The sequence below is a fragment of the Artemia sp. Qi Xiang Cuo genome, chromosome 14 (assembly GCF_049724085.1).
Source record: "Artemia sp. Qi Xiang Cuo chromosome 14, ASM4972408v1, whole genome shotgun sequence".
Lineage (NCBI taxonomy): Eukaryota > Metazoa > Arthropoda > Branchiopoda > Anostraca > Artemiidae > Artemia > Artemia sp. Qi Xiang Cuo.
Window position 1 is genome coordinate 68,127,918 of NC_142807.1, and position 72,089 is coordinate 68,200,006.

The following is a 72,089-nucleotide window of genomic DNA, read 5'->3' on the forward strand; positions in this document are numbered from 1 at the left end:
CCATTAAAAAAATTGTATATTTTCTACATTCAATTCAAAGCATTAAATTGCTACTTAGACACCATAAATATTTGTGCAGTTTACATAATAACTTTAGAGATTCTGAAATAAAAACTAAATGATCTTGGAGTTTTTGATTTTTGTATAGCATTATAAAAAGTTCTCCTATTATCTTGAGTTACGGGCTATTGTTTTGTTACTATGGGATGTGTTCGTCTCTTACTAAGTCCTGGAAACAAACTATATTTTGGCTCAACTTCTAAAGTGCGTATCTCTTCTGCTATATTTCCGTACAAAATATATTCCTTTTCTTATTTTAGTTTTCAAAAGTTAGTGTATAGTTCCTACTTTTATAATTTGGAAAAAGTAAGCGAGCACTGTTGTAAGACTTGTTAGCCAAAACAGAAGTAAAATTGACCACAAAGACGAAAGATTGAAAGCACTATTACTTTTGGATCCTGAAATTGTCCTTGGTGAAGAGCACGATGAAATTATGTCTGCCCAGGCGGTTTCCCCACTTGCTCGGGAAACCGAATTTCAACAAGAGAAGGCCAGAAGCGATTTTGACGAACTTGGGAACTGCATTTTTGACGAAAAAGAACATGTTAGTCACGTGACCACTGCAGAAGTGAATCTGTCAGTTTTCTGGTCTTCCTTAAGAAAAAAGTAAAGATGCCAAGGGGGAAGAAAATTACAAGGATTTTTGTGATTTTATGGTGATGTTAAGTGGCTTGCCCACTCTTCGGCAGCAGCTGAAAGATAATTTACGCTACTTGGTATTATCAAGACCAAGTTATGAAATGGTCTTGTAATGCAAACGACTAGTTGGTTAATGCATGTGAAGCAACTAACTTGGCGTTCTGGAACGTCGCTAGATTACATAACCCTGGATTACACATTTTGAAATGCGCAAGAAGTACTTTGATTGGTAAAAAATTAGCAAAGGATGAGAGAATGTTGACTCCCATGCAGACTATACCTTTCATAAGGAATTCTCGTAAGAAAAATGGCCTTAAAGCCCCACAAGTTACTTTTTAGTGTTTACACCGTTTTATGAGGCTTATAGTCGTTTTAAATGATTCTGTTTTGTTTTCATTAGATTTTATGTTAATTGGCCACTTTGAAAAATGTTTAAAAAGCGTCTTTTGGTCAATACCCCAGGTGATAAGAAAAATAACCTCTAGTTTCTGAGATTTCAAGGTGGACATACTATGGACATTTTTAGACGAAATATTGACATATTTTTGCTACAAATGACATATTTTTGGATGCTCAGGGGACTTCTACGTGAACCAAAAAGTTAGTAACCTTGTCCCTAGCATTAAGAATTAAATTTGAAATTGAAAATGAAATCTATTTAACGAAAAATGATTGTCATGGCCTATTCCGAATTAGCTAAAATGGAGACCGAAAACATAGAATATATAACAAATTTCTGAAAAAGTATTACCATTAACTGTATCATTTACACAAGTAAAGATATAAAGTAAAATTATATATAATATAATTAACTAACCATCAAATTATATTCTACAGAAAGTCTTCCGATAAATCTTCCATCAAATTAAAAAACGAAGAAAAAAAGACAAAAAATAACGTATAAAATTCGTAAAGTAAAACGTTACGTTTTGAAGCGTTATCTTACACACTTTGTCTATTTTGTTATTACGTGATAAAGTTTGCTTTTTTCGGTATTAATTAGAAAACTTTTTCCACCATGTAAGTTTTTCAAAAAAAAGTAAAGAACTCCATTAAACCAAAGATGAGCAAAAAATAAAATCAAATAATCTATCAACGTGAAATTACCACAAATCAGCATCAATAAATAAATGAAAGCCAAAACGAACAGAAATTACAATAAATAACCAAGTCAAACTCAAAATGAGCAGAAATTAACATGAGAAGGGCTCAAAACCCCTATGCCTTCCCAAGACCAGAACATAATTTGCTCTTTACTGAAAAAAATATAAATGTTTTTACTTTCATAACTTTAATAAATCAAATAATATCAACATTTTGATTACTAAATATCAGTATATGTATATTAAAATGACAATGCACATTCATTTGTATTTTATTCAGTAAAGTGCAAATTATGTTCTGGCCTTGGGAAGGCATAGGAGTTTTGAGCCCGACTTATGTTAATTTATGCTCGTTTTCAGTTATTTAAGAGCTCGTTTATTTAAGAATCTTAAATAAGAATTTTTTAGTAATAGGTACTCTCTTTCTACCCTCTCATTCAATTCTGATGATAATGTTTTCTCCTAAAATATTAAAGTTCAAGACTAATAAAAGTATATTTTCCGATGAGAACTTCAAAATTTTGTGCAGCCTTGCAGTGGGAAAATAGCATTAATAATAGCATGAATTTCCGTGAAGTATATTAACTACCCATTTTAAGTTTTTTTTTATATACTCCACGTTTCTAAAATCTGTATAAATTTTCTTTACGATAGTAGTTACTAAATAATCGGATTTCTTATCTACAACTCCTCAAAAATGCCAAGGGTAATATACCCCTGGACTCTTTATGTGACAAACTTTATATTTTTTTATGGAAAGTTTAAGAAAGATGTTAAGTTAACCTTACAGTTAACGCCCTATCTTAGCAAAAATTCCTGTTAACTTTGCCTATAGTTTCTTTGCCTAAGTTGGAATAAGATTTTTTATAAGGCTTATTGTCTGTCGATATTTTTAAAACCTAAAAATACAAAAAAAAAATAAAAGAAGTGAGTTTTCCCGACGAAAGTGAAGAGCAAAGTTGAAGCTTAAAAAAGACTAAACTTGCTTGAGTTTTTCAGATAATTGAAATTGTGTAGTAAAGTTGACTGATTTCATTGCCGGTAAAAGTTCACTGATAACTTTGTAAATTAGACTTTTTTTTTTTACAGGCTACTTAAGGATTTTTACGATTTTAACCCGTATTTGATAAACCAGTTTTCTGTTTTCAGTAGAACACTAGTTTTAAGTACTATATTTATGTATTAACCTACATAAATGTAGGGAAATATTATGATCCAGTTAGTTCAAAACATTTTTTTTTCAAAAAATGTTGCTTAAACTGCGAGACAGTAATTTTAGTTTTAAGTTTCATCTTCGCTTTTACTTTCATCAGAAAAATAATGTTTTTATTTGTTTTCTTATTGATTCCCAAACAGAGGTCAATCCCACTACGCCACTGCAGGACAAAAAAAATTATTGTAAAAAACTCTGAAAATTAGCAAAAACCTGACCAATTTCGAAAGTTGGCCTAAGACAAATCTTTCGAAAATAATCAATAGTTAGCATAAAATAAATCCAACTGAACGTCCAGAAAAAGATGGATGACATCAAGCTAAAAAACAATGCCCCAGTGCTCCAAGGCATTATCAAAATTTCCAAACTTTACTACCTGCAAAAAAAGCACACACGTTGGAGATGCTTATAGCAGGTTGTCATAGTAAAAAAAAAGAAACAAATTAAACTAATTTTTTGAAGAAAGGGCCAATTTAGCATGAATCATGTTCACACTTATAAAAAGGCCTTTTCTCTCCCTCCAATTGTTAATTAATAATATTAAATAACAGTTTTTTTTTAACGACGGAATAAGAATTGTCAATTAACTCAAATAATTTGCTAAAAGTTTGCGGGAACGTAATAATTTGGCCGGGAGTTAAAAAAAAAAAAAAAGAGAAAAATATAAAAAAAAACAAAACAAACGAGACTGTGGCCAGTGGAGAGAAAAGAGAACAACAAATGCAAAACAACGTGGTTATTTCGCCTGTATCCAAAGAGGGCGTCTTCAGCACGAAAGAAGCAAAAGAGGAACAGGATAAAAAAAAACAAGATAAAACTAAAAAAAACAATAAAACCACTACCAAAAAAAAAAAAATATATATATATACATAATATATAAAATATATATATATATATATATATATATATATATATATATATATATATATATATATATATATATATATATATATATATATATATATATATATATATATATATATATATATATTTATATATATATATATATATATATATATATATATATATATATATATATATATATATATATATATATATATATATATATATATATATATATATATATATATATATATATATATATATATATATATATATATATATATATATATATATATATATATATATATATATATATATATATATATATATATATATATATATATATATATATATATATATATATATATATATATATATCGGTGTTTAATTAAAAATGTTCTAATCTAGTCGTATATATAAGTGAAATCTGAAATAAACCGTCCTGATCTCTTGGGTCTCAATCATAGGCAGCGCACTAGAGCTGCCTAAGTAAAGAACGATGTGGGCACAATGTGTTGTTTTTTGGTTCTCCATACCCGGGCACTTCGTATCGAAGGAATTGTCGTAGAAACTCCTAAATAGGCTCATTCGATTGGAGGGTCTAGTGCCCTTTTTAATAGTCGAAAGTCATTGGAGGGCAACTAGCCCCTTCCCCCACGCCAATCATTCCCCCAAACACATCTAATCAAAATTTTAAGATTGCCATTTTATTCAGCGTAATTGATTTCCAGATAGAAAATATGTTTTTGAGGAGGACACTCCCCACAACCCTCAGGGCCAGGGTTTTACGTTATGCCCTGGGGGATATAAGGTTTTTATAGAAGGTATTGTCATAGAGACTTCAAAACAGGCTCATTCGATTTGAAATTCAAAGGGCTAATGCTCTTTTTAATAGTCGAAAGTGATTGGAGGGGAACTAGCCCCCCCCCCCCCACGCCAACATTCCCCCAAATACATCCAATTAAATTTTGAGATAGCCATTTTTTTCAGCGTAGTTGATTTCCCGATAGAAAATATATTTTTGAGGAGGACACTCCCCCAAAACCCTCAGGGCATGGGTTTTAAGTTATGCCCTGGGGCCATATAAGGTTTTTATTGAAGGCGTTGTCGTAGAAACTTCAAAACAGGCTTATTCGATTGGAAATTCAAAGGGCTAGAGCCCTTTTTATAGTCGAAAGTGTTTGGAGGGCAACTAAACCCCCCCTCCCACGCCCATCATTCCCCAAAACACATCCAATCAAAATTTTGAGATAGCCATGTTGTTCAGCGTAGTTGATTTCAAGATAGAAATTTTGATTTTGAGGAGGACACTCCCCCACAACCCTCAGGGCAAGGGTTTTAAGTTATGCTCTGGGAGCATATAAGGTTTTTATAGAAGGCGTTGTCGTATAAACTTCAAAAAAGGCTAATTCGATTGGACATTCAAAGGGTTTGTGCCCTTTTTAATAGTCAAAAGGGATTGGAGGGCAACTAGCCCCCCCCACCCCCACGCCCATCAGTCCCCAAAACACATCCAATCAAAATTTTTAGATAGCCATTTTGTTCAGCGTAGTTGATTTCGAGATAGAAAATGTGTTTTTGAGGAGGGCACTCCCCCACAACCCTGAGGGCAAGGGTTTTAAGTTAAGGGCATATAAGTTTTTTATACAAGGCGTGGTCGTAGAAACTTCAAAAAAGGCTCATTCGATTGAAATTCAAAGGGCTGGTTCTCTTTTTAATAGTCCAAAGGGATTGGAGGGCAACTAGCTCCCCCTCCTCCACGCCCATCTTTCCCCGAAATACATCCATTCAAAATTGTGAGATGGCCATTTTGTTCAACGTAGTTGATTTCCAGATAGAAAATAGGTATTATAGGAGGACACTCCCCCACAACCCTCGGAGCAAGGGTTTTAAGTTATGCCCTGGGGGCATATAAGGTTTTTATAGAAGACGTTGTCGTAGAAACTTCAAAACAGGCTCATTCTATTGGAAATTCAAAGGGCTAGTTCCCTTCTTAATAGTAGAAAGTGATTGGAGGGGAGCTAGCCCCTCCCCCAAGCCCATCAGTCCCCCCAAACACATCCAATCAAAATTCTAAAATAGCCATTTTGTTCAGAATAGTTGATTTCCAGATAGAAAATATGTTTTTTAGGAGGATACTCCCCAACAACCCTCAGGGCAAGGGTTTTAAGTTATGTCCTGAGGTATATAAGATTTTTATAGAAGGCGTTGTCATAAAAACTTCAAAAGGGGCTCATTTGATTGGAAATTCAAAGGGCTAGTGCCCTTTTTGATAGTAGAAACTGATTGGGGGGTGACTAGCCCCCCCCCCACGTCCATCTTTCACCCAAACACATCCAATCAAAATTTTGAAATAACTATTTTGTTTAGCGTAGGCTAGTTGATTTCCAGATAGAAAATATGTTTTTGAGAAAGACACTCCCCCTCAACTTTCAGGGCAAGGGTTTTAAGTTATGCCCTGGGCGTATATAAGGTTTTTATAGAACTCGATCTCGTAGAAACTTCAAAAAAGGCTAATTCTATTGGAAATTCAAAGGCTAGTGCCCTTTTTAATAGTCGAAAGCGATTAGTAATATTTTTTGTTGTTGTTGTTTTTTAGACCAGGGCACTTCGTATCGAAGGAGTTGTCATGGGAGCTTCAAAAGGGACTCATTCGATTGAAAATAGAAAGGGTTGATGCCCTTTTTAATAGTCGAAATTGATTGGAGGGCAACTAATCCCCTTTCCATTTTGCACTCTCCCATTGGCCCATTATGTTTAAAAACAAATGTTGCCTTAAGATTAAATCAAAATGCACTGTGATAATGCTAATTCCCAATAAGGCATCTCAGCAGTATCCCAAGAACGACTGAGGGTATTATGTTCATACTTTCGATGCTACTTCTGCTCTTAAAATTTAACAAAATCAAGATACTGTAAGTGTATCCAAGCTATCAAAGAAAGTAAAAAGATTTTTTTGCGATTGGTACCAATTTTTCCATTTCAGGTCAACTAGAGGAGGTATGAAACTAAGCTAAACAGTACTATTTGTGTCCGTATTTTTATAATGGCGTATGTTGTTAAAAATTGCTGAAAATTTTCCTCCAGCATACAAATAGCAGGCCAAACTATAAAGTCTTGAAAAAACAAAAAGATTTTAACTATTATTTTCTTTTTCTCTTAAAAGACTATATCAATATAAAAGGAACAGAAATTAACAAAAAAAAACTTTTTCCTGAAAATAAGCTTTTCAAAGAAAAGTAAAGAACTCCATTAAACAAAATATGAGCAAAAAATAAAATAAAATAATCTACCAAGCTCGAAACTACTACAAAGCAGCATAGATAAATAAATTAAACCCAAAACGAACGGAAATTACAATAAATAACCGAGTCAAACTCAAAATGAGCAGAAATTAACATGAGTTGGGCGCAAAACCCCTATGCCTTCCCAAGGCCAGAAAAAAATTTGCACTTTACTGAAAAAATACAAATGAATATGCATTGTCAGTTTACTATACACATACTGATATTTAGTAATCAAAATGTTAAAATTATTTGATTTATTAAAGTTATAAAAGTAAAAACATTTATATTTTGTTCAGTAAAGTTTTTTCCACCATACTAATGCAGACAAATTTTGCTTGTTTGAAAAGCTGAAGGATTTGGGCATTTGCACTTTCCGCAGATCCTTTAGCCATCTGTAGTGTTCTTAAACATCAAACTTGACCTTTGGATCCAATACCTCCCTCTCGACCAAATAGACTTTAGGCATTTGTTCGTTTCTCAACTCAGGCAAGAATATCTTCCAATCGAGGCGAAGGAGGAAATAAAGTTTCGCTGTCACGGATCTCTCAATATTGCTGTGAGGTCAGTCTTGAAACGTTTGCCTCTTGCAATTGAGTCTCTTCTGAAGCTAAAAATTGTCTCTAAATATTATGTTAATCTCACACCAGATCCATATTTGCTGAGCTCTTAGTGTTATTCTAATGTCGGAATTTGGCGAAATTGAGATCCAATAGACACACCCACTTGAGGTGGACTGGAATGAGCATTGTAGTGGATTGAACATTGCAGTGAAAAACTTCTGAGTTCCAGCCCCAAGTACTTCATTTTAGTGACCCTATTTGCAAGCTAGGTTTTGAAGATTTGGCAAAGTGCATGAAGTCAATGCTTTGGAGTAGTATGCTTTTACTAATCCTATATGCAATTTTGGTCTTTTGATTGCAGATGGTAGTCAGTGGCCAATGCTATTGGTCGTTTGTACCTTCGGAAAAATGATTTTATTCAGCAATAACATATATTTGAAAAATGTAACTGAAAAATGTGTCTGAAAGTGGACGACATAATGTCAGAACTGATTTGCCTGACCCCGAAAGGGAAAGAAGGCAAAATAGGTGAAATGTTGGAGGCATTCAGTTTATTCTAATAACAACCATAAGCCAAAGACAAATCGTATCTTCGGTTTATTACCATATAAATTTATACTTGCTCAGTGGGTAAAGTGTTGTTTGGATCTGCAACAGTTACTCATTTAAAACTAAATCATTTCACCAATACAAATCACCATACTAGAACACAATTTGGACAGGCACTGTTCCATCCAACCAAAGCATAAAAGTAATCCGCAGTTCCCACTGATAAGATTTTTAAACAAAAAATGGCTAACTGATACAGGAAAATCACGAAAATATTTATATGGGAACCGTTCATTCCAGCCGTTTAAGCGTAAAAACTAATCTGAGAACTAAATAATAAAAAAAAACTTTTTTCAGTTGAAAAAAAACGAGCAACATTAAAGCTCCTTCTACATTTAAGACAAACAGAAATTATTCTTTGTATGAGGGGGACTGTCCTATACTTAACCCTCGCTAATTAGGCTAAAGTTCTAAAGTTCTTTAAAAATACACCTTATTCAAATTCAACGACCCTTATCTTTGAGGAGTCTTTCTTAAGGCATTGTAGCCAAAATTCAAACTTTAGCGTCAAGAGAGGGGTTAAGGATGGGGCAGTACTCTTCATATACGAAATAATTTCTATTCGTTTTAAGTTTTAATCTTACTCCTTACTTTTAGTTGAAAAAACTTATTTTATTTAAATTCTGACAATTTTTTTAATCATGCCAGGACAGCATTTTTCCCCCGTCCCTGTTTAAATATTCCCCGAAAATTCCCCGAATGTCTGTTGAGAGGAACAAAAAACTAAAATTTGCAGTTGCAGTTACTATCAATTGCGAAAACACCAATACGGACAGCTGAAGCAAAGGCCAATGCTAAATTGTCAAAAATGAAAATTAAAAGGAGCAATTCAATGAAAATCAACCTGGACAGGGAGAATCAAACGTGTCAAAATTGAAAATGATAGCGATGATGATTGGGTTTGGGATTTTTACATGTGTGAGGTCATCAATGCCTACCATACCTTTGTTAAAAGAAACAAAGATTTAGCGATATGAATTTTATAATGACGACATATAAGCCAAGGTACAACGAAGCAAACAAATTGAAAATGATAGCGATGATGATTGGGTTTTGAAATTTGACATGGATAAGGTCATCAATACCGACCATAACTTTGAAATCAAAAATATGGACTGCATACATCGTTGGAATAAGATAAAGTTTTTGTCCCACCACCTGAAAAATTGAAAGAAACAAAGGTTCAGCGCTATGTTTTTCATAATGACAAAAGACAAGCCAATGCAAAAGAAGAAGTTTTTTCCCACCACATGAAAAATTAAAAGAAACAAAGCTGGTCATCAATGCCATACCCTGATCAAAAACCAGGATTAGATAAATCGTTTTTTTTATGAGATAATATCCCAAGAAACCAATTTTTCCGAAAAAATATGGAGCCATTTTTGAGAAAAAATACAGCATTGGCCTTTGCTTTAGCTGTCCGTATTGGTCTTGTCGCAATTGATAGTAACTGCAACTGCAAATTTTAGTTTTTTGTTCTAAACATTTTCTAACAAATCAAACGAATGTTGAAAGAATTTTTAGCGCAATATTCAAAATAAAGGTAATGCAGTAAAAAAAAGATGACTAGTTTCTATGCTTAAAACTTTGATAGAGAGTCCAGGACTCCTAAAATTTCTCACATTTAGCATATTCTTAGCAAATATCCTTTTTTCCCTGGCTTAAGGTCCTCCTCTCGCTGCCACAAATAATCTCGGAAATTTTCAAGTTTAATTCCGAGCTTGTGCTTTTTTAACTCCCAGCCCAATTTTTACATTCCCGCGAACTCTTAGGAAATTATTTGTGTTAATTAACAATTCTTATTCCGTCGTTTAAAAAAAAACTGTAATTTAACATTATTAATTAACAATTGGAGGGAGAGAAAAGGCCTTTTTATAAGTGTGAACATGATTCATGCTAAATTGGCACTTTCTTCAAAAAATGACTTTAATTTATTTCTTCTTTTTTTTCTTAGACAACCTGCTATAAATATCTCTAACGTGTGTGCTTTTTTGCAGGTAGTAAAGTTTGGAAATTTTTGATAATTCCTTGGAGCACTGGGTCATGGTTTCTTGGCTTGATGTCATCCAACTTTTTCCGGCCGTTCAGTAACCGTAATTATAGAGCAAATCCAATTGTAGATTAAAACCCTACATACAAAATGTGGCAAGATTTTGTCAGAAAGGACAGCATCCTGTGAATATGATTAGTGTCACATTACCCATAATGTAAAAGGCCCGACATAGTCTGTTCTTTTCCGGCTGAAACCACCATATTGTGTTCCGATGAGCGTATTTTATAACTTATTTTGGATTTATTTTATGCCAACTATTGATTATTTTCGAAAGATTTGTCTTAGGCCAACTTTCGAAATTGGTCAGGTTTTTGCTAATTTTCAGAGTTTCTTACAATAACTTTTTTTTGTCCTGCAGTGGCGTAGTTGGGTTGACCTCTGCTTGGGAATCAATAACAAAAAAAAATAAAAACATTATTTTTCTGATGAAAGTAAAAGCGAAGATGAAACTTAAAATAAATAAAAAATTACTGTCTCGCAGTTTAAGCAACATATTTTTGAAAAAAAATGTATTGAACTAACTGGAAAATGTGCGAAACTGGCTTTCTAACATAGCGTTGAAAACAAGGTTTTCGCTGAGTCTATCACTTACTATAAAGAACATCATGTTAAATTCTTCCATTTAAACTTCCCTATCTCTTATTCTTCATTTTCAAATTGCCCATGATCAAACCTGAGCTTTTCAGCACGGAGTTTATTCTATTTAGTCGTCCTCAGTCACTATTTGGCCTTCAATTGTCTTTAAGAGACCAACTTCTCACTAGAATACAAATATTAGTTGACACAGCTTTAGTTCCCTTTTGTTTGTTTTGTTCCTTTGAAGCTTGGCACGCCTCTTGCCCAATGGACACATTCCCTTCTTTCAATACATACCACAGGTGTTTTCTTGATTGATTAGATAATTTGGGGGGAAAGAATTTTATCAAGAGTTTCCTCGCTTGTTAAACACAATTGGCACCTGGGTTTTCTAAAGAGAGTACCATTGCTTGATATTTGATATGTATGAGAGCGCTTGTTGACCCTTATGCTATCACACTCAAATTAAGATTTCTTGTTCTTCCTTTTTTTTCGACGTAACACCTTAAGTTCGGTAATGTTTTTTAACCACACTCTCGTTCTATGACGAACAAATAAACTTACAAATGGGGATAAATCCATTTATTTAGACAGTGAAAAAACTGGTACAAAAGTACAGATATTTCGATTATATATACAGCGACTGTCTTCAGTAGAAATACTAAAATAAAACGGACGCTGTATATGTGTTCGAAATATCTGGACTTGTGTACCTGTTTTTTCACTGTCTAAAAAAAATGGATTTATCCCCATTTGAAAGTTTATTTGTCTAATCTTCCTTTTAAGTTGTAGGTCAATTTTGTCGCGTGAAACCAATTTTTAATTTAGCTCGTTGGTGATTCACTCTGCAGTTTTTCCGTAGATCATCGAAACGTTTGTCCAAAAACTAGGCTTTATAATGGAACCATATTGCTTTAATAAAGTTAATGAATGTCCCTCCAAGTTAAAAAAAAAAACTAGTTCTGTATGACTTTGTTGACTCAATCAAAGACTAATTCAGTTAAGTAAGGTTAATTTAAAGTAATAAGGTCAGCTAAGTCACTGTAAAAATTGCAGTAATCTCAAAAAACTTACCATAATGTTGAAAGATGAAACTCTTGTGTCAGTAAAAAATACTTTATCATATGAACTCTGCGGAAAACTTAATTTAAAGAAAATGCCGCAACGTCAAAAAGATGAAAATTCTTTTTTGAGTGAGTCAAATTTTATGATTTGAACTTTGTGGAAAACCTCATTAATTTCATTGACATTGTGGGCAGTGGCCTATCTAGGGGGCAGGGACACATGTCCTACCCAGGGGGTCAAAAGTTGCAATAATTTGCAGGGGCGTAGGTTGAAAATACTAATGTGAGAGCTCCAGTTTAATTGATGTCCCCCGTCCGGCCAAAAAAAAATCCTTTCAATTCTGTATCCGCTGATGATTTCGGTAGAAACGCATTTGTGCACCTTTTGTCTGTGGATTAGAGAAGCCTTTAAATTTTTACAAAAATAGATGACACTATGAATACTATTCCGACCAATCACATTTCGCCCAGTCTGCTTGGGCAATCATTTCAAAATAGAAATCCTTCGAATTTCAGAGAATTTTCGACTGAATTCAATTTCAGTAGAAATTTGAAGGACCTACTTTTTGCTAAAATTTGTTCAAAAATGAGATATAGTTTTCTCATACTGTATTTTTTCACGATCTATCTCGGAGTCATAGCAAAAGATTACTACAAAACCCTGGGCATACAGAAAAGTGCTTCAGACAGAGATATAAAGAAGGCTTTTAGAAAGCTGGCAATGAAGTATCACCCAGATAAAAACAAAGAAGAAGGTGCAGAAGATAAGTTTAAGGATATTGCTGAAGGTAAACATTCTTTGCAAAATTCATCACTTCTAAACCATTTTTTTTTTTTAAATAGGCTTGACCAAAAGTGTTCAGTTACTGTTGTTACAGTTGTACCTTTGTTCCCCTTCAATGATGAGGCCCAAAATACCCCTTGGCCATAGTCTAAAGGTTTCTGGTTGCATTTTTTGTCTTATTTTAGCTAGCTTTAACCTAGGCCTATTTATCATAGCTTTAGCCTATTTAGGCCATATATTCCAAGATAGCCAAAAATAGCTAAAGTAGAATTTTATGGTAAAATTCTACTTTAGCTACTTTTGATTATCTTGGAAAGGGGTTAGGTTAGGAAATTGAAACTTTCAGGAGGGGTCTACAGGCTAAAGTAGCCTATGACCCTTGAGAGACGAAGAAATAATTTGTGCCTCCGTTTTGGTAAGTTGGCACTTTTGAACCCCTGTACTGCGAACCTTTTCCCTGAATACCATGTACCTGATAGAAATCGTCCTCCACGAACTGTGTCCCAGCCTATCCCCACCTTATCTCCCATTCTTTGTACTACCTTGTGGTATAAGAAATCTTTTATCCCTTTTTTTACTGATTTAATAAATAGTGGTTAATTTGTGCATAAATTTTGTCGTTTCTCTTATATAATAAAAGAAACAGCTTGGTTTTCTCTATACTCTTTTTTTTGTTCCCTATCCCCTTTTTATGTTGTTTTTGAAACATTTGTTAATGTGTATATTATTTTTTTTTTTCAGTTTTATTAGTTTTTATCTTATTAACTAGTTGCCATTTTGAAGTTTTTTAATATAAGTGACAAAGGAATCATACAGCATTCCGATATTTTATTTTTGTTTATTAGATTTATTTTTTATTTTTTTTTTTTTTTTTTTATTATTGGTTGCCAATCTGTAAATTGTTGTGCTTTTGTTATGATTTTCTTGCTTGTTTGTTTTATGGACTTTGAAATTCGAATTTGGCCCTTCAGGGCTTGTGATAGTAATTTCTCGAAATAAATATCTTATCTTATCTTATGTCCTGGGAAGGTATTTTAAAATACCTATCTCCACTTCTTCTCCCTCTAGAGGGTCCTGGCCTTTGATGACCTTTAAAAAAATGTGAGTTATAGAAGTGAACGTTGCAAAATAGATCTTCTGCTAAAATGAAGTACAACAAAATTGTTTTCAGGTTCACAACTTTGCATAATCCCAATTTATAAGGTTGTAAAGATATGCAAATACATTTCCTAAATTGTTGAAGTAAAATATTGATATGGCTTAATATTCTGCTCAAATAACTGAAATTGCATTTTCAGAGCTAAAGCCAGAGAAAAAGAAACTGATAACTGAAAATTAGGATAAAATATTGTTTTGTCAAAATTTCAATGGGTATAGACTTGTCATGTAGGTAAATTTCAGGACCCTCTAGAGGGAGATGGAGTGGAGGTAGGTACTTCAAAATACCTTCCTGGGACATACCTTGGTCTGTAGACCCATCGCTGAAAGTTTCATTTTCCTAACCTAACCCCATTCCAAGATAGCCAAAAGTAGTTAAAGCAGGATTTTACCATTAGTGGAAAGGTAGGGTTGCTACTCTTATAGAGCATTGCTAGGTGGATCATCATTGCAGCTTGGTGTTAACTCAGGCTCATTCCACCTAAACTTGCACTCCATAGTGAATCATCACTTAAAAAAATTATTGATGGAATGGCTTCCTTGGTATCACAAATGGCTGCATCTGATTTGATAATAATTGGCAATTTTAATTTCCCCTCGGTTGAGTGGGTGGATGGACTTGGTCATCCAGCATCTGGTGGTGGGGATTCACCATTTGTGTCTTGTTTATCTGACAATTTCCTTCACCAAACGGTTGAAAAACCCACAAGGCACCATGGTGACCAGAACCCTTCCTTGTTGGATCTTGTAATTCTGAGTGACCCAGACTCTCTCATCAGAAATGAATTTCTTCCTCCAGTTGGTAACAGCGACCACTCAGTTATCCTCTGTGCTGTCTATGAATAGTCGTCTTCAAACTAACTTGCACCCTCAAACTTTTATTGACTATCATGAAATAGAGCAGGAATTTGTATCAATAAATTGGTCAGAGCTCATTACTTCTGATATCAACACGTCATGGTTGAATGTCAAGGAAACTCTCCTGTCAACAGAAAAGAAGCACTCCTGTGTTATTTATCAAAGACAACCAAAAACACTTCTGTTTCTCACAAAGGATACAAAGAGGACTATCAATAGGAAACCCAGAGCTTGGAAAAGGCACAAAAAGAAAAAAACACAGGAAAATTGGCTAAGGTATGCGAAGGCTCAGAATCTCGTCTTGGACTCAGTAAGGAAACTGAAGTCTGAATATGAGGAGAAGCTTGCCACTGATATCAAGGCAAACCCCAAATCCTTCTGGAGGCATGTTTCTGCTAAAAGTCCTAACCATCACACCATTCCTGACCTCAAACATAGCAGGGTAATGCACTTGTCGCTGATAGATAAAGCTAATTTACTAAATGTCCAGTTTGCCTCTGCTTTCACCACTCAGTCTTGTCCAATCATCCCTGCAGCACCATCACATTCTGTATCTACCCCAATGCCTAGCCTGTTAGTTACTGAAGAAATGGTCTTATCCAGCCTCGATAAACTTGATGTTAACAAGACCAAAGGACCTGACGGGTTACACCCAAGGCTTCTTCAAGAGTGTAGAAATGTCCTTGCTTCTCCTCTGTGTAGACTCTTTCAGCTGTCCCTAAAAAATGGAGAGCTACCTACAGATTGGAAAACGTCATATGTCATGCCAATCCACAAAAAAGGCCCCAAGGATTGTGCTGAAAATTACCATCCCATCAGCATCACTTCTGCAGTTGTAAAGGTGCTCGAGAGATTTGTAAATAGAGCTCTCATTCAGCACTTTGAAACTAACAACATACTAACTCCTTCTCAACATGGCTTCAGATCTGGTTGATCCGTGGACAGTAACCTAATACAGACATACGAGTATGTAACATCACTGCTGGATTGAGGATTTCCTGTTGATATGGTGCTCCTGGACCTCTCAAAAGCTTTTGACAGGGTATGTCATGAATTCCTGATCACCAAACTGAAGGCAGCAGCTGTTGATGGTGTTACTGTGCAGTGGATACAGAGTTTCCTATCAGAAAGAACACAAGCCGTCAGGGTCTATGATTCTCAAGGTGTTCCTCATTTATCATCATCCATAACTGTGTTAAGTGGCATCCCCCAGGGGACCATATTCTGGGAAGCTGGGCTGATAAATGGCTCCTCTCCTTTAAAGCTGAAAAATGTCATGTCATTCATTTTGGCAAACATAATCCACATCAGCAGTACCATCTCCAAGGTAACCCCCTCTCTGCAGTTACTGAAGAAAGAGATCTTGGAGTCATTGTTGATCATTGGCTGAGTTTCAGTACCCATTCAAAATATGTATCTTCTTCTGCCTTCCAATCCCTTGGACTTATTAAAAGAACTATCTCTAGCTGGCGTCCTAAAGTATTTATGAAGCTCTACAAGGCACTGGTTTGTCAACTCCTTGAGATTGGAATGTCCCTGGCGTCCCCCTATTTTAAGAAGGACAGGGAAATACTAGAAAAAGTACAGAGAAGAGCAACTAAGATGGTTGATGGCCTCAAACAAGTGCCATATGAAGAGCTTTTGCATCATCTGAAGCTCCCTATTCTCACATACCAGAGGAAGCAAGGCAACATGATTCTAACCCACAAAGTCATTTCAAAAAATACTCTTCCTGGTCTCCTTGCTCCCCCAGAACGCCTTGTGACAAGAGGACATTCAATGAACATTTTCAAGAAGCACTCTTCTATCCGAGAGAGAAGCCATTTCTTCAGCCAACAAATAACCAACTTGTGGAATCAGCTCTCTGAAGATACAGTGTCTGCAGACTCAACAATTGCCTTCAAGCAAAGACTTGACAAAGATTGGCAACAGCAGGAGTTCCTCTACAACTGGGAAGCTGCTGAGTTAACAACCCAAATGTATCAAGCAAATCACGACAAAAAAAAAAAAAAAAAAAACATTAGATGTCATCACAGAGCATTGCAAGGATAGAAAATCCTTAAATTCGCTTCAAGCTGTGATTTAAGGTAATTTAAGGTAATATCTCTAGTTAGGCTACTGTCTGCTGGCTTCTTAAATGAGGCAATGGATTTTTTTCCAGACTGTTGTATCACTTGAAGACTTCCACAAGGGGACAGTAAAGAAATTATGTCATTCATGGTATATATGGGTAAACTGTTGTAGCTTAGGTTCTTTGAGTGTCCCCTGGTGGTCCTTGGTTTTGCTAAGATAAAAGGGCTTTTCCTATATTTAGATCAAAAAATTTTTTCATCATCATTATGTCTCCATGCTGTCTGTTGTAGATTAAAGTTAGCAGATTCAGATTCTTTAGGGATTCCTTATGCTGGAGGCAAAGCATAACAAAAATGGCTATAAATTTTTTTTTTTTTTTTTTTTGCATATCCCCCCCCCCCCCCCCAAAAAAAAAATCTTTGAGTAAACCCCTCCCATCCCCTGAAAAAAAAATCATATATACAGCCTTGGCTGCATGTGAGCTAAGTTGTTTGGGAACCTAGTAGCTCTCTTTTGGACTCTCTAGTGCATGCCAAACCATTTCTAGGGTTGGTGGTACCTAGGGCAAAATTAATTACAGAACCATCTCCGAACTTAAATATAAACAAAAAAAGCCAAAGCAGAGTGAAAACTTTTATTAAAGTAGGCAACCCTTCCAGCCATGGTGCCCAGGGCAGTTGCCCTGATTGTTCTTCCTTTGAACAGCTCTGCATCCATGTTTGTCTATTTTATTCTGGGGGTGGGAGTTTAGTAAACTCACAATATCAGCAAACATTTGCATGGAGCCTAGGGTTATGTCTGGCCCAGATAATGAGGCTAGAGTGCTAATTTGGAAGAATAGTGAATGCTGTATTGCACTTTTTTTCTAAGCTCTGCAGCCAAAAAACCATAAATTTGCTATGGTCAACCACATCTGAAGAACATATGCTAATGAAATAAAAGTAGTGCCATTGGATTCCTTAGTCTATGCTCTTTCCAAATATTGTGGTTTCTTTTTTGACAATGCACCTCTCTCTTGCCCCCCCCCCCCATCCATGATGATCCCATATATATCCCTAGTAATATATCTCTCCTTTGTTTTACATCATGTCTTTTGTAAATCAGTTTTCTTGCGTTCTTAATAAAGTGAAGTCCAATTTTGCCCAAGTGATTACAATAGAATTCTTGTATGACATATTATCTGAAATGATTTAAAATATAGGCCTAGATAATCATGGTAATAAACAAGATAAATCTGATTAATAGAAACATGCTGCAAATTATAAAGTACTGATTTAATAGTTTTTGTGTTAATAATTTCATAAATTTCCTAGTGCTTAACCTAGGAACATGGGAGGGGGGAGAGTGCTGTACCACTAGGACCAATAGTCTGAAAAGTGAATATGTTCTTTAGAAAGAGTATAAAATAATGAACATAATGCTGCCAATTTTATTAGCTTATTTCCTTTGGATATGGTCAACCACACCAAATCTAACCAAGAAGCATAAAGAACCATGTGTCACTAAACACTTAACAAGTCGTTTTAATTGATTGATATAGAATTTGCAACAGTAACAATTACTATGTGTGGGAATAGTGTTAAAAGATCAGTAACTTGTATGTTTTCCTTTATATCTTATGACTAGCAAATTAATCAAAGTATCAAAAAATTATCAAAGGGCAAGTAGCTATGCAATAACAATCAGTCAACACATTCCTACCCAATATCTCAAACACTTAAGAATTCAATCAATAAAGAAAATAAGCTAAGAAACTTATATAATATATATATATATATATGTATATAATATATATATATATATATATATATATATATATATATATATATATATATATATATATATATATATATATATATATATATATATATATATATATATATATATATATATATATATACTAAAGGGTAAATGCACCAATGATTCGACAGTGCAATTTTGGAACCACTGTCGATATTTTTCTTCAAAACAGGATAGCGCTGCTTAGTCATGACTTGGAACACCATCTCTTGAAGCCGTCATTATATTTTGACAATGCAAAACGTGGACACTATATCTGATACACCCAGATAAGAAAAGAATATCTAATTCAATCAGTTTCCTGTTTTTGACACAAAATAAGCTCCCAACAATTTTTTAGCTATGTAATATTCAAACTGTCATTACTTGGTTATTTATGGCAAAAAAAAGAGTTAGGACAAAATTAGAACAGACAGCATCAGCCCTGTTGAAATATAGGTGACTTTCTTGAAACTTCACTGAACATGTAAAACAGATGAGAAACAATTGGTGTCAAAACCAAAGGGTCCTCTGACAAAAACATAGTTGTCAAATTAGGGTTACTTCCTCAACAACAAGAGATTTTGATGATCATTGTTTGTAATAATATTTCACATGAAAAAACATGAATTTTTTTGAATTGTAGTTTTGCTGATATGATGCTAGATTTTTCCATTATCTGAGGAACTGCTGCTTTGCCTCATGCTATGTTCATATTTTTAAGCATTTGACTTGGTTGATCACAACACCCTAATTCATTTATTGCTGAATAAATATGAAGTACAACCTCTCTTAGTAAATTTTATACTTGTTTTCTTTCAAATAGATCCCAAGCTGTAAAATACAAAACATCCTCTCTGAACCCCTCCCTAATTAGCGTGGAATTTCTATCCCACCTAAAATGCTAATGAAACATGTTCAACTCCTCAGTGTCACAAACTTCTAATAATCTTAAGTAGGACAACCATATTTCAAGAATTCTAGACCTTCCAGACAAAGGATAGTCAAAACTAATTTTTTTTTTAAGTGGATTGAACTGGTAGATTACGTTTGATATGGCCAAATGTTGACAACACTAATTGTGAATAACAGAGAAATCTTTGCAAAGATTTACAGACTGAGAGATACTCAGTCTGGAATACCATACAAGTATAAGACCTTTGCAAAAGCTTTTCTTTCAACAGAATCGAATGCTTGCTCATAATCTATAAAACTGAGTACTAAAGGTGTTTGATGACTCAGGCATTTCTCAATTAGTGACCTAAGAGTGAAAATTTTGTCGAGACATCCTCTACCCTTCCTAAAACCACACTGTTCTTCTCTTAAAACGTTATCTACAATATCTTCTTGCAGTTAAAGTGGAAGCAGCTCCAAACCTAATAAATGGAGCTATATATAATAAATGTTGTTATTTTAGCTTATGAAGTCCTATCTGATCCTGACAAAAGAAAACAATACAACATGCAAGGATTTGATGGATTTTCTAATACCCAAGGAGGTCATTATCAGTTTGATTTGAACCAATTCATGAAGCAGTTTCAAACTGGTTTCAACTTTGATTTTGGGGACAGCAATGCTAGAAAGCCAAGGCCAAGTGCAAAGATGGGAAAGCATGGATTTTTCAATTTTGATGATTTTTTTGTAAGTTATGCTTGTTGATCTAGTGATGGGAATTTATTTTACATTAATTTCATAATTTTTCCATTATTGTCAAAAGCAATTTACTTTAAATTTTGAACAAAATTTTTGTTCATTTTGATGGTAACGCGGGGCCTTTCAAATGCAGGCCCCAATTGGGCACAATCGCCATTTATCCGGCCCTGTTCTCTTGGTATTGAATCACAAAACATTCCAACCAGCAGATTTTACTAGGTTCTTGTCCTTATGTATTATATAAATAAATAAATATACAGTATATAATAAATATACAGTATATAATAAATTTACATTAAATTTAAAGTATATAAATAAATTTACAAACATAGGCCTATGTCATGGGCTTTCTTCACAAATTGATAAATAAATTTCATCCAACAATCTGTTGCTGAATTCAATGGCCTGCCAGCAGAGGTAATTTCTCTTGAGGTGTTTAACTGAAGGTATAATAAATATTTCAAAAATTAAAAGTGATGTAACTACCAGGACTAGCGTTATATTGTCACTTGTGATGGAACCATTAAGACTAGTAAACAAAAGGTATAGCCTACTCTAAGAAATATAAAATACAAATTTGTTTGAACAACATAAATCTTAAAGATCTAGGCTTGCAGAAGAGCCAAATAGCAATTTTTGAAAAAGAAAAAAGTAGTTAAATAAAAACCAAAATAGAACACAAATTAATGGTGGATGTAGCAGAAAATTTCTAAACATGGTTAAAATTGTCATTTCATAATTGTGCTAAGACTTTGATATAATAGATAGTTATTCAATTAATTCTATAATTTGTTTGTAACAAATATTTTAGAGGGAATACCAGGGAATTGCTCCAGAGAAAGAATTCTAACTTGGTTCTTACTACTGCATTTTGATGTGAGAAGCAAAAAATTCTGATAGACATTATCCTTGTTTTTGCTACAAGTTCATACATCATGATGGTGTAAAAGTTCTGCTGAAATATTTCAATTTAATCATTGAGAAGTGATGTCCAAAATTGGTGAATGTCGACATTCACCAGTGAATGTCCAAAATATCTTCTTTGTCCTTGGATCAGTGTTGCCAGTGAACTTGTTCAGTTTTATGCAAGGTTTGATGTGACAGGTTAGGTTAGAGTTTTAACCCACTTCTGAGATTTATAAGCTAATTTAACCTACCTTAACTTTTGCCATCAAAGCTTGCATAAGACTGAAAAAGCTGATTTGCAAAGAATTGAATCCAAGAAGAGAAAAAGGAATTCTAGACAATATATTTCATATAGAAATATGGAATATTTCTATAGGAGCAATGTCTCTAGCTTTATTGTCTGTATTAAAACAGATGAAGTGAACTGATTTGATGTGAACGGTTCTGCATTTTTGCATGATCTTCTTTCCTTGAGCTGCTTCACATTTGAAAAAAAAAAATAGTTTTGTGAACAAAAAGAAAGGTTTTTAAATATCTTATTTTAAGGTCAGCATTTGCTTTCCTCATTTACAGGATTGGGAGAAAATTTTCTAATCAACTCTAAGAAAGAGACATACCTTTAAAATCAAAGTTTGATCCTGAATCCAAATATAACATTCATTTGCGTCGGAAATGAACTTTACCCCCCCCCCCCCTCCTCTACTGTGTAAGTATATACCCTGAAATGTATGTGTTAGGACCGTTGGTCCTGGTTTGTTTCAGATAAATGCCTTTCCCAGATTCTTCTCTTTTGGGCCCCTTAATTATTCTCTTTTTCCCTGGTAATAATTATTAATTTTCCCTTAATTTTGGCTGTGCCATTTTTTCCTTCATTAACTTCGTAGTTTGTTAAAAAAAAAACCACGAGGCTTTAATTGCGCAGTTAGGGATGATTCACCATAGTTAAAAATTACTTTCAGATAACAAGTTTGGTCCGAATTCTTGGGGGGGTGAAAGAAGGGGCATAAATCCGATTCATTTGAGGTAAGGCAGTAATTGGTAAGCATTTGGATTGGCTGGAAAAAATCCACCTACCTCCCACTGCAGGCACGCGGTGCCAGAAACTGATTCTCTGCTCCTCTCAAATGTAAATTCATGAGAGCGAGAAAATTTGTATTTTTGATTGTGCTGCGCACGATCATTTTCTACGAATCTTGGGGACTTCAACTTTCAAAACCTAATGCAGATGCCATACGATAGAGACCACGATGGTTCTACGGTAGACACGTGTGGATGACGATGAATCCTGAGCCAAGCAGTGGAAGTACAGGCACTGGCGGAAGAAAAAAGAGAAAATAAAGTTTGGTGATTTTGCAGTTGGTGTTATTTATTTTATGTCTGAGTTTCCAGCCAATCCACCCGAGTAGCGGCCATTTATCTTGGGAGGGAGGTGTTGGGACCATTGGTCCTGGTTTGTTTCACATAAATGCCCTTCCCAGATTCTTCTCTTTTGGGTCCCTTAATTATTCTCCTTTTCCCTGGTAATAATTATCAAATTTCCCTTAATTTTGGCTGTGCCATATTTTCCTTCTTTAACTGCGTAGTTTGTTAAACAAACCACGAGGCTTTTACTGCGCAGTGAGGGATGATTCACCATAGTTAAACATTACTTTCAGACAACAAGTTTGGTCCGAATTCTCGGGGGGTTAAAGAAGGGGCATAAAGCCGATTCATTTGAAGTAAGGAAGTAGTTGGTAAGCATTTGGATTGGCTGGAAAAATCCACCTACCTCCCACCGCAGGCACGCGGTTGAGCGATCTGGGGGAAAATTATGATGGTGTGAGTTCAGTTCTGTTATATGCGTGATTGAATAAAGTAAGATTTTTTATACTATATAATCTTTGACTTTTTATCCTAGGTAGAGTCCAAGGAGATAGTTAGAAATATTAGCGGTAACCCAGGATGGGTACCCTTGGCCTTAAAGTGGCCCCTTTGATTGTTCGATCACGTTATCGTATCCTAAGGCAGGGTATATTGTAAATTGGGTACTGACGTACCCGATATTTACAGAACCGTTGGGGTAAGCGCGGGCTTCCCCCTCTAGTAAGTGGTGTAGCACCAGTTTTTGCACCAATAAGTGGTGACACCCGTACCTTACAACACCAATATTATTTACGCACTGAATTCTCAATAAATCATTCTTTTCTTCAAATTGACTTAATAGTTTGTCAAAATAATGAAAAATGCATTGTGTACATAAAATTCAGGGAATATATTTGTATAATAGGGGGGGGGGGGTGTTGGTATAGTTCATTCCTGACACAAGAATTTTGTATTTGGATTCAGGATTAAATTTTGATTCTAAAGATATGTCTATTTCCTAGCTATCTCATTGGTGAATTAATTGGAAAATTATCGACGTAGGGACTTAATCCTATCTTTTCTGACGCTTTGCACGTATATATAACTGTAAAGAAATCTGTTTTGCTTGATATTTTTAAGCACATTTAAGACTAATTTACTTTCCTCATTAGTGTCTTAGTGCGTCTGAAAACAAGGGAGATAAAAATATCAGTTAGTCAACTCATTTAGAATATTTGCTGTAAGGCAATAGGCTAGAATATATCAAGAACAGCTTTTCATCATATTGGGTTGAAATAACCATTCTTTAATCTTAACAGAAGAATATAATGTGGTCTTTGATTGGTCACCTAAAAATAATCCTCTAATCAGAGACAAAGTTACATTCTTACATGACTTACTTGACTTATGTCCCGGGCGTCCTTAAGGGTCATTTTGGGGCCATGTCCTTCACACGTTCCTGGATCAGTTTCCTGTACAAAGCCAGGTCGTCAGCTTGTCTCAGAAGGCATAAGAGGTCACTTCCGAAGTTTCACGCCATCTCTTCCTAGGTCTTCCAGGTGGGCGGCTACCGTGGACCCTTCCTTCGAAGGCAACTTTTGGCAGGCGCGAGTTCTCCATTCGATGTATGTGGCCCAGCCACCTAAGCTGCTGCAGGCGCACTTTTTGGAGAATAGTAGTTTCTCGCTTCAGCTGCTTCCGAAGGTCTTCGTTCGAGACTCTGTCTTGGTATGTAATTCCGGCAATGCGTCGGAGGTATTTTGTCTCGAAAGCCGAAATTCTGCGTTCATCTCCGACCTTCAGTGTCCACATGGCAACAGATATGATTAGAGAGTCGAAAAGTCGAAGTTTCAGTTGCATAGATAGGTGTTTATTTTTAAAGAGGGGGAGTAGTCTCTTGAGGCTTGCACTTCCTAGGGTGAGTCTTCGTTTTATGTCGTTGGAGCAGTTGTTGTCTGATGATACTGGCTCCCTAGGTACACGAACTTGGTCACCGATTCGACTTCATCGCCATTTACTAAGACATGAACAGGGGATGGTTTGGTAGTAACCCATACAACATGATCAGGGGATCGTAAATTGGTGGGATAGGCCTAGTACGTCAATTTGAAACCACTTTCACTCTTTTAGAGTGATTTGAATCCTTTTTTTCATCATCTTTTTTTATTATGGACGTCTGCTTTAAAACTATCTATAGTGATTTGGTATAAATAATTTCTGAGATCACACTGGCTAATCCTGACAAAATAAAAAATTTCGAAGAACAGAAAACGAGGGCAATAACAGCCAGTGAAGAAATTGAAAATTAGACAAATATTTCGGTCAATGCCTCCGTTTGACCGTCCTCAGTGCAAAATAATACCGATAAAAATACATAAATATATATCTACATCTTCATCCTCGGATCCTAAGCCCTACTAATTGTCACTAACTATAATGTGTTCCACTTAAGTTGCTATCACTAGTTGCTCTAAGATCTACCTCATTGGCTCCAAATTCGGTTAATGTGTGTTCTATCTTGTTCTGGAGTTGCATCCTGGTCAGTGGCGATCTAGATAGATAGATGTTTAATCATATAGATAAACAAAAAAAAAGAAATAGCAAAAGTACTTACATAATCATTTACCCCCCGCAAGGCTCTACGGCCGGGAATGCAGGGAGAAAAGGAAGAAAACAAACAAACAATCATACTAAAAAGGAAAATGACAAAGAGTCCCGCTTAATTGACTACCTGACCTTAAATACCTCTTTCCCTTACTGGTTCTGTAGAGAATGGTAAACCGTTGACGGCCAGCTCTTTGCCTCTGTAGTTCCTTCAAAAGATGAGAGAAACTATTGACTAACTCTTTGCTTTCGTTGGTTCTATGAAGGAGAGCGAGAAGGCGTTGACCACCATCTGTTTACCTCTCTTGGTTTTGCAAAAGGGGAGGAGAAATCAAGATTGAGAAGGCATTGACTACCAGCTCTGTATCTCTCTTAGTTCTGCAAAGGGGGGGGGGGAGAAATCAAGAGTGACAGGGCGTTGACTACTAGCTCTGTATCTCTCTTGGTTCTGAAAAAGGGGAAAAGAAATCAAGAGTGAGAAGGCATTGATTACCAGCTCTGTATCTCTCTTGGTTCTGCAAAGGGGGGGGAGAAAACAAGAGTGAAAAGGCGTTGACTACTAGCTCTGTATCTTTCTTGGTTCTGAAAAAAGGGAAAACAAATCAAGAGTGAGAAGGCGTTGACTACCAACTTTGTATTTCGCTGGGTTCTGCAAAGGGGGAGGAGAAATCAAGAGTGAGAAGGCATGGACTACCAGCTCTGTACCTCTCTTGGCTCTGCAAAAGGGGAGGAGAAATCAAGAATAAGAAGGCTTTGACTACCAACTCTGTATCTCGCTTGGTTCTGCACAGGGGGAGGAGAAATCAAGAGTGAGAAGACGATGACTACCAGCTCTGTACCTCTCTTGGCTCTGCAAAAGGGGAGGAGAAATCAAGAATGAGAAGGCGTTGACAACCAGCTCTGTATCTCTCTTGGTTCTGCAAAGGGGGAGGAAAAATCAAGAGTGAGAAGACGATGACTACCAGCTCTGTGCGTCTCATGGCTCTGCAAAACGGGAGGAGAGATAGTTGACTACCAGCTCTTTGCCTGTGTGGGTTCTGTGAAAGGGAAGGAAAAACTGTTGACTAGCAGCTCACTCCCTCTATTGGCTCTGCAAGAAAGAGGGGGGGAACCATTTGACTACTGACTCTTTGCCTGAAGTGCTCCAAAGATATAATCTAACGTCAGTCATGAAAAAAATGGTATAACTGGTTATCAAGATTCTTAGATATGTGTGTGTGTGTGTATGTGTATTGTTGCTATTTTTTTTTTTTTTTTTCAAAATGCAGTATTTTCTCTTCTCTAACTTGCCGAAATATTTGAAAGAAGAGAGGTTTTGGTATTAGTTTTTTATCTTATCATGGATATTTCAAAAATTTGCTTGAACAACTCGATAACAAGCCCGAAAATTATTTTTGAACTTGTTTTACTTTCCTGAAAAGGTACATCATTTAGCTTAACATTATTTCGAACCACTGATGCAAAGGTATTCCCAGCTGTCGTGTAAAAATTTCTATCTAACTGACTTTTGCGTAACATTGAGCTTACGATTGCTACCATAAATATGAAGATTTTATTACTAAATTGCAATAAATTATTAAGTTATTATTAAATAACTTATGCACCAGTAACATCCTGTGGAAGACAGATACAGCTCCCGAAAACCTCATCTGCTAAGGCTGGGGAGATGACAGTGCTGAAGAAGATTGTTCCCAACGGGTTTCAGCAAAATAAAAATGACGAGATAGGCCTAGTAAAAAATGGATAGAAAAAGTATTATAGTGTATATAACTATAACGCCATCTTTGGATTTAAATTATTACTTGGAACTAGATGGCATTTTAGTTCTGTTTAACTCTGCAATAATAGAGGCGTAATTCAGCAACTATCCGTGCTGTTGGAAAGGATTTGAAGATTAGTGTTAGAGCAAAAAAATTATAAATATTCCGATTTGTTGATTAAGAATTAATTTTGGGCGAATTTGGTGTTTTGTAGTCTTGTATCGTGTTTTATACTTACATTGAACCGTCTGTTATTTCTGCAGGTCCTTCTAAATTTCCTGCAGAAATAACGTGTTTCTCCAAATTGTTAGCTAAACATTTTTTTTAATTAACTAATGCAAAATTACCAATAACGATTGAGATGGCGAGAAGAGGCTTATACACGCTGCATTTAAATCATGTTGTTGTTTTTCTCGAAATATCAGGATTTTACAACTAAATAGTATAATAACGCCATATATTTTCCATATAAATTAACCTGCTTTTCAAACTTGTAAAGTGACTGTAAAGTCACTTACAGTCTTAAGACTATAAAGTCTTAAAATTGACTAGTTCTAGTTACTTATTTAAACTCAAAGGCTGCATGTTTTTTTGTTTTTATTTAATTTTTTTGTACCCTGTTTATTAGAGTTAATTGTCATTTTAGCAAATTTGAATTTTTGCGTGTGTTTTAACACTAAGTTGAATAATTTTCCTTAGCTGGTTATTTTTTTCAACATTTGGTTTTTGGATTTTTCTTGTCAAATACAACCCTATAACCCATGGGATCATAACCTCCAGGCTGAGAAATGATGTTTTAAAGTAATGCTACAAACCTATTTAATTAGTGTATTTGCTCGTTTTGCTAAACCAAATAAGGCCTTAAAGCACTCTGGAACTCCCTTGTTGGGCTATTTCTAATCAAATTCTTGTTTTTCAGAATGATGATTTGTTTGGCGATGATTTTGGAGCATCTTTCTTTACAGCCAAAAGCCATTCTAGCTCTTGTAAAACAGTGACGAAAAAAGTGGGAAATGTTGTGCAAACGTATACAACGTGCTCATAATCTGCAAAGAATGATGCATTGACAGTTTATATGGTTATTAACAGTTTCGCTGTGGCGACTGAAACGGCTATATTATACGCGTTTAAAGCAGGAAGTTCGTAATAGAGCGGGATAACTCAAAAATCCATTTCTGTTTTTTATTTGTTTGTTTTTTTTTTTGTTTTTTTTTTATTGTTGACGAGTACGTTTTTTTTTTTTTTTTTTTTTTTTTAAATGAAGCCTAGCTTTGGACTGCAGAAACACCGTTTAAAATAAATCTGATGGCAAAAAATCATATTTTGTACTTTGCAAAGAAAGTTGAAATAATTGAGACAATAAGACTAATCAGCAGGGGAAAACTGTTATAAATACTTGCCTCTTAGTTTTTTTTTTCTGGAGGATCCTCCTCCCTTCCCATATCTGAAAAATTTATAACCTATGTACTGTGCAGTGTTTGGTGAAAGTGGTGTTTTGGGGAAAACAGATTACACAAATCGGTAGAGCTGACCGAGCTTAACGCCTTTGTAATTGCTGCAGCCGAACTGGAGGATTTGGTGTTTTTCGGGTTGTGTAAAGCGAAGTTTATAACTTTAATTTAGTCTGTGATATTTTTGCAAGCTCAAGTGCTGGTTTTTTGTTTTTGTTTTTTTTAATAAGGTTTGTAAAACTTATCTTAATAGACATTTTAACTGTTAAAGCGAATTGCCAAGACACCACAAAGAGGAACAAGAAATCTTCCAGCCAAAATTTGACTTCAGAATAATTCATTACTTTTTTTTATGTGACTAAATTTTTTATGATAAAAAAAAAATTTTTATCATAAATTTTTTATGTGACTCCTTTAATCCTAATTAGCAGTCAATAGAAAGGAAATTCATGGTTTTAGTGAATTGTTCTCAAGACAAATCTCGACTGTGATACTTTTTTTTTCTTCCTTGCAATATTTCGGCGATTTTAAAGTAGTTTGCTTTAATATTTAAATGTTCTTTGCCTCTGTAACAACTTTTCATTTGACTGGAAACAAACCTGTCTGATAAATTTTGGCAAAAATACAATCTGAAGATGTGGTTATCTCTCTAAATTTCAAGTGCAATTGAATAAAATAAATATGTAAACGAGGAAGCTTCAGTTATGCAGTCATTTTTCGCGAGGACGTTTTGTCGCATGCATTGGGAAATTTTAAAATTTGCAATTTTCCGCGATTATTCCGTAAACATTGTCCGTAACCCCAAAAATCGCAGCGGTTTTCTGCGAAATGCAGTGTGCGACAACTATGGGACATGATAGCTCCTTTGGTTTTCAGTTGAGAATTTAATCTGCTAAAATCTGTCATTTGTTGTGAAAATTTTTAGCAAAAACAAGTATCAAAACTATGCACATGCTCCAGTAATTGTAAGGTTTTTTGTAAGATTTAAAAGTTTACTAGGAAGTGTGTAATGTCAAATGATGCAAATATGGCATAAGTATTGAGAGAAGTCAATGGTTTCAGTTACGATAGTCCGATTCCCTGTTATACCCTCCTGTTCATATCTAGTAATGATTTATTTTTTTACTCAATTAGTACAAAAACAAGCGGAATACAATGAAAAAAAGGAAATAAACGCAAAGGCAACATTAACTGCTGAAGAACAAAACTTAGTGCTAAGCAAAGGGGCCAGCGGATGAAAAGAGGAAAAGCTAAGGACCGCATTTTGGACAAGCCTTTCACTGTGGGGCTAAACAAATACCCTTCTTGCCCCCCCCCCCCCCAATTTTATTTGCTTGGAGCCATATTTGTCTCATTAAGATATTGAGTAATACAGAGCATTTATTCTACTTGTTATCTTATCTGTAAAAATGATACTAATACTTATGTTTTACGTCCGACAACATGAATAATTTGATGGTAAATCGGGTAGTTTTGTTTTGCATTGATGGTAATCAGTATTATATAGTCTAGCTTTGCAATTCAGTATTGAAATTTGTAATGCGTTTTTGAGTTTGCCAGGTTTCTGAAGGTTTACGATTGTGCTGTTCTTGGTTTTGTTTAATATTATCCTTTTCGAAATATATTTTTGTATGCTTCCGGTATATCTATGTGTATTTAGGGATTTTAGATAAAAAATTATTTGTGAAATTAGAGCCCTTGACCCCTCCGATAATGAACCAGAGTATCCGTAGACTATGACAGTCAAGGGCGTATCCAGGATCTTTGTTCGGAGGGGTAAAAAAAAAATGCGCGTATAAATATTTTTGGTACGTTTTTAAGTAAGATTTTTTTGGGGGGGGGGAGCCTGCCCCGCTTTCCTTCCTGGATGTGGCCCTGATGACAGTCAACAGAATTTGTTTATAGCGTTTGAAGGTAGACCACCGTTCAAGACATATAACGCAAAAATTATAGAGTAAACTTATAAGAACAACTTACGGTTATTCCTTATTCTGCTGTAATTTGTGCATAGATATTGCAGTTCCTTGGATTTTTTCTTTTGCTTAAGCCTGCCAAAATCAAAAGCTTGTGGAAGTAAATCGGGTGGTTTTTCTGTCATATTTTGGAAACCAGTGTTTAATAGTTTAGCTATGTAATTTATTTTTTTCTTTGCCATGTTTCTAAAGGCTGACAGTTTTACTGTTTTTGCTTTTTTCTAAAGAAAAAAATTGGAATATTTTTGTATAGGCTACTTACGGCGTATTTGTTTATAACGATTACGCCAATTATTCAAACTTGTCAAGAAAAAGATTACAATCAAATACCTTTTCGGATTCACTTTTTCCTTGAGACTCCTGAATTATGACAACCAATATATCTTTATTTTGTTTGTCAGTTCTATTTCACTTTTTTTTTTCATTTCATCATGAATTATGCCGAACTGTCGGAATAATGTATCTAGGCGACACAATGTGAGTCTTAAAGGAAATATTTAGTTTTATGTTTTTTTTGAGAAAAAATTACTTTTCTAAGGAAATAAAGAAAAATGCCATGTAGTCTGATTTGTGATACTTCGTATTAAATTACCCCTAATCTTCCATTTCTGGCAGGGATCCTCGCAATCTGTCTACAAAGCATAACTTAAGAATGGTGGACTATGTTACAGTGCTTTCACACTACATTCTAAAACCTTTCACACCATCATAACTTAAGATTTTACGTTACGTTATGTAATCTTACAAAGCAATTTTTATCCTTAACGTAAATTACTCGAAGTAGAATCGATCTCCGCGTAGAATTTTACGGTACGTAAGTTTATGGTGCGCTAGGGAAAAGTCAACATAGTAGTAGCAAAATGGAACCCCTGGATGAAAAATCGAAAACTTTTGAAAATAAATTCATGGAATATTCCTAGAATACTTTCCATGCTTGATCAGAGCTTGAATCTCCATTCCACATTTCTAATATTTGAGCAGCTTGCGTGTGATAATTTAGACGAGGATTATGGTTTTGTTTTTGGATTTTCACCTTAGCCTAGTGTGAAGGGGCTTGCTGGCGTGAAAGGTAGCATAGAAAACTACGTACGTAGCGTCGAAGTCGCTTCACTAAAAATAAACAAAAAAGAACACGTCTATATAAGTAATGTCAGGTGTCTGTGTATTTTTGTTAGCTAAAGCATTCAAGCTAGAAATGTGACATCTTTGTCAAATAATCTTGAAAACCTGGGATTTGTTATGCGCTATGCACTTTTTCTATTCAATTCACTTTTTGTATGAGCACCGCATGAACGACGTTAGAAACGATCCGGCCGAAAGCTAAAGCCCCCCTTGAGTGAGATAACTTTAATTTTCTCCAAAGAACGTCTCAACCATGGCTACTGTTTCATATTGTTGAAGTCTCGATCATTATCACCGAACAAAGAGAAAACGGATAAAAATTGTATATGAGGACGGGAGGCCCGAGTTGCCGACTGAAAGGAAGGCAACATGAAGAGCCAGTAACTGCTTTCTTTATTCTTTACGCTCTTGAATGCATCGACTGAAAAGTGAAACTTACTTAGTTTTTTCTAAGCTAAAAGCTAACCGTTCTTCATTTAAAGCTTTGCTTGATTTGAGATCTCCTTGATTTCTGTCGTGTGCTTCTTTCGCTTTTCTAAAGTTGAATCGCAATCTTCTAGCTGGCTTGTGTGATAATATACCTTTTATTTTTGGTCGATTGACTTATCATCTCCGCACTTTCAACAAACACAACTTAAATACAATAGGGAATTTTTTTTTTTCCAAGACAGTGTAATTTAAATCGGTGAATATTTCGGCCCTATGTCCATGGACCGTCTTCAGTACAACATCAAAGAAAAAATATATATATAAACAATTTACATTAAAATACGAAGTTTAAAACTAAAAATGCTCTTAAAAACTTTTAAAACAGCCCCAGCATCCTTACTTCAACGAAGTTCAACCAGGACTGATAAATAAAATGATGATAGAGGATGAATTCATTCAAACGAAATAAAATGAAATTATTAACTGCAAGTTTTCAAGGCTAATCTTGCTTTTTTAGCAGCTAGTCTTAAAGGCCTTTTTGTAACGGGTTCAGTACTATTGTCAATTGGTTTAATAAAATATTTTGTTAGATCATTTTTAATGAAATTTGAGTATAAAGAATTCAGTGAATATTCTCCTAAGTCCCTCTTTAAGGAAATATTTTTTTTTATTTTGAGCCTAATTTCGATTGATTCCCGGACTACCTGTTTCATCCCCAAATCACTACTAATCACTTTTTCAAAAAGTATTGTGTGGCTGGGATTATCAAATATATGGCTAGCTAAAGCAGAATCAAAGGAGTTATTAGCACTATTAGCAATTAACGCTTTGTCTATGTCTTCTTTATGCTGGTGTATCCGTTTTTCTAGATTCTGATGAGTTCTGCCAACGCAGTAATTGCCACAATCGCATGGTATTTGATAAACCCCTCTTTGGCGAGTAACTGGGGTTTTATCTTTCCCGGAGTTTAAGAAATTTGTAATTTTAAAATTATTAGTGGAAACTAAATACAGATTGTTTTTTGTGCAAATATTTTTTATTTTTGTTGTGATTCTTGGGATGTACAGAAGATAGATTATATTAGAGAGTTTTTCTGGAGCTTCACGATGTTAAATATTGTTGGTTTTACGAAAATATCTTTTAGTCAACGGTTAATCATATTATTAACAAAAGTAATGTAGTATCCGTTGCCAGAAAGAATACCTCTGATTAAATTTATTTCTGCTTTTATGTATGAATCGGAGCAAATGTTCAGGACACGGTCAATGAGAGAAGTTACAACTGCTCTTTTAACTTGTGGGGGGTGATTTGAATTAAAATGAAGATATCTATTGTTTTCTGTTGGTTTTCTATAGATAGTGAAGTCCAAATTATTAGCATTACTGATAATTAGCACATCTAAAAATGGTAGTTTATTTTCAAATTCAATTTCTAGGGTAAACTGTAAATTTCTATCATAAGTATTAAGATGATCTAGGAAACCCCGAAGTTCAATTTCCCCATAATTCCAAAGTGAAATTACGTCATCCATGTAACGACCCCAATATACATGTTTTAAAAAATAAAAATTTAATGCCCAATTTTCAAGGTTCTCGACATAAATATTAGCCAGTAGGCCGGATAGAGCTGTTCCCATTGGTAACCCATTTATTTGTTGATAAAAAGAATCACGAAACTGAAAATACGTTGAAAATTTATTACAGATTTTCCTAAGATTAAATAAAACCACCATCAATCCCTGTCGCTGAGTCTTCGATTAAGTGATAATTTTCTTCTATTTTGTTTTTTAATAATTGCTCAGAAGTAGCCACATCTATATTCGAGTACATGGAAACAATATCAAAACTACTAACTATTGTGTTTTCTGAAATACTTGTGTTATTAAGTTTTTTAACCAAATCTGCCGAATTACTAATGTAGGAATTACTAATGTAATTAAGACTGTTGTAATTAAGTAATGTAATTAATTACTGTAATGTAAACTTGTAATACAGTTTACTGTAATACACTGTAATACAGTAATTTTGTACTGTAATATTGTACTGTAATATTAATATTTACTGTAATATTTACTGTAATATTTTACTGTAATGTAAACTTGTAATACAGTTTACTGTAATACACTGTAATACAGTAATTTTGTACTGTAATTTTGTACTGTAATAGTGTACTGTAATACAGTAATTAATTACTGTAAAGTAATGTAATTAACTGCTGTAATGTAATTAAGACTGTTGTAATTAAGTAATGTAATTAATTACTAATGTAAAATTACTAATGTAGGAATTTTGTGAATACAGTAGAGGTTTGAAAGCTTATCACTTAATCGAAGACTCAGCGACAGGGATTGATGGTGAAGTTTTATTTAATCTTGTTAAAATCTGTAATAAATTTTCAATGTATTTACAGTTTCGTGATTCTTTTTATCAACAAATAAATGGGTTACCAATGGGAGCAGCTCTATCCAGCCTACTGGCTAATATTTATGTCGAGAACCTTGAAAATTGGGAATTAAATTCGTATTTATCAAAACATGAATATTGGGGTCGTTACATGGATGACTTAATTTCACTTTTGAATTATGGGGAAATTGAACTTTCGGGGTTTCCTAGATCATTTTAATACTTATGATAGAAATTTACAGTTTACCATAGAAATTGAATTTGAATATAAACTAACATTTTAAGATATGCTAATTATCATTAATGCTAATAATCTGGACTTCACTCTCTATAGAAAACCAACAGAAAACAGTAAATATCTGCATTTTAATTCAAATCACTCCCCACAAGTTAAAAGAGCAGTTGTAACTTCTCTCATTGACCGTGTCCTGAACATTTGCTCCGATTCATACATAAAAGCAGAAATAAATTTTATCAGAGGTATTCTTTTTGGCAACGGATACCCCATTCCTTTTGTCAATAATACGATAAGCCGTAGACCAAAAAGACATTTTCGTAAAATCAACGATATTTCACAATGTGAGGCTCCAGAAAAACCCTCTAATATAATCAATCTTCCGTACATCCCAAGAATCACAACAAAAATAAAAAATATTTGCACAAAAAATAATCTGTATTTAGTTTCCAGTAACATTTTTAAAATTATAAATTTCTTAAAATCCGGTAAAGATAAAACCCCAGTTACTCGCCAAAGAGGGGTTTATCAAATACCATGCGATTGTGGCAATTACTACGTTGGCAGAACTCCTCAGAATCTAGAAAAACGGATACACCAGCATAAAGAAGACATAGACAAAGCGTTAATTGCTAATAGTTCTAATAACTCCTTTGATTCTGCTTTAGCTAGCCATATATTTGATAATCCCAGCCACACAATACTTTTTGAAAAAGTAATTAGTAGTGATTTGGGGATAAAACATGTGGTCCGCGAATCAATCGAAATTAGGCTCAAAATAAATAAAAATATTTCCTTAAATAGGGACTTAGGAGAATATTCACTGAATTCTTTATACTAAAATTTAATTAAAAATGATATAACAAAATATTTTATTAGACCAATTGACAATAGTATTGAACCCGTTACAAAAAGGCATTTAAGACTAGCTGCTAAAAAAGCAAGATTAGCTTTGAAAACTTCCATTTAATAATTTCATTTTATTTTGTTTGAATGAATTCATCCTCTCTCATCATTTTATTTATCAGTCCTGCTTGAACTTCGTTGAAGTAAGGATGCTGGGGCTGTTTTAAAAGTTTTTAAGACCATTTTTACGTAGTTTTAAACTTCGTATTTTAATGTAAGTTGTTTATATATATTTTTTTTCTTTAATGTTGTGCTGAAGACGGCCCTTGGACATAGGGCCAAAATATTCACCAATTTAAATTGCACTGTCTTTGAAAAAAATTTCCTTATTGTTTTTAAGTTGTGTTTGTTTGATATGGAAAGGCAGTGTGGTCTTCGTCAATATTTGCACTTTCAACAACTTGCAAATTCCTCATACTTCATCATTGTTGTCTCACTTCAACCCCCTGCTAGCTTGTAACATGATTTGGAACACGCTCCCAGAATCTAAGAAGCAACCACTCGTACCGTATCTTCAAAATCCGCGTTTTCAGGCTCAGTGAGTTCGGACACGGGTTGTTATCGTCTGGTTTCAAGTTTCTAGTTTTTCGTCTAGTTTCAGCGGGTTCGAAGTTTCAACCCCGTGTTTTCCTCGAGAACCCGCTTTGTGAAAACGCTTGATGCACTAGACGAGAACAGCCCATGTTTGAACCCGCTGATTCGTGAACAACCCGTCTTCGAACACGGGTTGTTCTCGTCTAGTGCATCAAGCGTTGTGCATCACGGCATCTAGTGCATCAAACACGAGGTTGAAACTTCGAACCCGCTGAAACTAGACGAAAAACTTGAAACCAGACGATAACAATCCGTGTTCGAACTCGCTGAGCCTGAAAACGTGGATTTTGCAGATACGGTACGAGTGGTTGCTTCTTAGACTCTGGGAGCGTGTTCCAAATCATGTTACAAGCTAACAACCCGTGTTCGAACCCGCTGAGCCTGAAAACGCGGCTAAAAACGTGTTAGATATTTTCTAGCTAATAATTCAGTTTTTTCCGATTATCTTGGCGTTGATGTCTCTGGATCGGGTTTGGATGTTTATTTGAGCTGGTCAAATCATGCGCCACCCCCATGCCTAGCTTGGGGTTTATTGGGAGAGAAAAATATAATAAGAATTTAGAATATAAATCTAAGCTTGTTCCTTAAGTTTTTGACATTACATTTTATCATCTTGAAATTGTTTTGAATCATTCAAATTTTGTTTTACTTTGAAATTACCCTATTGTAGAGCAGTTTCTTTCATGTAAATTAAATAAAAAAAACAAATTTTTTTTAACTGAAAGTAAGGAGCGACATTAAAACTTAAAACGAACAGAAATTATTCCATATATCAAAGGGACTGTCCCCTCCTTAACGCCTCGCTCTTTACGCTAAAGTTTTTATTGTTTTAAAAGCAGAGTTGTGAGAAAGAGTCAAACTTTAGCGTAAAGAGCGAGGTGCTGAGGAGGAGATAGCCCCTTTCATATACGGAATAATTTCTGTTCATTTTAAGTTTTAATGTCGCTCCTTACTTTCAGTTAAAAAAACTTGTTTTTTTTTATTTAATTTACATAAAAAAGAGAAATAAATCTGGATTTAAGAGTTTATTACGTCCGATTTTCTTTGTTTTTGTGACAACAAAAAAGAGCATTTTTATAAATCATGTTGACAGTAATTTATATATAGACTTAAAAAAGCAAACAATTCCAACAAGGCTGAACATGTAAAGATTCTAACTTATGTTTTACCCAATGTAGGTACGGTGGTTGAGTTGCACGAGTGTTCAGTTGCACGGTGGTTCAGTTGCACGGTGGTTCAGTTTCACGGTGGTTCAGTTGCACGGTGGTTCAGTTTTATGGTGGTTCAGTTGCACGGTTGTTCAGTTGCAGGGTGGTTCAGTTACACGGGGTTTAGCTAAATGGGGTTGAGTTGCACGGGGGTTGAGTTGTACGAAGGTTCAGTTAAAGGGCATTCAGTTGCACGGTGGTTCAGTTAAAGTGGTTCAGTTGTTTGGGGATCAGTTACATGGTGGTTCAGTTACAATGGTACCGCCCTAATCACAAACCGGATACACACAGTATTTTTTTTTTATTTTATTCGGCATGCCCTTCAATAACCCCGGAAAGTTTCAACTTGACACCCTTAGTCTTTCCTGAGGTATTTCAGATGCGTCCTTTTGACAAACTCGATATATATAGTATCTTTTAACGAACTGTAAGTAAGGAGCGACCCGGCTTAATAGTAACCTAAAAAACGCAATTTTGATGTCAATAGGTGTATCAAATGAATCAGTTTATTATGCTGATTCCAAATATAAAAGATTCATCAAGTTTAGTGTTACCTATCAAAAGTTACGAGCCTGAAAAAATTACCTGATTTTTTTTAAAAGGAGAGGGGAGGGGGGACACCCCCTAAAAATCAAGGAGTCTTAATGAAAATCAAGCAATCAGATTCAGCGTATCAGAAAACCCTACTGTAGATGTTTCAAGCTCCTATATACAAAAATGTGGAATTTTTATTTTTTGCCAGAAGAAAGAACACGCTGGCTTGTTTATTTGTTGTTTTTTGTTTGTTTTTCCCTGGGGTGATCGTATCGAAATAATGGTCCTAGAAGATCGAGAGAGTGTGCATTCAAGCAGAAATTAATAGTTCTAGCGCCCTATTTAAATAACCGAAAAGATTGGATGGCAACTAGCTCCCCTCCCACACCTCTTTTATCCCCAAAGTTGTGCGATCAAAATTTTGAGAGATTCCTTGTGTTTAGCATATTTGAAAGATCAATAACTATGCCTTTAAAACAACTCGACCCCCACACCCCGTGGGGAAAGGCTTGTAAGTTATGAAATTTGCCCATTACTTAGTATTTGTTATTGGCAAGTATACAGACATTTTTCTTTCTGGGGCTGGGGGAGATTTGCGCTTGGGGTGGGTTTCCATGGACAAAATATTCCACTGGGAGGGAACTTTCCGGGGCTGAACTTTCCAGGGGAAATTTTATACTTGGGGGATTTGGCAGAATTCCTATAAGAAATTCTTTTTATTTTTCTTACTTTCTCTTTGCCAACTCAATTTTGCACGTAGAGAAGTTCCGAGGGAATTGTCCGGGGACTATTTTAAGCGTATTTGGATTTCTTGGAAAGAATTTTCCCAGAAGGGGGAATTTTGGGAGTGATTTGAAAAACGATTAGAAAATAAAGTATTTTTCAAATGAAAATATGCTAAGGAGAATTCTTCAGGCTGAATCGTCCGCAAGAAATTTTACGGCAGGGTGAATTTTCAGTGGGGATGAAATTGTTCAGAGGAAATTTATGGGGTGTTGGGGGTGTATTTTACATGGGAGGAAATTTCCATGGAGTTTTCCATGAGGGGGGGGGGGGTATGGAGACCGGCATTATTTGAAAAAAGATCAGAAATGAAATAAAAAAACAGGACTTTTTAAACTGAAAATAACATTTAAACTGGGGAAACATTAGAACTCAAAACGAACAGAAAATATTCCGTGTATCAAGGGGTTGCCCCTCTCCTCAAGCTTTCTCTTTACGCTAAAGTTTGACTGTTGTCCCAATTTTTTAACAGCGGCTCTTGAAACACAAGGGCCTTTTCATTAGAATAGGAAGCTTTTTTTAAAATGCTGAAAACTTTAAGGTAAAGAGCAAGGTATTAAGGAGAGGATAATTTCTATTCGTTTTGAGCTTTAATGTTTCTCCTTACTTTCAGTTGAAAAAACTCGTTTTATTTATTTAATTAGACGCTTATAATGAAAAGAGCAATCAATATTCGTCTACATTCAAAGATTGTAGCATGATAGGGGTCAAGATGGTTTCAGATGGGTAGGGGTAGGTTATCAGGGGTCAAAATGGGTAGTGGTCAAAGCCAAAAATTACTCAGATTTCCATTTAATTTCTTGAATAGTTTATTTGGCAAAAATTATGCAGATTTTCCATTCACTTATTTGAGCAACATTGCCCCACCCCATCCATCTAAAGTTCTGTAGTTGAACTATTATCATAATTTGTTGAAATTTTTTTCCAAAATATAAATAAAAACGCCAGAATCTTAATTTTAAAGCAGGAAAACAAAAAGAAACTTTAGAAACATTCGTTTCATTAACCACTAAGAAAGCGACGCCAATTGGATACGAACAGAAATTAGTTTAAAAATACTTTTCTCATAAAAGAATGTTTTTAAAGAAAAATAAAGAGCATCATTAAACCAAATTTGAGAAGAAATAAAGTGAAATTATAATTCAAACTTAAAATGAACTGAAATCACCATCAGTGAATAAATGAGAGTCAAGACAAACAGAAATCACAATTAACAATCAGGTCAAACTTAAAGCGAATAAAAATTACCACAAGCAGGAGTAGGGCTAAAACCCCTTGAGCCTTCTAAAGGCAAGAACGTCATCTGCACTTTGCTGAGAACAAAAACGTTTTTAAACGATTTTTTTCTTTTATCAAACAATTCCTGGAAACAAACTGTAAGTAAGGAGCAATTATGGCTAGTAGTAAAGGAAACTCAAAAAAAGGAACTTTGAAAACCACTAATACTTCAAAGGAATTGGCAATTTAGGCTGATTCCAAATATATATAATTCATTCAATTAAATGTGACATCAAAAGCTACGAGCCTGAAAAAATTTGCATGATTTTCGAAAAGGGGAGAAACACCCCAGAAATGGTAAGTGATCATTGTGAAAATCGCACCATCAAGCTCAGCATATGAGAGAGCCCTACTGTAGAGGTTCCAAGCTGCTATGTACAAAAAGGTGGAATTTTGCATTTTTCCAGAAGAAAGACAACGGATGCGTTTTTTTTCCACGGATGATTGTATCGAACCGATGGTCCTGGAAAACCAGTAGAGGGCTCACTAGAACGGAAATTAAAAGCTCTAGTGCCCTTTTCAAGGGACCAAAAAAATTGCTCCACAGCAAAGTAGTGTTTTCTTACATTTTGTGGTACCAAACAAAGTTTTTGCCCAAAATAGAACCAAGTTGCTGTCGATTCAAAATTCTGAGATAACCAATCGAATCACAAGTTTTAAAAAATGTTGCACCTTAAAACTATAGCAAAAAGAATATTGAGCTTCCCAGTTGCGGAGGAAGTAATGCCACGGTGGCACCTTCGTTCCTAAAAAGTCCCATAATCAAGATAAGTGGTTAATATGTACATTCATCTTAATACTTGATTGAACTAAGTTTATACTCTTCATTTTCATGAAATTATGTATGTCGGCATAATTGCGCAACAGCTATTATGAAGGAAGGACGGTGGGTCATTGTTTAGGTAGGGAGGGTGCCTAAAAGAGCACATTTTAACGCCCAAATTGTGTAATTTTCGACGACCCTTCAGATAAATATAGCTTGGGGTAGGGATTAATCCCTCATTTTGACTAAGCCTAAATAAGGGCGCTGCGGTGTGATACGTCTCTTCTTATTGCAGAAAAACGTCTCTGAATTGGTTTTAAAGCTTCATTTAATTAAACTTACTTGTTCCATGTTTAATAAAGTTATTACATTAATTCGCACTTTGGAGCGAAATAAGGTCCTATGCTGGATCTGTTAAGCTTCGTGTTGAGCTGGGAATTAAAATACATTACACAAAATGTACAAAAAGAGGGTTGTGATGTGTTTACGGACCAGTGTCACGCCTTCCGACTGGGAGAGTGCTAGGATATATGCAATTTAAGCCCACTTTGTACGGTGACCACAGATAGGTATGCTCAAGGGGGCCATTCTTCTATGGTTTAGAGTAGACACTGTCACACAACATCAATTTCTGATTGATTAAGTTAGTTAGTTGGGTATGACAAGTAGTATCTGCATCCTAGCCCAACTCCTTTATATATATACATACATGTTAATCACTATATATGACACACGGATGATGGGCAGGTCCAGTCGTTTCTTGAAGGTTTGGCTTCCCATTCTTTATCGAGTCCCCTTTTAGAAAATGCTAGCTGATGTTTAAGGCACGGACTCCTCACTTAAGTAGCTCCAATTATTGATGACCCTTTGGCTAAACGTCTTGTCTGATTCTTGAGCTAACTCTGGGCTTATCTGGGCTAACTCTTCTTAGAGCGACCTCGTGTTTGTCTTTCTTTAGGTAATTGAGTAAAGAGCTTATGTTTATGTTATGCTCATTAATTTGTAAGTACACATCAGCTATTATAAAGGAGGGGCAGTGACTTAGTTCTTAGGCTGGTGGCAGATGCTTCGAAAATTGCATGTTAGTGCTGAAATATCCTAAATGCTATTGAGCCTTCAGATAAATATACGATGAGGATCGGGGGAGGGACAGGGAGGTTAAAATCAGTGCCTAATCCCGTTTAATTCCAGGGAATATTTTTGGTTTACACCTTTATTATTGTTTCTGGGAGGGGGGGGGGGAGTAAAAGTGCCCATTCCATTGCGACAATCTTTTTCAATGTAGCCCAAGAAATTGCATTCACATACTGGTCAGAAAAGGCAAGGCAGGGCATCATGAGGCAAGCCTTCCAAAATGATTAACTGCATTAATGTTCCACCTACACTTACAAACAAATAAAGTGTTTAGAATAAAAAAAAACTTTACATTTATAGAGTTCATTTTTGGGCATTTCGAAATCAACTACCCAAAAACAGCATATGCTTAGCTGTTTTCCAAGATGCCCTTCCACGCTGGAATCTAAATTACCAAAATCCAATAAAAAAGGTTTTTTTTTTACACTTATTTCTTAAAACTCACTGAAAGTAATTTCGGATTTCGTCACAATAAGATGCTATATGTTGCAGAATTTACATTTTTGAAAATACAAATAACAAAGTTATTAAGCTTTTAGGCGAACATTTTCTCTCTATGCGGAGCGCCTTTTTAAAGAGACTACATTCATTGACATAAATTTTTTTCGATTTTATCTTTGACGAAATTTGCCAAGTATGGCATTTGATTCATCCTTTTTGTCGACAGATAAAAAATAATGACAGAGAAGAGGGCATACAGTTCTCTTATGTCGTCAAAAACATGACATTCATGTTAGCAGAAAATGATTGGATTGCTGTACTGTTGAAAAAATATGAATAAAGGTTCAATCAGACACATAGGATTTTCCTATAAGGTTGAAAGGAAATCCTCATAGGTTGAAAGGAATTCCGTTCAGACGTCGTTTTGACAGATTTTTAAAGTCTTACAGCAAGAAATTTGAAATATTACATGAAACATCTACAGTAGGGTTTTCTGATACGCTGAATCTGATTGCTTGATTTTCATTAAGATTCCTTGATTTTTAGGGGGTGTCCCCCCTCCCCTCTCCTTTTTAAAAAAATCAGGTAATTTTTTCAGGCTCGTAACTTTTGATAGGTAACACTAAACTTGATGAATCTTTTATATTTGGAATCAGCATAATAAACTGATTCATTTGATACACCTATTGACATCAAAATTGCGTTTTTTAGGTTACTATTAAGCCGGGTCGCTCCTTACTTACAGTTCGTTAAAAGATACTATATATATCGAGTTTGTCAAAAGGACGCATCTGAAATACCTCAGGAAAGACTAAGGGTGTCAAGTTGAAACTTTCCGGGGTTATTGAAGGGCATGCCGAATAAAATAAAAAAAAATACTGTGTGTATCCGGTTTGTGATTAGGGCGGTTCCATTGTAACTGAACCACCATGTAACTGATCCCCAAACAACTGAACCACTTTAACTGAACCACCGTGCAACTGAATGCCCTTTAACTGAACCTTCGTACAACTCAACCCCCGTGCAACTCAACCCCATTTAGCTAAACCCCGTGTTACTAAACCACCATGAAACTGAACCACTGAGCAACTCAACCACCAAAAAACTGAACCACCGTGCAACTGAATCACCGTGTAACTGAACCGCCGTGCAACTGAACCACCGTGCAACTGAACACTCGTGCAACTCAACCACCGTACTTACATTGGGTAAAACATAAGTTAGAATCTTTACATGTTCAGCCTTGTTGGAATTGTTTGCTTTTTTAAGTCTATATATAAATGACTGTCAACATGATTTATAAAAATGCTCTGTTTTGTTGTCACAAAAACAAAGAAAATCGGACGTCATAAACTCTTAAATCCAGATTTATTTCTCTTTTTTATGTCTGTTAATGGGGGTTCCCTTCACCCTGTCACTTTCTACGGGTCTAAGCGTTTACCCCTCTCCCCCGTGGAAAATTTCCCTCCTCCACCCACGGAAACCCCTCACCTGCAAAATACCTCTCTCGCGGAACGTTTTCAAAATTTAAAATCTTCTTGAGTCGTGTTATTTTTTAGTTTAATTGAAAAGTTCGAAGGGAAGTGGAAAAGAGGAATTTATGTGTAAATCTTGCCCCCCCCCCCCTCCGTGAAAATACTTTCGTCTCATTAAAAAACCTCCAGAAAACCCCCACGCAAAAAAATTCCGCATGTTTCCCAGTGACAAATACTATCTGTAAGCAAAAGACAAATCAAAAAGCTTAAAAAGAAACTGAAACTTCTGCAATGGGGTTATCTGATTGTTTTGTAGCTAGGAAGAGAGGGAGATACCTCAAAGGGTGCATTTTGATGCCGAAACATCTCAGCTCTCATTGAGCCTTCAAATAAATACAGAATTAGCTCTAAGCGAGAGACGACAGGAGGATGGAGGTAGAAATTGTTTGATAAAGGAAAAGGAGGATTGGAGACGACAGGAGGATGGAGGTAAAAATTGTTTGATAATCCCCAGGTATTTCTAGACTTTTTTTATAAGCCGAAAGTGGTTGGAGACTAACCAACTGCAATAGGTATTTTTTTTTTTGGGGGGGGGGGGAGATTTTCCACGGGTAAGTATTTTTTTTTTTGGGGGGGGGGAATATTTTCCGTGGGGTATTTTCCTCAAGGGATGTTTTTTTTGGGGGGAGGGGTTAAATAGTGGCTCTCAGCGTCTACATACTGTATTTTTTTTTTCCACTTTGCTTACTTTGTTGTTTTCATTTTGTGGTGGTGGAGCCGACACAAAAGCTACTTTCTCTTTGTTTTTGGAAACTCTTGGTTTGATTTTTTGTTTCCTAGATGAATCAGGCCTTTCCTGAACGTTGAGTAATAAATATCTTTACTGAAAATATCGGAACTTTGAGAATTTAGGTAACAAAAAAGTCGCTTTTGGTCGCGCTTTCTTTAAATTAATTAGAAAGATTCTTTCGAAAAAAAATTTTTCAAAGAAAAGTAAAGAGCCATATTAAACCAAAGACTAGAATAAATAAATTCCTATAATAATTCAAACCCAAAATGATCAGAAATTACTACAAAAAAAAGAAACCCAAGACGAACAGAAGTCAAAACAAACGATCATAGAAAACATGGGGGTTTGGGGGAAAACAAAAAAGAGGCTATAGAGTTACATGTTGAACCCCCATTCTAACAAACCCCCATTTGACTCAAGCCTCCTTTAACCCAACCCTCATTTAAATCAAATCCCAAACCTAAGTCAAGGCCTAAAAACAAGTTTGAACTAAGGCTGATTAAAAGCTCAAAATCTATTTCTCGCTTCATTTGCGGTTTCTAACTTGTACTACTCATAAGTGTAAACCCTAAACCCTCTAAATTGAATGAAACTTTCAGGATTGGGCCTATCGTCAAAAGCATGACCCGATAAAGTGTTTATTTTGGTTTTATTGGAAACTAGGAACTTTTCATTAGTTCGAAGTCACCCACCCACAACTTATCCTGAAAGGCCTAACTTATTAATAGAAGTCGTTCTTGAGATGTTGCTGTGTAACCCTTTTGAGAATGTGCATAATCATAGTCAATTTGATTTAGTTCAGTATCCGCCGAAATATTTCTTGACAGCTTCACCTTAATACCCTTAGCTTGCGTAGTAGCAGTAGTAGAATTAGTAGCAGTATGCACATACCACCTTTTGTTGTCTTCAACATTTTTTTCAACACACAAAACTGTCCCTAGGATATTGCTGATGCACCCTTTTGACAACCTGTATACTGATGGCGTGAAGTGATTCAGTTCACCTTCCACCCTCAATATTCCCTGAAAATTCCACCTTCATACCGATCATTACCGGCAGGTACAGTTGTAATGGTAGTCGCAGTAATAGTATTAGTAGTAGTATTAATAGTAATAGCACTAGTGCTAGTAACAGCAGTAGTAGTAACATCTTTTGGTCAACTGAAGATTCCTTTCGTCAAGTTCTAGAAGCTTAAGCTTAATACAATTAGCTGTTGCTCTCCCATTGCCGATATATCTTTTTGATAACCCATATGCTCATATAGTTCCTTAATTTCCATCTTAATACTTTTAGCTTACAAGTGGTTGCAATAGAAGTAGCAGTCGAACTAGTAGTAGTAGTAGTTGTTGTAGTAGCAGTAGTAGTAAATGTAATTAAAATAGTAATAGCATTAGCAGTAGCGTGCACAGGCCCGGATTTAAAGCTTTGACGCTTAAGAGCCAATCGTTTTTGCCACTCCGTTTTTGCAATTTTTTCGGGGTTATTCCCAAAATTCGGGGCTAATGGAAGAAATTAACAGAACACAACTGATGAGCAGAAAGTGATGAAAGAGAGGGGTTATACCGAACTCTCAGCTACCATTCTTGGGAAACATCTGACAGTTTATAAGTGACCATGGAATTTCTGTGTTGTTTTAAAGTTACTTTTCGGTGAATAGGCAGCGTAGCGGCAGAGTGCACCGGGCGACGATAAATCAAATCAGTCCAGTTTTTGTCAGGAAAACATTACTCAGTGACAATTTATTGCTCCCCCTGGCATTATGCGTCCCTAGGTCCGGGTCTAGGGACCTAGTGGTAAATCTAGGCCTGAGCGTGCACATATTTCCTTTTGGTGAATTTACTTTCCCTTTAAGTACTCTCTGAAAGTTCCAACTTATTGCACAAATCCCTTTTTGAGATACACCATTTTGAAAATCTGCATGCACATAGTGTCTTCTGATTTAGTTCAAGTTCCCCCTCAAATACACCATTCTGTCAAATTTTCAACTTGATAAGAGTAGCCTTAATAGTGCTAGTTTAATAGTAGTAGAGGTCGTAGTAGGAGGAGTAGTAGTGATAATAGTGTTGAAATTGTAGTAGTAGCAGCAGTATTAATAGCAGTAGTAGCAAGTAGATGCCCCAGAAGTTTCATCTTGATACGCTAAGCTGTTCCAAAACAAATTGCTGATACACCTGTATCAGCAATCTGTATGTTATGGCAAGTTACCAATTGTTAAAATTTAAGGGTGTAGAAGGGATGGTCATAAAAACTTTGAAAGAGGCTCATTCGATTGGAAATTGAAAGTTCAAGTTCAATTTTGAAAAATCAAAGGTAATCAGAGGACAATCAGCCTTTCCCTCTTAACCTACATTACCCCCCCCCCAAATACATCCGATCAAAATAAAAAAACACATTTTGTTAAAGATAGTCTAAAGGTCAAATAACCATGCCTTTGGGGTTAACAACCCCACCAGCAGTATATGGGACAAGGGCTGTAAGTTAAGCTAGTTACTCATTGCTAACACATGAGGTTTTTGTAGAAAAAAATTGTGTATGAACTTTGGGGGGAGGGCCTCATTCGATTGGAAATCAAAATTTCCAGTGCACTTTTTCAGAGTTAAAAGGGATCGGAGGGCTTCCACTCCACCCTATTTTTCCCCCAAATAAATCCAATCTAAATTTTGAGACGGCCATTTTATTTAAAACAGTTCAAAGCTTAGATAACCATGCCATAGTTAAATAACTATGGTTCACAACCCTCAGCCTCTGGTGCAAAGGCTATAAGTTATACAAGTTGCCTATTGGTAACATATAAGTTTTTTTTATCAAGAAAAGATGGCATGTTAAATCCTATAAATAAAAAAAAAACATGCAGCATTAAGGTAAAACCTTAAGGAAATGTCAAGAAGAATGCCAAACACAATCAAAAAGCATTTATTTTATTATTGGTTGTGAAAAGGAAATACCAGGAACATTTACAATGGCTGATGGTATCAGCCGTCGCATTGTTCGGAAAATATTTAGGAGCATCTTCAACTAAATCAAGAGGTACTATGTACATCCAGTTTAAAAGACGTTGTATCTGCAATGTGTCGAGAACAGCTAAGGGTATAAACTTGAGGGTATGAAGTTAAAACTTTCAGGGCAAGTTGATGGAATGTTGCAAAAAAGGCTGGAGTGTAACCAGTCCCCTTCCCATGTCCATTTTAGCTGCAATCTCCTCAAAGACATCTGATGAAAATTCGTTATCTAGATTCACAAAGGTCAAATATTTTCAGCACATATGTTTATTACTTAACGTCCAGAAAGGTCTGATTCATGTGAAAGAAAGAGTAATAAATCAGCTTTAAGGGTTTGTGACACGACGGATCTTCTTTTTCTTTTGCAAAAATAAGACAAAGCTTTTTCATGATTACTTTTGACAGGCGTTTATATCATAAATTTAAGAAACAAACAATTTCAACAAGGTTGAACGTGTAAAAATTCTAACTTTTGTTTAACCCAATGATATTGCCTAGTATTTTTAGAGAACTGAAAATCTGAGTTCAGGGGTTTAGTTGTACGATGGTTTAGTTACACGAGGGTTCTGTTGCACGGTTGTTCAATTGCACGGTGGTTCAGTTGCACGGTGGTTCGTTACAAGGGGGCTTAGTTACATAGGGGTTCAGTTAATTGGGGTTGAGTTGCACGGGGGTTTAGTTATATGAGGGTTTAGTTAAATGGGGTTCAGTTTCCCGGTGGTTCAGTTACACGAGGGTTCAGTTGCACAGGGGTTCGGTTATGCGGGGGTTCAGTTGCAGGGTTCAGTTGCTTGTGGTTCAGTTACACGGTGGTTCAGTTACACGCATACCGACTAGGGCTTATCTTCAATGTATCAGAAACGGCTAAGGGTAGCCTAAAATTTTCAGAGAATGTTAAGGAGGATGCTGAACTAAATTAAACGGTACAAGGGGGTATTAAACCAAAACCAAAAGTCACTGTGACCATCCAGGTTATCAAAAGAGCGTAGTTGCAATATTTCAGGAACATCTAAGGTTAATAAGTTAAAACTTTCATGGGATGCTGAGTGATATGTTTAAGTAAATCAAAAGACACGGGGTGTGTTGTCAAAAGGGTGAATCAGCAATACGTCAGCAGTGACTAAAAGTATTAAGATGGAGATTTCACGGCATGTTGAGGGAAATGTCGAAATAAATCAAGCAACATTATGCACATCCATCTTGTCAAAAGGTTTTATCTGCAATATATCAGGAACACCTACTTGTAATAAGTTGAACGTTGAGAGAGATGTTGAAGCAAACCCTAAAACACTAGCCACTTGCATCCAGGTGGTTAAAAGCATGTATATGCAAGATCTCAGGAGCTGGTAACGGTTTCAAGTTGAAACTATCAGGGAATTTTGCGGGGGTAGTTGAACTAAATTGAAAGATACAGTGTGCATCCAGTTTGTCAAGACGATGTATCTGCAATATCTTATGAAGGACTAAGGGTATCCAGTTGACAATGCCGAATTAAATAAAAAGACACTATGCGTATCCAGGTTGTCAAACCAGGGTGTCAACGCCGATACCTCAATTAAAGCTTCAGTACCAAGAGAATATCAACCAAAAAAAAGTCTGGTTACATTAATTCTTGAAGTCTTTTTTTTTTTTTTTTTATGGTTAAAACGACAAATCTGAGCTCTTTTTAATAATTGTGCTCACTTTTTCATTTAAATTAAACCAGTGGTTAAAGCGAAATATAACAAAATCAAACAACTAGAGACAGTGGCTTAGTTTCTGAGTGCCCACCCTGCAGTGCGTCTCGTGCCACTGCGTCCACGACGGAGCGCCCACCGCACGGAGCGACCACTGCACGGAGTGACCACTGCTCGGAGTGTCCATTCACGGAGCGTCCACTGTACGGAGCTTTATAAACGGAGCGTCCACAAAGTAGTAGTAAACCACATGCGGTAGTATTTATTAGCCCAGCATCGGCTTCAAAAAGAGGGCTAGGTTTACGAGAAGGGGAATCTCACAGATGGACGTGTTACATTAAAAACATAAAACATATTTCCCAGAGAAAGCGGAATTGCGCTGCGAATTCGCACGGAGCGTAGAAAATTTGCAATGCGTTGCGGATTTCGCAGGTGCGGCGAGAATTTCGCTGTCCGTGGGAACCATGCTTAATAAGGTGCGGAATCCACAAGAGACAACTGTGGATCATGTTCCAATTCGTTGCCCTGTGTCAAATTCGTAACGAAGTGTCCGGACGGTTCTGCTGCTGATTTTTCCCGCTCTCTCTCCAAACAAAAGTAACGTGTTACAGGCCGAAAACATATTTATCGCCAAATTAAAAAAATAATTACAGTTTAAATTCCAAATAATAACACTAACAAGTAATCAATAATCACAATATCGAAAAATACACTAAATTACAGTCGAAGTCTACAGGCCACTAAATCTTTGTGCCTTCTTTAAGAACTGACGCACAGAAATTCGGTTTGCCTTTAAGTCGCGTTGCAGCTCTTCCAGCTTCTTATCCTTCAGGACCCACTTATTTAATCGCTTTCTTACAGCTGCCTCGCACTCAATTTGAAGAAGGTCTCTCTCCATCTCAGTCTGCTGCTCCCAAATTACGGATAGAAACCGAAAAAATTTCAGCCACCGAATGGATCCCAGCCTGGTTACGCCGGTGCAGGACTAAATTGACTGGCGTAGCAATTTATTTACACTCAAATGAATATGTCCGGAACTCTTTTTCTTCTTTTCATAGAAGGATCAGCTTGGCCAGCCTTAGCCATCCTTGTTGGAACTAGCACATAACCTGACATTATTGGAGAATATTTTACGAACTCTGATTAGATGCGACTGCAATAAACCGGCGAACTGGGCGAATAATACATGGGTTATATATGGATGGCCTTACGACTTTAAACTAATTCATTCAATTAAACTAATCTTTATATCCGCAAATTAGCTGTTTATAGTCAAACAGAATCGAAATTGAGCCACGTATTTCGTAATTTCCCGAGTTTCCTTTTTGTCGCTCCCAACACAGATGCCGCTGCTAAAAACAATTGCACCCTTCCATTCCGTAAGATACAAAAACTTAAGCCTCCAAAAATAAGTAGAAAGTAAGTAGATAAGTAGATTTAATATTTGGAAGTAGAATAGTCCAAAAATAAATATTCAAGCACCAAAATAAGTAGAAGTGGAAACACTGAGACCTATGTCGAATCTTTGCTAAGTTCCCTTAGCTATGGTTAAAAGTATCTCGTAAAAAAAATGTGGACGCTCCGTATGGGGACGCTAGGATCGTGGACGCTCCGTGACAGCCTATGACGAGTGGACACTCCGTATAGTGGACACTCAGTGCGGTCGGCGCTCCGAGCAGTGGGCACTCCAAGCGGTGGGCGCTCCGTCGTGGACGCAGTGACACTTGACGCTCCGGGGTTGGGCACTCAGGAAGCAACCCAAGACAGTATGTTACTTATTGCAAAAATGCATTTAGGTTTCTTGTTCACGTGAACAAGCAGTTGCTAGTACAAGTGGTATTTTGTTTAGCCTTCAAACTAAGAAAGCACAATTTCTTAGAAGTTCAAAATTCCAACTACTTCTTCACATTTTAGAGAAAACATAACTCATTCTCGAAAGAATGAAATACATCTTATACCATGGTTGTAGCAGTAGCTGCAACATAGTAAAAAGTGCACCACAGCCCATAGTAACCAAAAGTTGAAAAACGCGTTTTAAAAAAGCTGCCTAATGAGAAATATTATCATCTGACATTGATTCAGGAATGGTAACTATCAGTTCGGTTAATCTTAAAATTAAAAGTTTATTACGAAAACAACTTTATGGTGATTTCGAAAAAGAGCTTGAAACCATTTAAGAATGGCGTCAGATCGAAATGAAAAATATTTTCCAATAAAAATATTTTGTATGGTGGGAGGGCGAGAATTTTCTGGGTGAGTTGTCAGCAGGAAATTTTCCGGTGGGAATTTCCAGGGAGGAGGGCATTGTCCGGGTGAAATCTTAGGAAGAATTTTACGTGGGAGTAATTTCCGTTTTGAGTTTTCCATCGGAGGAAGTTTTCGTGGAGGGAGGAAATTTTCCACAGACATCCAAGCATCATCTGAAAACGCTCAGAAATAAAAAAAAAAACTTTTTCAGCTTAAAATGAAGAGCAACATTAAAACTTAAAACGAGTAGAAATTATTCTATATAGGAAGGGGAATGCCCCCTCCTCTAACTCTCCCCCTTTACGCAAAATTTTGACTATTTTGTGATTTTGTAGGAACGACTCCTGAAACACAAGGGCTGTTTAATTGGAATGAGAAGGTTTTTCAGAGTACTAAAAAACTAGCGCAGCGAGCGTAGCGAGGGAGAGGGCAGTCCCCCTCATATAAGGAATAATATCTGTTCACTCTAAGTTTTAATGTTGCTCCTTACTTTCAGTTGAAAAACTTGTTTTTTAATTACTTAATAGAGTGGGCTGTGCGCACCCCTTTGAGAAAGTGTGACATAACGCCTCTTGAATTACCACCACCTTAATGTTACTGGACTTTGTAAGGAATTCAAATGTCTCATCTGTTACTATGCGGACCAGCTATTGTGTGCATAACAGAGGGAGAAAGCCAGAAAAAAAGCCAAATAACGATGAGTCAAATAATAGTTTTATCGTCAATCTTTTTTCTTCTCAAATAAGTGTTGAAAATCATATAAACCAAGGACGATAAGTTTGACATACAATATGACTTGAGAATATGTCACATGCTTGAGAGAGAAACAACTTTCCTTTTCGCATTGTAGCTAAATTAGATGACAAAGCCTGGTATATTTTGATAATTTGTTAAATTGGATGATATTGTAGCTTTGTTTAATTGAGCTCCCGGCTTTATCTCAACAAGGGCAGCTTAATGTGGTTTTGAATTTTGTATTTGCTTTATTTTTGTTTTGTTCATTGCCGTTTGAGATTAACGAAACTATTATTTATCTTGGTATTTGTCTAGAATCCGATAAACACGCGAGAAGTGAAGTTTCGTTAATGTTAATGAAATAAAACAAAATAGGATGAAAATATAACAGTTTGAAACAAATTTGGGCTATATATTTGCATATTAGGGGGAGGGGGTAAAGCATAGCATATATTAAATACGTAGCCTAACCTAACCTAGGTAGCTTTTATTCTCCCTAAACAACTAAAGTTTAAACATAGTTCCCGGAGTGAGAAACCCTTGTTTATACATTGTCTCATATGAAATACCGGGTATCTTCGCAATACAATTCTTGCGTGTTTATCGGATTCTAGACAAGTACCTTTATCTTTCGGCCAGTAAAGGAAAGATTGGTTCATTCAGAACTTCAGAACTAGATCCGTCTATTTCACACCCCCTTGATTCACACCTTAATACCCCCTTCAACTTACTTTACTTTCCTCATATTCCTCTAAGATCTATCACTTGGAAAAATCTTGTATGGACAACTCACAGTATATATAATTAGCAGTATGATCTTTCCCTATCTCACCCATTATGAAAACCCGGACCGAGTGCTCCAGAGAAACGTATAAACATAAGCGACATTAGATCTTTTCACGGGTAGACAAGTCAGATCTCTCTTGAATGCGAAACTTGGCTTCGCGTTCATGAATAAGTTCATGAATAAGTGGATTCCGCTAATGCATGAATAAGTGGGAGGAGCTTTTTGTTCGCACCGAGAATGAAGAGCCAGAAATAATCTACGTTAAACTTACTGCCTAATTATATAAACTGTGGGACAACTACTCCAAGGCCGGCTCTATCATGTAGAACAGTGCTTCCTAACCAATTTTGGGTCGTGCCCCACCTCGGCATTTCTAAAATCCTGATGCCTTCTTTTGATATTTAAATTTTGTTACCCAAAATCTTACGTGTGTTCACCTGATAGAAGTCAAAAAGGCCATTAACTTGGTATACTTTTTCGAGTTGTCCTCTAAGTGTATTGTATGCGAATGAATGTTTGTTCTGCTCGTTTTGCATCCAACACCTTTCATACAATTTATAACGTCCTTACAATACTCTCATGTATCTGTTTTGCTCTTTAAATATATATATATGAATGTTACACCGTTTAAATTAAGGCTCTAGAGCAGTAGTTATCAAACAGTGCGGGTAGCCCTTGGGGTAAATAAAATTTTTTTTTGGGGGGGGGGTAACCGGCTGGCCAAAAAAAAAAATAAACAACTCTTTAACCCTAGGACTGGCAATTTTATTTATATTTTAGCTATATTTTACTTAGTACCGATGACTGAGAAGGGGTACCTAAAATGTTTTGTGGGTAAAATAAGGGTGTCCCAAAAAATAAAAGAAAACATAACAACATAATTCAAAGGAATATTTTATTAAATATTGCCACGTAGCATTTTTAAAGAAACAATGTTGCATACACTATTACGCATTATTAATACCATTGAACAACATTGGACATTTTGAATCTTTCCATTAGAATATTTTTTTTTTTAAATGTTTAGACTCTAAATAAAAAATCATATTCCATTCTCTTACAAAAATATTCTAAAAATAAAAGAATCATAACCAGACACAAAGAAAATGTTTAATGAAATAAAGTTCCATACGATATTAGAACCATAGTTATTTGACATTTTGACTATTTTGAACAAAATAACTAACTCAAAATTTGTTTAACTCCGGAAGCATAGTTCCTTGGACTATTTTCAACAAATTAGCTACCTCAAATATTCGAATAGATGCAATTGGAAATTGAGGGCATGAGGGGGGGGGGGCTAGTTGCTCTCCGATCACTTTTGACTCTTGAATGAAAACTAGAACTTTCAATTATCAGTCAAATTAGCCTCAAACAAAATTTATACGACAACACCTTCCATACAAAACTTATTTACCCCCGGGGAACAGATTACAATCTTTACCCCAAGGTTCTTGGGGGTAATTGCCCTCATGGCATAACTTACAAACCTATACCCAGGGTGCTGGGGGGCTGTGTCAACCCTGGAGGCATTGATCTATCTTGAACCTTGAGCTATCTTGAACAAAATGGGTATCTGAAATTTTGATCAGATTTAGTGATCAAATCTAGTGAGTGATCTCACTCACTCAGTTACACTCGCATTAGCACTCCCACCCAGGTCGAAAAAAAGTCTTATAAATTCTGGAAAGGACTCTTTCGGTTGGAAATTGGAAGTTCTAGTGCACTTTTAAAAGTCGGAAATAATCAGAGGGCAACAAGCCCCTCCACCAACCCTCTTCTCCCTAAATGCATCTCATTAAAATTTTGAGACAGCCATTTTGTTCAAAATGATCTAAGGTCATATAATAAAGGCTCCGGGTTTGACACAACGTCCCAGAGACTGAGGTAAGTGTTGTAATTTATGCCAGGGGGCATATAAGGTTTTTATGGAAGGGGTGGTTGAATAAACTTCGGAAGAGACTCATTTGATTGGCTATTAGAAGTTCTCATTCCATTTTTAGAATCAAAAGTGATCGGAGGTTAACTAGTCCCCCCCCTCTCTCCTTCCTTTCCCTCAATAAATCTGATCAAAATTTCAGATACCCATTTTGTTCAAGATAGCTCAAGGTTCAAGATAGATCAATGCCTCCAGGGTTGACACAGCCCCCTAGCACCCTGGGTATAGGGTTGTAAGTTATGCCATGAGGGCAATTACCCTCCGGAACCTTGAGGTAAAGATTGTAATCTGTTCCCCGGGGGTATATAAGTTTTGTATGGAAGGTGTTGTCGCATAAATTTTGTTTGAGGCTAATTTGACTGATAATTGAAAGTTCTAGTTTTCATTCAAGAGTCAAAAGTGATCGGAGAGCAACTAGCCCCACCCCCCTCATGCCCTCAATTTCCAATTGCATCTATTAGAATATTTGAGGTAGCTAATTTGTTGAAAGTAGTCCAAGGAACTATGCTTCCGGAGTTAAACAAATTTTGAGTTAGTTATTTTGTTCAAAATAGTCAAAATGTCAAATAACTATGGTTCTAATATCGTATGGAACTCTATTTCATTAAACATTTTTTTTTTGTGTCTGGTTATGATTCTTTTATTTTTAGAATATTTTTGTAAGACAATGGAATAGGATTTTTTATTTAGAGTCTAAACATTAAAAAAAATATTTTAATGGAAAGATTCAAAATGTCCAAAGTTGTTCAATGGTATTAATAATGCGTAATAGTGTATGCAACATTGTTTCAATAAAAATGCTACGTGGCAATATTTAATAAAATATTCCTTTGAATTATGTTGTTATGTTTTCTTTTATTTTTTGGGACACCCTTATTTTACCCACAAAACATTTTAGGTACCCCTTCTCAGTCATCGGTACTAAGTAAAATATAGCTAAAATATAAATAAAATTGCCAGTTCTAGGGTTAAAGAGTTGTTTATTTTTTTGTGGCCAGCCGCTTACCCCCCAAAAAAATTTATTTACCCCAAGGGATACCCGCACTGTTTGATAGCTACTGCTCTAGAGCCTTAATTTAAACGGTGTAACATTCATATATATTTAAAGAGCAAAACAGATACATGAGAGTATTGTAAGGACGTTATAAATTGTATGAAAGGTGTTGGATGCAAAACGAGCAGAACAAACATTCATTCGCATACAATACACTTAGAGGACAACTCGAAAAAATATACCAAGTTAATGGCCTTTTTGACTTCCATCAGGTGAACACACGTAAGATTTTGGGTAACAAAATTTAAATATCAAAAGAAGGCATCAGGGTTTTAGAAATGCCGAGGTGGGGCACGACACAAAATTGGTTGGGAAGCACTGTTCTACATGATAGAGCCGGCCTTGGAGTAGTTGTCCCACAGTTTATATAGTTAGGCAGTAATTTTACCGCAGATTATTTCTGGCTCTTCATTCTCGGTGCGAACAAAAAGCTCCTCCCACTTATTCATGCATTAGCGGAATCCACTTATTCATGCATTAGCGGAATCCACTTATTCATGTGGATGTATTCATGAACTTATTCGTGAACGCGAAGCCAAGTTTTGCGTTCAAGAGAGATCTGACTTGTCTACCCGTGAAAAGATCTAATGTCGCTTATGTTTATACGTTCTCTGGAGCACTCGCACCTCGGTCCGGGTTTTTATAATGGGGGAGATAGGGAAAGATCATACTGCTAATTATATATACTGTGAGTTGTCCATACAAGATTTTTCCAAGTGATAAATCTTAGAGGAATATGAGGAAAGTAGAGTAAGTCGAAGGGGGTATTAAGGTGTGAATCAAGGGGGTGTGAAATAGACGGATCTAGTTCTGAAGTTCTGAATGAACTAATCTTTCCTTTACTGGCCGAAAAATAAAGGAACTTGTCTAGAATCCGATAAACACGCAAGAATTGTATTGCGAAGATACCCGGTATTTCATATGAGACAATGTATAAACAAGGGTTTCTCACTCCGGGAACTATGTTTAAACTTTAGTTTTTTTTGTGGTTTAGGGAGAATAAAAGTTACCTAGGTTAGGTTAGGCTACGTATTTAATATATGCTATGCTTTACCCCCTCCCCCTAATCTGCAAATATATAGCCCAAATTTGTTTCCAACTGTTATATTTTCATACTATTTTGATTTATTTCATTAACATTAACGAAACTTCACTTCTCGCGTGTTTATCGGATTCTAGAGAAATACCAAGATAAATAATGGTTTCGTTAATCTCAAACGGCAATGAACAAAACAAAAATAAAGCAAATACAAAATTCAAAACACCATTAAGCTGCCCTTGTTGAGATAAAGCTGGGAGCTCAATTAAACAAAGCTACAATATCATCTATGTCTATCCTGTTTGTCAAAAGGGCATATCTGCATTATGTCAGGAGCAGCTAATTATATTTAGTTGATAATTTGAGTGTATGTTGAACTAAATCAAAAAATATCGTGTACATCCAACTTGTTAAAATGGTGTGCACAATATCTCAGGAACAGTTTAAAGGACTAAATTGAAGCTTTCAAACAATGTTGAGGAAGATGTAGAAATAAATTTTAAAAAAATACTAATTAGAAATAACAAATGAAAATCGGGTATAATAGTTCTTAAGCCGAAGAGGTGAAAATCTGAAGAAATTTTATTCTATTATCCAATAATAAAACCTTAGCAACCAAAAATGAACAGAAATTAATTTAAAAAAAAAATTCTCCGAAATATTACACTCATGACCAGCAGAAAATTAAGTCTTAAAATAATTACAATCAAAAATAAATTATCATATCTTTAAATAGATGAATAAGTAAATCTTGAGATAAGTTGAACATTCCAGTCTCGTAAATTTAGAAAATTATTCATATTTCGCAACTGAGTAAGATATTATTAAAAAAAAAAAAAAAAAAAAAATTAACGTTATTTTAATCTCGACGAGCAAGTGATTAACTTATGCATATATACTAAGGAATTTATTTGAATTCCATTAGTCATAGTTAATTTTGGAGATTTTACGTTTTAATCGAATATAGTGACTCGGATAATGTCATATTTCCGATAATATGTCTTTCCGAGTAGGTGATTTGGCATTGGTGAAGTTTGCTCGGTATCCGCTATGGCCTGTTCATATTGTTAGTATCATCAAATCAGCTGGGAAGAAAAAGTCGGATCAGTTCAGAGTAACACGATCTGCAGATAGTTTTACAGTCAAATCTTTTGGACTTTGATCAGCATGCGGCTACGGCGAAACTGTCAAAAGAAAAGAAGATTCCGTCAGCGTTTGAAGAGTTAGAATGCTTTCCCGATATTATTTGGAACACAGCTCAAAATCACAGAGTAGTGCAATTCCAGGGGCTAATACTGTTACAAATTTATTTGAAAAGTTAGCTGAAACTGAAGGTGAGCCAACGCGAACAAAAAATAGTATGTTAACAGAGATTCAGAAAAAATTAATTATAAAAGTGGACAGAGTAGTAAGCAGTTTCTTAGTGTAGAAATGATAGCGAGTGACGTGTATGATGCTATCAGCATTGAATACAATCCCAAATTTGCAAAAATTGAAAATCTGCTAAAAGGTCTGAAAAGTCATATGGAATCTCTTGAATCCCGTATTTCGAGTGTTTAAGCGGATGTTGATGACTTAAAGCAGGATTCACTGCTAGAAAATCTGGTTTTTCTAGGTGTGAAACAAAAACCTGGTGTTGATTTGAACTCTTCTATACTAAGTATTGTGAACAAACAGATGAGTCTGGTTTAATTTTCTGTGAACCAGATGGAGTGTCAATCGGTTCAACCTTGCTAACCTTTCTAGTTCGAGCACCCCAGTTGCAGCGCCAGTGATTGTACAGTTCGCAAGCAGAGAGTTCGCAAGCAGAGAGACAAGCAGTTCGCAAGCAGAGAGTTCGCAAGCAGAGAGACAAGCAGTTCGCAAGCAGAGAGTTCTCAATCAGAGAGAGCAGAGAGACAGCATTTCAGGTTTACAAACTTAAGTCGAGGCTTACCGGCTCAGGTGTTTTTGTGAGTGAATTTCTTAGAAAGTGAAAAAAGTCGGTATTGGAAGCTGCGAGAGATAAATTCGGGGTTAAGAATGTGTTAAAATATAAGGGCTAAATTTTTGTTCTCTTGCCTGGTGAAAGTGCTACGCGAAAAATCCGTTCTTTGTCAGATACAACCTGATAGATATTCGGTTGTTTGTTTGCTTTGTATTTCGGCTTTCCCTATTTCAGTGAATCCATCTATTTCGGGAATGCATTTTTTTCTCCTTTGTTATTTATTCATTATACTCTTTTGCGTTGTTCAATATTGCTGTTCCCTTGTTGCGCTGTTTCTCCATTAATACCATTGCGTTTTTGTTTGTTTGTTTGTTGTTGTTTTTTTGTTTTTTTCCGGAAAAAATTGATATTTTTTTATAATTGTTCATTTTGATGCGTGAAAATTACTGGCATGAGTCTTAAGACACACTGAATAATTGTTCCCGGATTGAGGGTATTTTAGATGCCTTTGATAGATAACGTTTTTTTCAACTCCAAGTTCCAAAATTCAAGTTATGCTGATGTGGGTATTTATCCCGGATCTGACCATCTCCCAATTATCGCGAGGATTAATTGTGTGCAAAAAAAAACTAGAAGCAAAGCAAAGAAAAGGAAAGTGCGGCAATTGAAAAAGGTTAATTTGGATAAATTTGCAGAGGAACTGAGTACACTTAACTGGGATCCTGTTCTCAAAATAACGGGTGATGTAAATGATGCGTATGACACATTTTGCTCGATTATACAACCCATTTACGAACGAATATGTCCTCTAAAATCATTAAAGATAGGAAGGATGTACCCCAGAAACCCTGGATGAGAGTTGAAATTGTTCATGAAATAAAAAACAGGAATCATCTTTATGAACAATACCTTAGGACAGACAAAGGTGAATATTTTGAAGAAGTCAGGATTGCCCGCAACAAGGTAAACTCTCTTAGAAAAAGAGCAAAGAGGGATTATTTTGAAAAGAAACTACTGAGACAAAAGGTAACTCGAAATAAACCTGAAAGGTCATCAGGGAGGTGATATCGAAGAGGAGCAGTGGCGAGCCTCTCTCAATAGAGGCAGATAGGACTACACTTCACGATCCTCTACGAGTGGCGGAACCTTTTGCCGATTATTTCTCAAAAATTGGTCAAACAGTGCAACAGAAAAATAACCAGAGTCCTGAATCCTACCGCGAGTAAGATTTTCAAAATAATAGAGGGGACGGATTAGCCTTTGAGTTTGAGAGATGTACCAGTGATGAACTACTTAAAATTGTTGGAAGCATTTACTCCAGCTCAGTGGGAATAGATGGAATGAACCTCCGAACTTTCAAGTCAATTTTGGTTTGCCTTCTGCCTTGTATTGTTCGTATAATAAATTTGTCGCTAGAAACTGGAATCTTTCCTGAAGGTCTCAAGACAGCCAAGGATATTCCGCTTCATAAAGGTGGCTCAAGATCTGATATCGGGAACTGGAGGCCAATCTCCATCCTTCCCCTTTTCTCAAAGATACTTGAAAAACTCTACCAATACCTTACAAATTATGGTATTCTTAGTGATAATCAGTTTGGCTTCCGCAAAAGTCACTCAACTACACATGCGGTGCAGCGCTTATGTGATTTTGTGAATCAGTGTCTTGATAGTGGAAAAAATATCTCTCACTGTTGTTATAGATTTTGAAAAGGCATTTGATACGGTTGATTTTAGTATTTTATTAAATAGATTAAAGCTTTAAGGGGCAAAAGGGGCTTGTTTGAATTGGTTTGATTCTTTTTTAAAGGGGAGGTCAATAAAGGTTGCAATTGATAGTGCAACTTCTGGTCCATATCTTGTGAATTGTGGTGTTCCGCAGGGTTCTGTGCTAGGTCCACTTTTATATTTTGTTTATATAGATACTATGAGATTTTACCTTCGTGATTCGTTTCTTACATTTTTCGCAGATGACACTGCTATTTCTTTTCGTGGTGTTTCTGTGGATGAGTTAATAAATAAAGTAAATATGATATTAAATGTTTTAAGTGTGTTTACGTCTTTGAGTACGTTGGCGGTTAATGTAAAAAAGACAAATTTTATGGTTTTTAGTCAAATTGGTAAGCCCATATATCTCGGCGGGAGAATATTATTTTCTGGTAATTCTCTCAATTCAATCGGGTTTTATTAAAACAAATAGTAATAATTAAACATAAATAAACTTCTCTGTGCAAAAAACGCACGTTGAGTCCCTTAAAAAAAAAAAACATTCCTCCTAATCACGCTTTACGACTCTCACTTTACTCTTCAACACAACCACATCCCCCATCCATACAATTCATTATTTAAGAGATTCCCCCCTTCCTCCCCGAAAGCATAGCTACCTTAACCTTACAAAATAAAAATAAATAAATAAAAACAAGAAATGAACCGATATAATAATGTTAATAATTTTTTTTTTAATCTCAACTATTAATTAACTCTACTTTTTGAAATTCAATAACATTTTTTTTCAAGTTATTTTTAAAAGACCCAAGGGTCCTACATCTCAGCTCTTGTGGAAGTACGTTCCACACTTTCGCGCTCGCCACATCCGGTGCAAAATCCGACCGTACTGTAGGTGTTCGTCTCATCAAAAGGTTTGAGGCAGATCTCGCGTTCCTAGGATGTTGTTCCGATACCAACTGGAATAGACTGTGGAATGCTGATGGAAGTAATCCGAACAAAAATTATGTCATGGAAACGTCACAGTGATCTTGTGGCATCAAAAGTTGCAAGAGGCCTTGGAATTATACGCCGACAGAAGCACTTCGTACCAGGGCGGGTGATGTTGCTTCTTTATCATGCAATTATTAGTTGTGGGCTGGCAATTTTTTTTAGTAATTTAAGGCTTTTATAGGTATTACAGAGTACGGCGGTCCGCTTGTTAGGGGGCTACTTTAAAGAAGCTAATAATACAGTAGCTTGTTTTAGGAAATTAAAAGTGATGGATGTGGGACAAGTTCGTGACAACCAGGCTGCGGTTTTTACTTACCAGTGTTTGCATGAAGTGTGTCCATCGGTGTTTTTAGTTTTTTTTTTCGACAAAATAATGATTTGCATGATAATTATATAAGGAATGCTAATATTCTGGTGACGGAGTATAGGAGTAGAAGTCGAACTGGATTTTAATGAAACACCTGGGCCAGGGGGTATGGAATTTCCTCCCAGATAATGTTAAGGCGGCTGGACACGTGTATTTGTTTAAAAAAGAGTAAAGAATTTTTAGTTAGGGGGGTGGGGAGCCATGATTGAGAGATTGAAGATATGTATTATCGTTTATTTTCTTTTCTTATTATTTTTTTTCCTTTATTTTCTTTTCTTTCTTTTTTTTCTGTGTTTTATGAGAATATTCATTAGTAAACCTGCGTGTTAAAAAGAAATTTTAATTTATTTAGAAATTTAAAAGTTATTTTATAAGTAAATTAAAATAGTTTGTGGTAACCGCCCAGTGCCAGTGCATTTACGTCTTCCCATGGGTGGTTACCTATTGATCCTGTTTGACTAGGTCGTTTTGAAATAAATTAATCTAATCTAACGAACAAGTTTAAATTGAATATTCAAATTAAATTAAAACTCACAAAAATTACTACAAAAATAAGTTTGGTTAATGCCCCCCCCCCCCCTTTATAGCTAAAGCTCTAAGGCTTATTGCATTATTTACCCCTTTCTGAAAACAAAATACTTTATAAACATTTTCAATAAATTTTTGATATTGATAAACGATAAATATAAATGATGATAAATAATAATATAAATGATACATACTTACAGTAAAATGAAATGTCGGATTGCTTTTTTTTAGAAATTGATATAATAATATATAAAAAATGCGATGGATTTTTATTAGTTGTGTCCAGTAGTCTTGATTATTAGTAGTGATACCCCAATTACTTTAAAGTCATGCCCTACCATAGTTTTAAAGTCATGCCCTACCGTAGCTTTAAAGTCATGCCCTACCCGTAGTTAAAGTTATCCCTGTTTCAAATGGTCAGCAGGTGTTTGCTACGTCATAGGGAGGGAATCAAGAGATGCAGGTGTTACATCAATATTTACATTGGAAAGACACACCCCTGCTTTTTTTAAACGGTGCCCTGTTTTAAATGGTCAGATGTTACGACACAATGTTTATGCAATCTTGTGTGATTTTGCTTCAGAGCCCGTGGGGAGCCCCCACTTGTAACTGAGCATGGCGCACGCGTGGGTGCTACTAAATGACAGCGCACATGTTACATAATGACATTGCACACGCGGGTCTTACGTAATGACAGCGCAAACGTGAGTTGTACGTAATGACAGCGCATATGTGGGTCTTACGTAATGGCAGCGCACGTAATGACAGTGTCACATAATCTTTTTTGAGATTTCATTTTCTTTCAATGCATTGTTTCGTCGAGACGTTCAAGGCGTTTTTTTCGTTAAATGTAATTTTTTTCTTACAGCGCGTTTTCTTCTTTACTTCTTACGTAGTGAGAAATATTTACGGATGACACATTCTCACATGATATGTCTCTTCAGAGTCAGGGTTGGGGGGAATCCCCTGATTTTAACTGAGGAGGACACACACGTAGGGTGATAAATAATACTTTTAGAGATTTCATTTTCTTACAATGTGTTTTTCTCAAAGGATTATTATATTCTAATGGTTTTTGTCATCATTAGGACTCGAAAGGCCATTTCCATCCAACAAAACAGTGCCTTAATTATACGAACCATGAAACCCTTTCCAATATTCTGTCTCGAGGAATACTTTCTACATGTTAGTCATTAGCACGTAATAAGAATCCCCATGTTCCAATCGATTAAATGATTTACAACCCTTTCCGGATTAGAGCACAGTTGTCCCCAGTCCTATTGACCTTATCTAGACAAGTTAAGATACATAGCAGATGTTACATAGTTTTGGTTTTAGATATTCCTTTATGTAAATGATTATCTATTGAAGTTTTATCCCAAACAATAAATCTAGAAAGACGCAGGCTTTTTTAAAAACAAAATTTATTATTAAAAACAAACTTACAACATTATTAAAACATAGAAAAAGCACTTAAAAACATGACAAATGGAGAAAACAATAAAGACTTATAAAAGGGTAAAATATAGGCAAAACATGCATAAATTAGGGAAATATGGGGCTCCTGGCAGGCAATTCCAGAGGAGGAGGGCTGTTATTAAAGGTAAATTCTTAGCCCCTATTGAGGTATTTCCCGGAGCTTTTAGCGAAACTACAGCGTTTTTGAGACAAGACTATTAAAAGGGGAAAAATAAAAAGTAAGAAAACCTGACATAGAATAAAAGTACCGGAAGCTCGGTGATTCGCCGCTAGGCCCCGGCACTCGGCATGCTTCTATATATGGATTCTTTATTTGGATTTAGTTTAAAAAGTTTTTTAGTTGAATTAAATTTTGTTTTTAATTAAAAAAGGCACTAGAACTTTCAATTTCCGTTCAAATGAGCCCTCTCACGGCATTATAGGACCACTGGGTCGATACGATCACCCCTGGGAAAAAAAGAACAAACAAACAAATAAACACGCATCAGTGATCTTTCTTCTGGTCAAAAATCCAAAATTCCACATTTTTGAAGATAGGAGCTTGAAACCTCTGCAGTAAGGTTCTCTAATACGCTGAATTATATTGTGTGCTTTTCATTAAGATTATGGTAATTTTAGGAGATGTTTCCTCCATTTTTCGAAAATAAGGCAAATCTTCTCAGGCTCGTAACTTTTGATGGAAAAGACTAAACTTGATGAAATTTATATATTTAAAATCAGCATAAAAATTCAATTCTTTTGATGTATCTATTCATATCAAACTTCGGTTTTTTAGAATTTCGATTACTATCGAGCCGGGTCGCTAGTAGGGTGTATCTATGGAATTTGGGGCCTTTACGTTCCTTCCTGTGCTATTTGGGGACTTTATGTTCCTTGGCACCTTTCCAAGGCAGATTACAAGACTGGTTATTGCTATTGATATCAATTGCACATGGAATTATACAAGAACCGTTCCTTGGCACCTTTTCAGAGCATGTACTCGTGTATACCTTTCCATGCAACGTGATTAAACACGCTTTTACAGTCGGAATTCTTTGATTGACATTTGCAAAAAGGGATAAGGAATTCGTAAATTGGACACAATGAATGATATTAATTAATGTTTGAATGATAGGAGTGTGATTGATTCTAATTAGTGATTGGATAATTTTTTAACAAGAAATCTCTGAATAAAATATTTTTGGAGGGATGGGAGAGAGTTTTGCTTGCCTTTCATTGGTACCTTTCCAAGCGAGCGGGGATTCCCCGCTGGTTCCTAAACATTGCAAAAAAAGATAACAGTATGAGCGGGGGATTCCCCACACAAGTTTGTTTCAACTCCAAGTTTTTCAACCAGACTGTTTTTTGTTAGCTAACATCCGTTTTTTAGGAGCCAATCAGAGACATCGGAGGGTTAAAGTGATTAGCAGTTAAGGTAACCCTGAAGAGTATGTTAATTCATACCTTATTTATTATAAATTTGGAACAATATCAATCTATGAAAATGGTTAACGATGATAAAATGATCTTATGACTTGACCTAGCTTTACTTCTTTGATGTGTTCTGTATAATACGCAAGTGGCATTTGAACAGTGTTGTCAGTTTAAAATAGGGTCCAACGTTATAGTATACTAAAAAGTTGATACTAAGAGAGATGTAGATGGCAAGAAAATAATTTTAATAAAGAAATTCAGACCAAACCATAGAAATCCTTGCAAATCAAGTAGTAAGGTGTATGTGAGTACGAACCATCAAGGATCATAAGCACCAATGACCCTAACCAGCAGAGACATCAACCCTCCATAGATCCCCTATCCCCAAACTCAAAGGGCACCCCCTCCCTGCAACTTTTTGGCCCCCCCCCAATTTCTTTTTTATTATTTTTTTTTTGGCAATTGACATTTTTTTTTATAGCAAGTATCATTCATTACGATCGTAGCTTTCAAATGTGAAACTTAAGTCCATTTTTGGATCGAAAAATAAACTATTTCTGTAAAATCTGAGCTAAAAGGGGTTTTTGACCGTAAACTCTAGTTTATTGTGAGAAAAATATGGAAAATACAATTCTCTGGTTCAAATGAGAAACTTAAGTCCATTTTTGGATCGAAAAAATAAATTATTTCTTTAAAATCTGAGCAAATAAGGGTTTTTGACCGTAAACTATAGTTTTTTGTAAGAAAATTATGGAAAATACAATTATCTGGTTCAAATGTTAAACTTAAGTCCCTTTTTGGATGGAAAAATAACTATTTCTGTAGAATCTGAGCTAATAAGGGTTTTTGACCATAAACTCTAGTTTCCTGTAAGAAAATTATGGAAAATACAATTCTCTGGTTCAAATGTGAAACTTAAGTCCCCTTATGGATCGAAAAATAAAACTATTTCCGTATAATCTGAGTTAATGAAGTATTTTGACCGTAAACTCTAGTTTTTTGTAAAAAAACTATGGAAATTACAATTCTCTGCTTCAAATTTGAATCTTAAGTCCGTTTAAAGATCGAAAAGTAAAAGTATTTCCGTGAAATCTGAGTTTATCAGGGCTTTTGACCGTAAACTATAGTTTTTTGTAAGAAAATTGTGGAAAATACAATGCTCTGATTCAAATGTGAATCTTAGGTCCATTTTTGGATCGAAAAAATAAATTATTTCTTTAAAATCTGAGCTAATAAGGATTTTTGATCGTAAACTCTAGTTTTTTTATAAGAAAATTATGGAAAATACAATTCTCTGATTCAAATGTGAATCTTAAGTCCATTTTTGGATCGAAAAAATAAATTATTTCTTTAAAATCTGAGCTAATAAGCGTTTTTGACCGCAAAATCTAGTTTTTTGTAAGAAAATTATGGAAAATACAATTCTCTGATTCAAATGTGAATCTTAAGTCCATTTTTGGATCGAAAAAATAAATTATTTCTTTAAAATCTGAGATAATAAGGGTTTTTGACCGTAAACTCTAGTTTTTTGTAAGAAAATTATGGAAATACACTTCTCTGGTTCAAGTTTGAAACTTAGGTTCCTTTTTGGATCGAAAAATAAAACTATTTCGGTAAAATCTGAGCTAATGAGGGTTTTTTACCGTAAACTCTGGTTTTTTGTAAAAAAAATTATGGGAAATACAATTTTCTGAGTCAAATATGAAACTTCAGTCCATTTATTGATCCAAAAATAATAATATTTCCGTAAAATCTTAGCAAATGATAGTTTCTCACCCAAAACTTTAGTTTTTTGCAAGCAAATTACTTAACATACAATTCTATAGTTCAAATATGAAACTTAGTCCTTTTTTGGGTCGAAAAATAAATCTACTACCCTAAAATCTTAGCTAATTTGGATTTGTGACCATAAACTATAGTTTTTTGTAAGAAAATTATGGAAAATACTATTCGTTGGTTCATAGGTGAAACTTAAGTCCAGATATGGATCGAAAAATAAAACTATTTCCGTAAAATCAGAGCTAATAAGGGTTTTTGAAAGTAAACTCTAGTTTTTTGTAAGAAAATTATGGAAAATACAATTCTCTGGTTCAAATGTGAAACTTAAGTCCATTTATGGATCGAAAAATAAAACTATTTCCGTAAAATCTAAGCTAATAAGAGTTTTTGACCGTCAACTCTAGTTTTTTGTAAGAAAAATATGGAAAATACAATTCGTTGGTTCATAGGTGAAACTTAAGTCCAGGTATGGATCGAAAAATAAACCATTTCTGTAGAATCTGAGCTAATAAGGGTTTTTGACCATAAACTCTAGTATCCTGTAAGAAAATTATGGAAAATAAAATTCTGTCGTTCAAATGTGAAACTTAGATCCATTCTCTGGTTCAAATGTGAAACTTAAGTCCAGTTTGGATACTCCTAATAATGAGGACTGATGGTTCTAATTCCATTTTTTTTTTCATAAAGCAAACTATTTTTTTAACTTCGAAATTATTCAACTTTATTTTTTTTTTCATAAAAACAAACTATTTTTTTTAAACTTCTAAATTATTCAACTTTATTTATTTATTTTCGACCAGAGAAATTTTTGAGATTTTTCATTGGTTGGAGATACAACAATGGTACAGTTTTTTAATAGCATGGAAAAGAACGAGTATTGAATGCCTCGCTGTTTAAGTTAAGAGGTGAAATCAAGACCAGAGGAATTTTTGAGATTTTTCATTGGTCAGAGAGGGTTTTATGGCTCACCCCCACATTTATTTTAGGTGGTCTTTGAAGTCATCCTCCTAGCCATAAGACCACACCGCCTTGAGCGAAGGGATAAAAGTTTGATGATGAATTTATCTTCTTAACAGATACTTTAATACCTTCCAAGATGATAGGACTGTATGACACAGAATTTGTCGTTTTGGAGAAATCACCTTGTGGTATTATGTTGGAACGTATGTTTTGTTTATTGTCAATGGAACTCAAAGAAATTGACTGCTATAATTAGATAGCGAACTGCAACATGAGTATGTCAAAAACTAGTGGAGTACTGCATTAAATCCTATGCATGGACCGGGATTTTATGAAAGAGTGATTACACCACTTAATAATAGTGGTCAGGAACTGAAGAATATCCAGGAGGAAGTCAGTGAAATTAGCAGCTTTTTCGGCATTGAAGCACTCTACGTAAGGGTAATGTACCCTACAGAAAAAGTTCTAATTCAAAAGTGTGACCCTATGATTCCAATTTTTAATCTAGAAGAATTTAAGTGTCCTAAATTTGAAGGGGTTTATCACCGTCATGAAGATAAGATCATATTCTTCTTACACTAGATGCTCAATGACATACTTGATCGCGATGAATGCATAAGACATGATGAAAAATATTCTAGATCATGGGACCATCGTTTCTGGATGTTTAAGAGTGAACATGTGTATGACCACGTATCATAATATAATTTTGTATTAATATTCTACATAGCATTATTTCATTAAAATATATATTATGCATTACACTGTTATGTGTTCATTATTTTGGAGTAAGCTAGCATGTCAAAAGTTTAGCACACACACACAGAGACGAATTACACATAGAGACGACACACGCACAAAGACGACACACACATACAAAGACAACAAGCACAGAGACAACACACACACAGAGACAACACACACACACACACACAAACACACACACACACACACACACACACACACACACACACACACACACACACACACACACACACACACACACACACACACACACACACACACACACACACACACACACACACACACACACACACACACACACACACACACAAATAAACACACACAGACACATACACACACATAGATACAAAGACATACATACAGACACACACACATACACACACAAACAAATACACACACATAGACAGACCGATACACACACACACACACAAACTGACTCACACACAAACACACGACACACGACAAACAGACACAGACACAGACACAGACACAGACACACGACACAGACAGAGAAACAGACACAGACACAGACACAGACACAGACACAGACACAGACACAGACACAGACACAGACACAAAAACAGACACAGATCGAGACAAAGACCCAGACTCAGACACAGACACAGAGGCAGACACTGAGACTGACACAGACAAAGACACAGAGACAGAGACAGAGACAGAGACAGAGACAGAGACAGAGACAGAGACAGAGACAGAGACAGAGACAGAGACAGAGACAGATACAGAGACAGAGACAGACACAGACACAGACACAGACACAGACACAGACACAGACACAGACACAGACACAGACACAGACACAGACACACACACACAGCACACACACACACACACACACACACACACACACACACACACACACACACACACACACACACACACACACACACACACACACACACACACACACACACACACACACACACACACACACACACACACACACACACACACACACACACACACACACACACACACACACACACACACACACACACACACACACACACACACACACACACACACACACACACACACACACACACACACACACACACACACACACACACACACACACACACACACACACACACACACACACACACACACACACACACACACACACACACACACACACACACACACACACACACACACACACACACACACACACACACACACACACACACACACACACACACACACACACACACACACACACACACACACACACACACACACACACACACACACACACACACACACACACACACACACACACACACACACACACACACACACACACACACACACACACACACACACACACACACACACACACACACACACACACACACACACACACACACACACACACACACACACACACACACACACACACACACATACACACACACACACACATACACACACATACACACAGACACATATACAAAAACAAATAAACAAACAGATACACACACACACACACACACAGACACACATACAGCCACCAACACACAACCACACACACACAGACGCACAGAGACAGAGAGACGACACACACATAGCGACGACACACGCACAGAGACGACACACACACACACACGGGTGGTCATTCAAAAGCGGTTTTTTTGTGTGTGTGTAAGTTTTTTTTGTGTGTGTGTGTGAGTTTGTGTGTGTGTGTAAGTGTTTATGAGTGTGTGTATTTTTTATATGTGTGTAAGTGTTTATGTGTGTGTGTAAGTTTTTTTTGTGTGTGTAAGTTTTTTTGTGTGTATGTATGTTTTTGTGTGTGTGTAAGTTTTTGTGTGTGTGTGTAAGTTCTTGTGTGTGTGTAAGTTTTTGTGTGTGTGTAAGTTTTTTTTGTGTGTGTGTATTTTATTGTGTGTGCGTGTTTTATTGTTAGTTTGTTTAAATTTTTGTGTGTGTGTAAGTTTTTGTGTGTGTGTAGGTTTTTGTGTGTGTGTTAGTTTTTTGTATGTGTGTATGTTTTTTTGTGTGTGTGTAAGTGTTTTTTTGTGTGTGTGTGTGTGTGTTTGTACGTTTTTTTGTGTGTGTGTGTATGTGAAAGTTTTTTTGTGTGTTTAAGTTTTTGTGTGTTTGTAAGTTTTTTTTTGTGTGTGTAAGTTTTTTTTTTTGTGTAAAAATTTGTGTTTGTCTAAATTTTTGTGTGTGTGTGTAAGTTTTTGTGTTTGTGTGTGTATGTTTTTGTCTTTGCGTAAGTTTGTGTGTTTGTGTTTTTAAGTTTGTTTTTGTGTGTTTAATTTTTTGTGTATGTGTAATTTTTTGTGTGTGTAAGTTTTTTGTGTGTGTGTAAGTTTTTGTGTTTGTGTAAGTTTTTGTGTGTGTATAATTTTTTTTTTGTGTGTGTAAGTTTGTGTGTGTGTGTGTAAGTTTGTGCGTGTATGTGTGTGTAAGTTTTTGTGTGTGTGCCCATTTTGAAATTGGAAAATATTAAATGTGAATTTCTTATGTTTTAAGTGTGTTTCATGACATTCTAAGATTTGTAAAAAAGAAAGTTGAAAAAAAAGTTAAAAAAAAAGTTAAAAAAAAGCAAACTCTTTCTTGAATTCACCTCTTGGATACACAATACAGAAATTTAATTCAGGAAATTTTGAAAAATAAAAATTAGACGGGGTTACGTGCGCGCACGTAACCCCGTCTAAATTTTGTGTGTGTGGGGGTGTATGTTGGTTTTTAGTTGGATAGGAGTTGATGTAGTTTTTTGTGTGTGTCTGTTTGTTTGCGTGCGTGTTTGTGTTTTTGTGTGTGTGTGTGTGTGTGTGTGTGTGTGTGTGTGTGTGTGTGTGTGTGTGTTTTTGTTTTTTTTTGTGTTTGTGTCTGTTTTTTTTTGTTCTTTTTTTTGTGTGTTTGTTACTGTTTGTGTGTGTGTGTGTGTGTTTGTGTGTGTGTGTGTTGTCTTTGTGTGAGTGTTGTCTCTGTGCTTGTTGTCTTTGTGTGTGTGTGTGTGTCGTCTCTGTGCGTGTGTCGTCTCTATGTGTGTTTTGTATCTGTCTGTGTGTGTGCTATACTTTTAATATCCTGGCTTACTATAAATATAATGAACACATAAAAATATAAAACATGAATCATTTTTAATGAACTAACGCTGGGCAGAATATTAATACAAAATTATATTATGATACATGTTCTTAAACGTGTTCAGTCTGGGACGACTCAATACGATTGTCCCATGATATAGAATAGCTTTTAATA

General features: G+C 35.6%; 1 protein-coding gene and 1 pseudogene across 1 annotated transcript; both read left to right on the forward strand.

Moving 5' to 3' along the window:
- Nucleotides 1-12,493: 12,493 nt before the first annotated feature.
- LOC148944790 (dnaJ homolog subfamily B member 9-like) lies at nt 12,494-30,017 on the forward strand. The gene is made up of 3 exons (XM_089100806.1): nt 12,494-12,795; nt 20,077-20,300; nt 27,843-30,017. Exons 1-3 carry the CDS (start codon nt 12,594-12,596, stop codon nt 27,966-27,968), a joined length of 552 nt encoding a protein of 183 aa, XP_088956932.1. The 5' UTR covers nt 12,494-12,593; the 3' UTR covers nt 27,969-30,017.
- A 4,434-nt stretch (nt 30,018-34,451) lies between these two features.
- Nucleotides 34,452-35,505, forward strand: LOC148944791 (uncharacterized; annotated as a pseudogene).
- The last annotated feature ends 36,584 nt before the right edge of the window (nt 35,506-72,089 follow it).

What these genes read in the sequence shown, in the direction of transcription:
- LOC148944790 (XM_089100806.1), top strand. Translation starts at nt 12,594, where the DNA reads ATGAGATATAGTTTTCTCATACTGTATTTTTTCACGATCTATCTCGGA. An exon ending in GTTTAAGGATATTGCTGAAG is followed by an intron (nt 12,796 to 20,076) that starts GTAAACATTCTT and finishes TTGTTATTTTAG; the next exon opens with CTTATGAAGTCCTATCTGAT. An exon ending in TCAATTTTGATGATTTTTTT is followed by an intron (nt 20,301 to 27,842) that starts GTAAGTTATGCT and finishes CTTGTTTTTCAG; the next exon opens with AATGATGATTTGTTTGGCGA.